The 72,089-nt window shown below is 44.4% G+C and overlaps 1 protein-coding gene across 5 annotated transcripts; it reads left to right on the top strand.

Annotated features, from left to right (window-relative positions):
* Positions 1-29,118: 29,118 nt before the first annotated feature.
* LRRC42 (leucine rich repeat containing 42) lies at positions 29,119-65,466 on the top strand. 5 transcript variants are annotated; one of them, XR_010983721.2, is made up of 11 exons: positions 29,123-29,412; positions 30,798-30,916; positions 33,835-34,086; positions 35,356-35,484; positions 35,590-35,708; positions 37,764-37,852; positions 44,268-44,375; positions 44,627-44,705; positions 50,903-51,153; positions 60,238-60,323; positions 65,401-65,466. XR_010983721.2 is itself a non-coding variant. In XM_068110721.2 (10 exons), exons 2-9 carry the CDS (start codon positions 30,834-30,836, stop codon positions 51,130-51,132), a joined length of 1,089 nt encoding a protein of 362 aa, XP_067966822.2. In that variant the 5' UTR covers positions 29,123-29,412; positions 30,798-30,833; the 3' UTR covers positions 51,133-51,153; positions 55,393-57,527. The 5 variants fall into 5 exon arrangements, 4 of the variants coding, with proteins under 4 accessions (XP_078627394.1, XP_067966809.2, XP_067966822.2 ...); XM_068110721.2 differs by lacking the exons at positions 60,238-60,323; positions 65,401-65,466 and adding an exon at positions 55,393-57,527; XM_078771268.1 differs by lacking the exons at positions 60,238-60,323; positions 65,401-65,466 and having other exon boundaries at positions 29,119-29,412; positions 30,798-30,898; positions 50,903-51,388.
* The last annotated feature ends 6,623 nt before the right edge of the window (positions 65,467-72,089 follow it).

Below are 72,089 nucleotides of genomic sequence, written 5' to 3'. Positions count from 1 at the left end.
TTTGGTCCTTTGGGTCTTTGGGTGTATTTAAGGGTATTTGGGGTATTTTGAGTCAGGGGTAATTTGGGTCTTTGGGGTCCACTGGGTCCTTAGAGTCTGTAAGGGTCATTGTGGTCTTTTGGATGTTTTGAATTGTTTGGGTCTGAGGGGTCATTAAGGGATCTTTAGAGTATTTCGGGGCTTCGGGGACTTTTTGATATTTGGGGTCTTTTGTGTCTTTGGGGGTCTTTTCGGTCTTCGGGGTTTTTTGGGTCTTCGGGTGTCTTTAAGGGTCTTTGGGATATTTTCGCTGTCTGGGGTCTTTTGAGTCTTTGGCGTTTTTTGGGTCTTCCGGTTTTTTAAAGGTATTTTGGGTCTTTGGTATATTTTGAGTCTTTGGGATATTTTGGGTCTTCGTGGTCTTTTGGGTTGTAGGGGTCTTTTTGGTCTTCTTGGTCCTTGAGGGTCTTTGGAATATTTTGAGTCTTTGAGGTTTTTAAGGGTATATTGGGTCTTCTGGGTCTTTTTAGTCTTTACAGTCTTTTGTGTGTTCTGGGTAGTTAAGGGTATTTGGGGTCTTTTGGGTATTTAAGGGACTTGGGGCCATTTCAGTCTTTTGGGTCTTCATGGTGTTTATGGGTCTTTGGGGAATCTTGGGTCTTCAGGGTGTTTTGGGTTTTTGTGGTCTTTTGGGTCTTTAAGTGTCTTCAGAGTATTTTGTGTATTTAAGCATATTCAGGGTCTTTGGGGGTATTTTGGGTGTTTGGGATCCACTGGGTCTTCAGGGTGTTTTCAGTATTTTGGGTCTTTGGGATCTTTTGGGTCTTGAAAGTCGTTGGGGGGTCTTCTGGGTCCTTAGGGTCTTTTGCATCCTCTGATTCATTTGGATCCTCCGGGTTGTTTGGGTTTTTTGGATCCTTGGGGTCTTTGGGGTCTTCAGGGTCTTTGGAGGTATTTAAGGGTATTGGGTCTTTTCAGTCTTTTGGGTCTTCACAGTGTTCATGGGTCTTCATGGTCTTTTGGGTTGTAGGGATCGTTTTGGTCTTCTGAGTCCTTTAGAACTTTTCGGTCTTCCGGGTCCTGAAGGATCTTTGGGATATTTTGGGTCTTCGGGGTCATGGGTCTTCATGGTCTTTGGGGTTGTAGGGATCGTTTTGGTCTTCTGAGTCCTTTAGAACTTTTCGGTGTTCTGGGTCTTTAAGGATTTTTGGGATATTTTGGGTCTTCGAGGTCTTTAAGGGTATTTTGGGTCTTCGGGGTCTTTTTAGTCTTCATGGTGTTTTGTGTCTTCTGTGTATTTAAGGGTATTTGGGGTATTCTGGGTCTTTAAGGGTCTTGGGCTCTTTTCCGTCTTTTGGGTCTTCAGGGTGTTTGTGGGTCTTTGGGGAATTTTGAGTCTTTGGAGTGTTTTGGGTTTTTGTGGTCTTTTCGGTCTTTAAGTGTCTTCAGTGTATTTTGGGTCTTCGGGGTATTTTGGGTGTTTGGGGTCCACTGGGTCTTCAGGGTGTTTTCAGTATTTTGGACTTTGGGATCTTTTGGGTCTTGAGAGTCATTGGAGGTCTTCAGGGTCCTTAGGGTCTTTTGCATCCTCTGAGTCGTTTGGATCCTTGGGGTTGTTTGGGTTTTTTGGATCCTTGGAGTCTTCTGGGTCCTTGGGGTCTTCATGGTCTTTTGGGTATTTTAGGGTCTTGGGGTATTTTCAGTCTTTTGGGTCTTTGGGGTGTTTATGGGTCTTCATGGTCTTTTGGGTTGTATGGGTCTTTTTGGTCTTCTGGGTCCTTTTCATATTTTCGGTCTTCTGGGTCCTTAAGAGTCTTTGGGATATTTTGGGTCTTTGGGCTATTTTTAGTCTTCATGGTATTTTGTGTCTTCTGGGTATTTAAAGGTATTTTGGGTCTTTTGGGTCTTTGGGGAATATTGGGTCTTCAGTGTGTTGTCTTTTTGGGTCTTCAGGGTATTTTGGGTGTTTGGGGTCCACTGGGTCTTCAGGGTGTTTTTGGTATTTTGGGTCTTTGGGATCTTTTGAGTCTTTTGGGTTTTTTGGATCCTTCGGGTCTTCTGGGTTCTTGGGGTCTTCAGGGTATTTTGGGTCATTAAGTGTCTTCAGGGTCTTTTGGGTATTCAGTGTTTTTTTGGGTCTTCTGGGTATGTTGGGTGTTTGGGATCCACTGGGTCTTCAGGGTGTTTTCAGTATTTTGGGTCTTTTGGGTCTTGAGGGTCGTTCGGGTCCTTCGGGTCTTTTGCATCCTCTGAGTCATTTCGATCCTCAGGGTTGTTTGGGTGTTTTGGATCCTTGGGGTCTTCTGGGTCCTTGGGGTCTTCAGGGTCTTTTGGGTATTTGAGGGTCTTGGGTCTTTTCAGTCTTTTGGGTCTTTGGGGTGTTTCTGGGTCTTTGGGGAAATTTGGGGTCTTCAGAGTGTTTTGGGTTTTTGTGGTATTTTGGGTCTTTAAGTGTCTTCAGGGTCTTTTGGGTCTTCAAGCATATTCAGGATCTTTTGGGTCTTCGGGATCTTTGAGGTCTTTTGGGTCTTTGGTGTATTTTGAGTCTTCGGGGTATTTTGGGTCTTCGTGGTCTTTTGGGTTGTAGGGGTCTTTTTGGTCTTCTGGGTCCTTAAGGGTCTTTGGAATATTTTGGGTCTTTGAGGTCTTTAAGGGTATTTTGGGTCTTCGGGGTCTTTTTAGTATTTATGGTCTTGTGGGTCTTCTGCGTATTTAAGGGATTTGGGGTCTTTTCAGTCATTTGGGTCTTCGGGGTGTTTCTGGGTCTTTGGGGAATTTTGAGTCTTCAGGGTGTTTTGGGTTTTTGTGGTCTTTGGGGTCTTTAAGTGTCTTTGGGGTCTTTTGCATCTTTAAGCGTATTCAGGGTATTTTTGGTCTTCGGTGCCTTTTGGATCTTTGGGATATTTTGGGTGTTTGGGGTCCATTGGGTCTTCAGGGTGTTTTCGGGATTTTTGGTCTTGGGGATCTTTTGGGTCTTGAGAGTCGTTGTGGTCTTCTGGGTCCTTAGGGTCTTTTGCATCCTCTGAGTCGTTTGGATTGTCGGGGTTGTTTGTGTTTTTTTGATGCTTGGGGACATTTGGGTCCTTGGGGTCTTCAGGGTGCTAGGGGTATTTTGGGTCCTTGTAGTCTTTTAGGTCTTTTATCCAGTGGACACACGGTGGTGTTCAAAGTTTGCCCATTAAAACCCCACTCAAATCCCTCCTAAAGCGCTACTCAAAGCCTTTAATACCTACCCTTATGAAGGGAGACAGACATCACAGAAACACACATTGTGTTTTATATGGTAGCTGAGCAAGGGCTGTGTTCCAACATCCACTGGCTAATCCATCGTCTGATGAAATGATTCGCTACTCTGCAAAGCAAGTCCTCAGTGCTTCCACAACGTCCAAGAGTGTATTTTCTTTGTTTGAAGACCTGACTCTTCAAATATTCCCGTAGAAAACAAGGAGAAAAGACATAAAATGTGATAGCCCCCGTCGTTTTAGTAATTTTGCTGTACCAAGTTAAAGGGCATCAGTCGGCCATCTTGGATCTGTTCTCGAAAATAAATTACGTGCATATGTAAGCCATCATTCATTATAATCTGTCTGCAAAGTTTGAACAACATTGGTCATTATTCTCTGAGATATGCCATGTCCGAGAAATGCTTGAAGACATGTTCAACATCGGTTTTTTTACAACTAAAATGGCTGCCAGTCGGCCATCTTTGATCGCATCGCGAAACAAAATGACGTGCATATGTATACCATCATGTATTGTCCTTGTGCCAAGCATGAACAAAATCGGTCCACACATCTCCGAGATATGGTTGCGGACGCAGGCATGGGTGGACGGACGAGATCCAATCCATGAGCCCCCATTTCGGACTAAGTCCAACCAGATCCAGACCAGAACCAAAATCGAATCTGCTTGTTCTTGTTGCCGAACAAAGTCATCCACTAAATTTTGTCATAATCCGTCCATAACTTTTTGAAATATCAATATATCATGCTCTACAATGTATAATTTTTAGCCACATCTCTCAATGGTGAAGAATCTCTTAGGAAATTGTCGTACGATCCAGATCCGGATCTTCACCAAAATTAATCAAGGCTTCCTTGTTACAAACCCAACCTATTTACGAAATCCGTCCACAACTTCTTTGAGATATGCTGTTCACAAACAGACAGACCGGGATGGAAACACAACATCGGTCTACCTTCGGTGGCGGAGGTAATGAACCGGTCTACTTGAATTATTGCGTACCTATATCAGTATATGGCTCGGCGCGTATTGCACCAATTATTGTAAGATTTATCTTGTTGTTCCCGGTGACTTTACTTAAGTATGGTACATAACAGTAAAAGGTTGTTGTGAAGCATGGTGTTATATAACATTGTCCAACTCTTTTGCTGTGTTGATGAATTTTTTTTTGTCTACAGAATCGAGGCTCGTGTAAGGGCTAACACATTGAACATGAAAACATGCACAGACACATAAAATATACAATTAAGGGAGCGGGAGACAAGAGGGGGGGGGGGGAGGGAAGCACACAAGCACAACAACAGTAGAGAACAGGATGTCGGTAGATCTGTGGAAGGGAGAGGGCTGGGGGAGGAGGGCAAGGTACACGGTATAAAGCAAATGAACACGACTAGGAATTTCAGGAAAGAAGTCGGGGATTGAAAGAGGTGGATCTGGGGTGAATTAACGGGGGTAGAAAAGATCAAGGTTTTGGATGGGGGAAGACAAGAGATGGTGGTGAACAACTGTTTTGTAGACCTTGTCCTTGAGGGATGAGAGGGATTGAAGAGAGTGAGGGAGTTTGTTCCAGAGGAAGGAGAAAAGAGGAATGAATGAAGGAGGAAAGGTGAGCAGAGAGTCTTGATTTTGGCAGTTTCACCAGAATAGGGTTGCTGGCAGATCATGTGCGTCCTGCAGGAATATTTGGGGGACAGAGCACAGACACAGCTGGGGGGAAAGGCCAGAGAGGAGTCGGTAGAGGACAGAAAGACCACCAACCTGCCTGCGGTAAGAGAGAGAAAGGCCCTCAGAATCAGCTTCATCGCAGGAGATTCCAATGATTCTGAAAGCTTTGGTTTCAACAGGGTGAAGCCGAGCTAGGTGTGAGGCAGAAGCACCGGACCAGAGGGGGGAACAGTATTGCATTGACCTGCGGATGAAAGCCTTGTATGCGGTGAGGAGCTCAGGTGTGCCAAGGAAGGACTTCGCACAACGGAGGATGCCCAGTCGGCGACTGGCTTTGGAGGCCAGCTTGGAAATATGGTTTTCCCAGGAAAGATCATGGCAGATAGTGAGGTCCAAAAGCTTGAGTGACAGAACTTCTTGGAGAGGATTGTTGAGAAAGTAGATGGGAGGGTTGTCCAGTCGATCTTTTCGGACAGACATCGTAAGAGTGTGAGATTTGTCAGGATTGAAAGACATGTTCCACTTGTTTGCCCAGTCTGTGATTTTGTCCAGGTCTGCAGAGAGTGAGGAGACTGCAAACTGCCGATCTGAGGGATGAGGAATGGAGCGGCAGAGAGTGGAGTCATCAGCAAAGAGATGGAGAGAATTTTCCAGAGAGTCGGAGAGATCATTGATGAAGACCAGAAAAAGCACAGGGCCCAGAACACTGCCTTGGGGAACTCCAGCCTGAACAGGAAGGGGAGATGAGAGAAATCCATTCAGGGCCACACGTTGACTACGACCAGAGAGGAAGTCGGCAAGCCATGCGTGGAGATTTTTATGGCTACTATGGGCGGAGAGTTTGGTGAGCAGGGAGGGGTTCCCTTTATCTGTCAAAAAATGAGTCGATCCGTTTTTCCACGAGATTGTGTTTATACACAACTAGGGCATGCCCGTACTATATATATATCTAAAATTATATCCCCCCCCCTCTATTTACATGAAATGGTTTGGTCCAAAGCGAACGGCTTGCGAGTACGGTGACAATCCCCCCCCTCTATTTACATGAAATGGTTTGGTCCAAAGCGAACGGCTTGCGAGTACGGTGACAATCCCCCCCCCCCCCCTCTATTTACATGAAATGGTTTGGTCCAAAGCGAACGGCTTGCGGAGTTTGGTAAAGAAATCGCCATAGCGTGCACAAACGCGCAGGAAAGCGAAAGAATCGCAAAGTAGTTTTAATTAGTTTTAAAACATAGTTTAACGGCAACATAGTTTGCCAACGTGAAATAAATGAATACGCTCTCAAATGTGCCGTCCGAGGCAGAGTCTGTTCGCCACGTTCGGCACACGTGATAGCTCGCTGCTCTCTGATTGGTTGAATCGTTTTTTGGACATAGCTCGGTAACTACTTCTCCGATTAATATGAAACCTTGAAAAGGCACATCCTCGGGTCCCCAGCAATATACCTGGCAAGTTTCAAGTATATCGGACCCGTGGTTGTCGAGAAACAGCGGTCACAGACATACAGAGATTACTGGAATTATAGATAGATGTGTGTATGGTGCTAACAAATATGTATAACCAATCTGGAAAGAAAATAATACTGTCATCATATGGTGGGTCACCGTGCACCAAGCATGACTAAAACTAACAGGAACATTGACAACGATTGATGATACCTCTAAGATGTCTTTTTTTTAAATGCATGGTCCAGGCTCATGGAAGGGTTAGGACACAGAACTGATCAGTACATCATAACAAGAGAAGAGCAGGAGAAAGGGGAAACGTCAATAGCAAGGTGGAGGGAGAAGGTAGACGGACAAGGAAGGGATGCAGGTGATGATCTATACAATACGAGGGATGTTTGTCTGTCTGTCTGCTTGTTTGTCGCCATATTTCTCAGAGATGGTCAAACGGATCTTTGTCAAACTTTCAGAGGTTCATCAGTGAGTGTCGCAGAGTGTTTTAGGCAAACAAATTTTTTTTTTGAAAGATTTCAAAAAAAAGGTGGATTATTTTAACCGTTCTAAGAGTCTAAGCTTTTGTAGCTATGTGACCACCTTTAGAGGCCATTTTTCCCCGCAGAGCAGGGGTTGTCCTATTTCGGGCACAGTAGTCCCCTTTTTGAAGCAATGTTTTATGGCCGGATGCCCTTCCTGCCGCCAACCATGTTAGTCGCCTTTTGCGACACACAGGGAATTACCAGTGAACTGGTACTCAATTTGCCGACTTCAGAAGGATGACAGGGTGAGTCAACCCCCCTGGTGTTAATTCAGCAATCGACCGGGATAGCGAACCAGGATCCTAGGATCCCAAGCCGGCACCCTAACCGCTGATTTCCGAAGAACACCATGCTAATGTAATTATGGCTATGTGAAATGAAATTGTAGCTATGTGAAATGTAATATTAAATGATCTTCGACCCCATATCTTATTCGGTGTAGGGGGGTGTTTTAGGCCCCCACAAAAATATAGAATTTTTTTTTTGATTTCTTCAAAATGGCAACATGATTAGAACATCACGGGCAATGGCGGGTACCCCTTATAGCTAAGATACATGAAGTGTGTGGAGGTAGGGGACATGGAGGGGAGGGGAAATGTGATAATATATCCATGGGGATAATAATATATTTTGCATATATAACTAGCCTCATAATGCATCTTCTACATATATCACATGTGGTAGAAAGATATTAAGTAGATATCAGTGTAGTTTTTGTGAATTACAAGGGACGTTCGTAGACAATGGACACGCACTGGTACAATGAATGCATATTGTTAATGGGACTTGAACTTGGGTTCTGAATTTATATTGATAATTGTATGTATCTATAGTGCCTTTTGCCTATGGATACAAGACACTGTGAGAATGAGAGACAGACAGTCAGTCGGAAATTGCGGAAGGGGACCAAAAACAGTTACACGGAAGGGTATATTCATGTCTTCAGGTACTCTTTAAAAGATTCAACCATCATTATATTTCTCATTGAAATTGGGAGTTTGTTCCAAAGCTTTGAGGCAATTGATTGAAAGGATCTATAGCTCACCTTTTGCTGGATTTATGTACAACAAGGGAAGGATCTGCTGTAGAATGGAGTAAGATGTCTCTGCTGTGTAAAACATGATACGTTTGTATGTTGGAAGAGAAGATGACAAGGTCTTGAATGTTTGAATAATTATTCTACATTATGTTCTCTCTACAATTGGGAGCCAGTATAATTGGCCGAACATGGGAGTTACGTGGGACCATTTAGGTTTCTGAAAGATCAGGAAGCGCACTTGTGCTGCACTTTCTGTAATCGTTACAAATTCTGTTTAGTGATTCCACCAACTAAGGAAGTACCGTAATCCAGCCTGGAGAGCATGGGACACAAACCACATCATGATACGTATCACTATTCATATACTTCTTGATGTGAATTAGGTTATATATCTGCCAATTTTGGCATTCAATTTTGGATCAATTTTGGATCTTGTATACAAAATTAAGAGAGCAATTAGATTAATGAATAGGATTATAAATAATTAAATTGACATAGTGGGAAAATTACATGCCTAGATCAGGAATCGAACCCGAATCGAACCCGAATCGAACCCGAATCGAACCCGATTCCTGGTCTAGGCATGTAATTTTCCCACATATGTCAATTTAATTATTTATTTATAATCCTCTTCCTTTTATAATCCTTTTAATCCTTTTAATAATCCTTTTATATATAATAAATCCTTTTAATCCTTTTAATCCTATAATCCTTTTATAATCCTTTATAATCCTCTATCCTATTTATAATCCTTTAATTTATTATTTATAATCCTCTTCATTATAATCTAATTGCTTCACTACACCCCTATTGGTGTTTATAATGGAGGACATGGATCTGTCTCCCAATTGGAGGAAGACCCTCTCGTGTTCAGGCCGTTGGTGCTCCTATGGTTGGCAGCAAGTGCCCCAGAAGCATTGACGGAAAGAGAGTGGCAATCATATGTGTGGGAAAATTGCATGCTCAGTCAGGGTCGCCCAGATGGCTCAGATGGCAGAGCACTGGTACGGTTTTCTAGAGGACCTGGGTTCGATTCCTGGTCTGGGCGCGTAATTTTCCCACATTTATAAATGTAATTAAGAGAGCAACACAACTGCGTGACCTGATCAGACATCCCCATGTCATAATCCGACATCAGTCCTAAATTTTGGATAGTAGGGGAATTAATTATTCTTCTCCAACGATCTCCAATTCTGTAACGTAAGTCTGGAATGAATTTGTAACGATCTACAATTCTGCAATTCCTCTCCTTGTGATTGGAATCACCTGACTGTCGAAGCCCCATGTCATAATCCGACATCACTCCTAAATTTTGGAGAGTAGGGGAGAGAGGGATCACCTGATAAAGCCCCATGTCATAATCTGACATCACTCATACATTTTGGAGAGTCGAGGAAAGAGGGACCACCTGACAATCAAAGCTCCATGTCATAATCCGAAATCACTCCTAAATTTTGGAGAGTCGAGGAAAGAGGGACCACCTGACAATCAAAGCTCCATGTCATAATCCCAAATCACTCCTAAATTTTGGATAGAATGGGAGAGAGGGATCACCTGACAATCAAAGCTCCATGTCATAATCCCAAATCACTCCTAAATTTTGGAGAGTCGAGGAAAGAGGGACCACCTGACAATCAAAGCTCCATGTCATAATCCCAAATCACTCCTAAATTTTGGATAGAATGGGAGAGAGGGATCACCTGACAATCAAAGCTCCATGTCATAATCCCAAATCACTCCTAAATTTTGGAGAGTCGAGGAAAGAGGGACCACCTGACAATCAAAGCTCCATGTCATAATCCCAAATCACTCCTAAATTTTGGATAGAATGGGAGAGAGGGATCACCTGACAATCAAAGCTCCATGTCATAATCCCAAATCACTCCTAAATTTTGGATAGAATGGGAGAGAGGGATCACCTGACAATCAAAGCTCCATGTCATAATCAGACATCACTCCTAAATTTTTGAGAGTCGAGGAAAGAGGGACCACCTGACAATCAAAGCTCCATGTCATAATCCGAAATCACTCCTAAATTTTGGAGAGTCGAGGAAAGAGGGACCACCTGACAATCAAAGCTCCATGTCATAATCCCAAATCACTCCTAAATTTTGGATAGAATGGGAGAGAGGGATCACCTGACAATCAAAGCTCCATGTCATAATCCCAAATCACTCCTAAATTTTGGAGAGTCGAGGAAAGAGGGACCACCTGACAATCAAGGCTCCATGTCATAATCCCAAATCACTCCTAAATTTTGGATAGAATGGGAGAGAGGGATCACCTGACAATCAAAGCTCCATGTCATAATCCCAAATCACTCCTAAATTTTGGAGAGTAGGGGAAAGAGGGAACACCTGACAATTAAAGCTCCATGTCATAATCCCAAATCACTCCTAAATTTTGGAGAGTCGAGGAAAGAGGGACCACCTGACAATCAAAGCTCCATGTCATAATCCCAAATAACTCCTAAATTTTGGATAGAATGGGAGAGAGGGATCACCTGACAATCAAAGCTCCATGTCATAATCCCAAATCACTCCTAAATTTTGGAGAGTCGAGGAAAGAGGGACCACCTGACAATCAAAGCTCCATGTCATAATCCCAAATCACTCCTAAATTTTGGATAGAATGGGAGAGAGGGATCACCTGACAATCAAAGCTCCATGTCATAATCCCAAATCACTCCTAAATTTTGGAGAGTCGAGGAAAGAGGGACCACCTGACAATCAAAGCTCCATGTCATAATCCCAAATCACTCCTAAATTTTGGATAGAATGGGAGAGAGGGATCACCTGACAATCAAAGCTCCATGTCATAATCCCAAATCACTCCTAAATTTTGGATAGAATGGGAGAGAGGGATCACCTGACAATCAAAGCTCCATGTCATAATCCCAAATCACTCCTAAATTTTGGATAGAATGGGAGAGAGGGATCACCTGACAATCAAAGCTCCATGTCATAATCCCAAATCACTCCTAAATTTTGGAGAGTAGGGGAAAGAGGGAACACCTGACAATCAAAGCTCCATGTCATAATCCCAAATCACTCCTAAATTTTGGATAGAATGGGAGAGAGGGATCACCTGACAATCAAAGCTCCATGTCATAATCCCAAATCACTCCTAAATTTTGGAGAGTCGAGGAAAGAGGGACAACCTGACAATCAAAGCTCCATGTCATAATCCCAAATCACTCCTAAATTTTGGATAGAATGGGAGAGAGGGATCACCTGACCATCGAAGCTGAAAGCGTGATTACAAAGCTGTTTCTAGTGGTTTGGTGAAGAAGCTATAAATAAGTCGGTTTTACTAGAATTCAGTTTCAACCTACTACATATCAGCCATGATTGAATGTCATCGAAGAGTTTAATAGATACAGACGTGAGCACAGGCAGCTGCACGCACCAGGTGTGGCTGGGTCAAACCTTGCATTTACCTGAATATCATCCGCATATATTTGATAGTCGATGGAATGTCTGGTGATTTGCCCAATACCACAAATGTATGTGAACAGTTGTCGGCTAATAACAGACCCTTGAGGTACACCACATTTTAGATGTTGGTCATTCGAGAAAGAATTAGCAATGTGGACCCAGCTAGAGCATCAGTAGTAACATTGTCTGTTGATTACGTATCAATGGCACAAAATAAATCATTCTGTACTGAAACTAGGCCCATCTCAATCCTATGTGCTCCTCAATATGCGGACTGGCGAGGATCAAGGAGGTCAATTTGAATGACAAAATCAGTCAGATACCTGTTCTGATGCAGCCTCTTCGATTAGTTTTCCTAAAAATGGCAAATTTGAGACAGGCCAAAGTTGCTTAATTCTTTCTTGTCCAAACAAAAGCTTCTTCAAAACTGGAGCGTTGACAGAGGATCTCAAGAGTTCCAGGAAAAACACGACTGGACAAAGGCAAATTTAAAATTTGTGACGGTACAGGAAGCACAAGAGGGAGATGTCTCTTAACGAGCCAAGTTGGCATTCGGTCAGAAACACAGGCCTTTGATTGGCGTTTCCTAATTATGTTCCTCAAATCGACCTCATTTACCGAAACAAAGTGAGTGGAACTCCATTCATTGTATGAAGAAAATCCACTAGAACAGGAACTTAAACTCAACTTGATTGGGTGACTGGAATACTATCCACTTATCAGAGCAGCATCAGATTAGGAGCAGACTTATTTCATTTCAGATGGGAACACTAACCCTAACAACCCAATTATACTATCATCCTCGGCTTTTAAGGTACAAGGCCGCAATCTAAACTGTCATGGGACATGCCTTCCCTCTGCGTTGTTGCTATCCCATCTTGCCCCCTCTGTGGCAGTGGACTCTAACGCTCTCCATGTCATTGGCATCTCCCAACTGGAGGATGAGTTGCAGGGTGTGCTTCTTGCTTCCCATTGTTCTTGCACCCTTTTTGAGCAGTTCAATTTTAGTCTTCCTCCTGCCAATCTCTCACCTCTCTGCCCAAACGCTACTACATCGGCCACAAAATGCATTCTACCTGGAATCCTTCCATTGTTACTTCCCTAAGTCAAAAGGAAACACTCATCCGCATCACCGATCCTCTTTTTCTAACATACATTGAACCATCTTCCTAAGTTTGTTTTGATGCGCTCTTCCCTTCAGGATTTCAAGTCTGTGGTCGACATTTTGTAGTCACTCCCATTTCTACCTCTAAGATTAAATACCTTTTGAGACACTGTTCCCATGATTCACATGCAATTCCTCTCCTTGTGATGCGTTGCATATGTATGCTCAAGACCTACTGTTTTCCCTTCTCCACATTTTACATCTGTTCATCTTGCGTATACGTGATCCTCCGATATAGGTGAACAATAAAATTGAGATCTGATGGTGTAAACTGGCATATGCATACTAAACAGAATGTGCAACTATATTTTTTGCTGTTTCTTGTGTTACGTGGTCCCCTCGGTGAATACCTGGTCTCGGTGACCCCCGGACCGTGAGAGGAACTTCGCCAGAAAGCTGTATTAAATATGCGCTTTCGCCACGCAATCCATATGAATTTCACCCCAGGAGACAACTGACGTTCAAGGATATATTTCAATGGGAATGACCATACAATTGCAATGACACAACCACGGAGATTTTCCCCGAGCAATCAACCATATACAACCATCAACAATTCCCAATTCACAAGCACTTTCCTATGAGTAAGATGGCCATCTTATATACGTGTGTCCCGGTGAGTACTCACGACACCCTTTTGGTCTCGGTCCCGCACAATGTCTCTGGGCCCCTCCTGACCAAGATGATGGTCGCCGTCACCGCACTCGGGCGGTAGAACGAACCCCGGGTGGACGTGTTTCCACCGGGCAGGTATCGTACCAGGCACCGTGGCTGCAGCCCCTCGTGGCCACGCGAGGCGGATACGGTAAAGCAAGCCAAACCCCACGCCGCTTGCAAGGCGGGTTAGGCCCCAACGTGCGACCCGCACGCGTCTGTTTGGACGGTGCCGCGAACGAGGCCAGGCGCGGGGTCGATGCACGGCCCCACGTCAACTTGCCGTCTCCACCGGGCAGGTACAAGTCCCGGTAATTCCTCTCGCCAGACAGGCTTCGGATCGGAACGCCGCTTTTCCACGCAGCGCAAGGTCGATCCCACCTTTTTGTCGGAGCGGGGCGAGGAAGAATAATACTCGTCCTTTTTTCCTCGTGTCTTTTCCTCTTCTGTTTCCGGTCACTTCCGTTTCCGGCCACTCCCTCAGAAGGGCTCCTGACCCTCCAACCACAACAACTACACAACAACTTAATATACTACACACGGATAAGCAAAGACCTGAATGGTAATTCACATACATTCACATAAATATGTAACACTCCCCCCCTTCAAGAAAGAAAGTTTGAACCCAGCGAAAACTTTCTTTGCTGGCCAATTTGGAGAAACAAACCAGATCACTCAACCCCCCCCACATTATCCGTTCCCCCCGGGCACAATTATCACTTAAAAATAAAGCAACCAAAATTTCACCACAACCCCTCCAGATTACTCCCTCTGGACTAAGTACCAACAACGACATTGTCCCTGCCAAATCAAACTCCATCTCATGACCCTCTGACTTTGACCGTCAGTTTCTTGGGAATGAAGGTTAAGGGGTTGATCAAAGATCCAAAGTTAAGCAACTCGATAGCACTTTTTCCGGGAGGCCAAGCCGAGTATTCACTACATGGATGCCTTTAGGAACGCGGAGTTCACGGTTAGTCCGTGCAGGAAAGTTCTCTACATGGGCGCCTTGAGGAACGTGGAGTTCACGGTTAGTCCGTGCATGAAAGTTCACTACATGGACGCCTTTAGGAACGGCGTTCACGGTTAATTCGTGTAGGAATCTTGGCTCGGCGGCTCCGCCGCCTTCAGTGCTTCAACTTCTCAGAACTTCCCTAATAATTAGGGTGGGACCACTGGTCCCTGTAGTCCCATGAATAGCGGTCTCCTTCTCGGCCACTACCAAAACTACCGCCCAGTTGTCCTCTCCTGTAGACCTCTCGACGCCTACGAAATGCCTTCCCTACTGTTATGGTCCGACCCTCCAAATCCTTGCCATTCCAATTCTTCTCTGCCTCTCTGGCGTCTTTTGTGCTGGCAAACGTGACAAAGCCGAACCCTCTTGACTGTTGCGTTTCCCAGTCTCTTACCAACCGCACTTCCACCAGCGGTCCATATCTGTTGAAGACAGAGGTCAGAACTTCTTCCTCTGTTTTGAAGTTCAGTCCCCCTACAAATAACTTGGCACTTTGGTCGCCATCCCGAGCTGGTGTGATGTTATTTTCCCTGCTGGGCTCTTTACCAACCCTCAGGTTACCATAAACTTGACCCCCGGCCAAATCATTCCCGATAACCACAGATACACCCTCTACAGGAAGCGTGGCTTGTAAACCGACGGTGACCGGTCCTGACACCAAATCGGACTCCAACTGGATGACCTGAAGGGGAGCACTAACACCGCCCCCGATCCCCTGTAAACGCACACTATCCCCCGTTGCCGTCTCCTCGGACCATGGCAAAATGCCTTCAAGCATTAAAGATTGATGGGCCCCTGTGTCCCTCAATATCCTAACCGGTCTCCGGTTAGTCGAGGCTCCATCCAGTGACACAAACCCCTCTGAAATAAATGGTTGGTAACCCTTTTGATGGCGATTTCTTACGCTAGCCATCGCATTCGGAGTTGTAATAGTCGGACTCCGCTCTGGGTTGTCCCTTTTCATGAGGTAACAACTGGACATCAAGTGTCCAGGTTTCTTGCAAAACGCGCAAGTAGGCCCGGAGGAAAAACTCGGGGTCTGCCTCGGGCCCCCCGAGCTATAAGTTTGTCTTGGGCCCGCATCCCTCTGATTTCGAACCGGTGGGGTATCATAGTTGTCCCCATAATCATCTCGAGGCCGCCGCCATGTATGGTCGTTCTCCGCACCTGCTGTTCCCCACCTCCCCTGCGGAGATCTAGGCGAGGAGTTAGGTTCGTGGACCCCTATTCGGTGGGTTAAGGCATAATCATCTGCCATGGTGGCTGCTTCCCACAACTTCGGTACTTTCTTTTCCTGCAGGTACACTTTGATGTCCTCGTGGACACACTGCTGGAATTCCTCCACCAGGATCAAGTCCCGCAATGTTTCGAAGTCTTTCCCGACTCCTTTTGACTCACACCACCGATCAAACATGTTTTCTTTCACTCTGGCAAACTCCACATGGGTCTCACTCTCCCTCTTCCTGGCATTCCTGAATTTTTGCCTGTAAGCTTCCGGAACCAACTCATAGGCTTTGAGGATGTGCTTCTTCAGTACCTCATAATCTGCACATTGGTCCATTGGTAGCGCCGAATAAATTTCCTGAGCTTTCCCCACCAGCACACTTTGCACGAGTATGGTCCATGCCTCCTCCGGCCAGTTTAATTGTCGAGCCACTTTCTCAAAGTGTGGAAAAAATTTCGCGACTTCTTTTTCACTGAACGGTGGAACCAGCCTCACATGTCTGCCCACATCCCAGGTTTTCTGGTTAGGTGTCGACCCCGTCAGCAAGGGTGGTGCCTCTCCCCGTTCTCTCATTAACTCCAGCTCCTTGAATTTGATTTCTTGCTGAAGCTCCATGTCACGTTCCTTTAATTCCCTTTCCGCTTTTCTCTCCTCTGCTTCGAGGTCCCTTGCAGCTCTCCTTTCCTCTGCTTGTTCCTTTTCTCTTCTTTCCTGGAGTTCTCTTTCCACTCTCCTTTCCTCGGTTCTTTCTTGTGCTGTTTTCTCTTCCAACCTTTCCTGGAGTTCTCGTTCCACTCTCCTTTCCTCTGCTTTTTTGTCTTCTAACCTTTCCTGGAGTTCTCGTTCCACTCTCCTTTCCTCTGCTTGTTTCTCTTCTCTCCTCGCTTCTGCTTTCCTTTCTTCTTCTTTTAACCTTTCCTGGAGTTCTCGCTCCACTCTCCTTTCCTCCGCTTGTTTCTCTTCCCTCCTCTCTTCTGCTTTCCTTTCTTCTTCTGCTCTTTCCTTTTCTGCTTTCCTTTCTTCTTCTGCTCTTTCCTTTTCTGCTTTCCTTTCTTCTTCTTTAATCCGTTCCTGGCTCCGTAATTGCAACTCCAGTTTCCGGAGCTCAACGTCTTCTGGTTCTTCGGGTAGCCACTCCCAGGCTAACTCGTCCCATGTTCCTAATCCCACCATAGATTGTATCACCGTGGCCTGCAACTCTGCCTTCCTCAAATTAGTTCGGACCTCCAAGTTAAAATGTTTGGCCAATTTCAAGAGGTCCGACTTTAGCAACGCTCGGAACTGTGCCTCACTCGGGGTTACCCCAAAGTTCTGTGCCACAAACGCCATGGTGCCTATCGTTAACACCTGTTAACCTTCACCCAAGACTTTACCCCAATTTCTCAAAAAAAAATTACCAATTAATAATTAATTAATAATTTTTAATTAATAAAAAATTATTATTTTATTATTTTATACAATTTTAAATCCCGGACGTAGACCCAATTGCGAAACCGCAAATCGTAATTTGGACGAGCCCCCAATTCTGTTACGTGGTCCCCTCGGTGAATACCTGGTCTCGGTGACCCCCGGACCGTGAGAGGAACTTCGCCAGAAAGCTGTATTAAATATGCGCTTTCGCCACGCAATCCATATGAATTTCACCCCAGGAGACAACTGACGTTCAAGGATATATTTCAATGGGAATGACCATACAATTGCAATGACACAACCACGGAGATTTTCCCCGAGCAATCAACCATATACAACCATCAACAATTCCCAATTCACAAGCACTTTCCTATGAGTAAGATGGCCATCTTATATACGTGTGTCCCGGTGAGTACTCACGACACCCTTTTGGTCTCGGTCCCGCACAATGTCTCTGGGACCCTCCTGACCAAGATGATGGTCGCCGTCACCGCACTCGGGCGGTAGAACGAACCCCGGGTGGACGTGTTTCCACCGGGCAGGTATCGTACCAGGCACCGTGGCTGCAGCCCCTCGTGGCCACGCGAGGCGGATACGGTAAAGCAAGCCAAACCCCACGCCGCTTGCAAGGCGGGTTAGGCCCTAACGTGCGACCCGCACGCGTCTGTTTGGACGGTGCCGCGAACGAGGCCAGGCGCGGGGTCGATGCACGGCCCCACGTCAACTTGCCGTCTCCACCGGGCAGGTACAAGTCCCGGTAATTCCTCTCGCCAGACAGGCTTCGGATCGGAACGCCGCTTTTCCACGCAGCGCAAGGTCGATCCCACCTTTTTGTCGGAGCGGGGCGAGGAAGAATAATACTCGTCCTTTTTTCCTCGTGTCTTTTCCTCTTCCGTTTCCGGTCACTTCCGTTTCCGGCCACTCCCTCAGAAGGGCTCCTGACCCTCCAACCACAACAACTACACAACAACTTAATATACTACACACGGATAAGCAAAGACCTGAATGGTAATTCACATACATTCACATAAATATGTAACACTTGCAATACCAATGCATGCATGTTACACCAGACTGAGCAAATTAAAATTCTGGTCTTTATGGAACACTTTTCGTTGAAGTTGCCTTAGAAATGTATATATATACCTTCAGTACCAAAGAGCAGTCTGCACACCCTGCTCCTCAAACTAGACACTGATTGGTCGAGCCACGGAACAGTCAGACAGGCCAATCAGTATCTAACTGGACAACACCGTATGAACTAGAAGGGCACTCGGTAGAGCACGTACCTCCGCCAGGCTGAACAGTTTGTTATGTATCCCACTTATAGGCCAGATCTGGATTCGGACCTGAACCAAAATCTAACCGGCTTGTTCTTGTCAACTAACCAACTCATCCACCAAGTTTAGTCATAGGTCATCCATAACTTTTTGAAATATCATGTTATATATCGCTTTTTGCCCGATCCCTTAATGGTGAAGAATCACTTTAAAAATAAATAATTCTCGTATCCGAATCCATATTCAGATCTTCACCAAAATTGAATCGATTCGTCCTTGTCTCACACCCAATCGATCCACCAAGTTTCGTCCAAATCCTTCAATATCTTTTTCAAATATTCTGCTATGTATCGTTTTTGGCCCTATCTCCCAATGGGGAAGATTCACTTAAAAATTCCACTAGCCGGATCCGAATCTGGATCTTCACCAAAATCCAAGAATTTCGTTTTTGTCACATACACTACCTCTCTGCCAAATTACGTCTGCATCCGTCTTCAACCTTTTGAGATATCTTGTTCACAGACAGACAGACAAACAAGAAGACGTCATGCAGAGCACGATACTTGCAAAATACGCTCCCCCCCCCCCCCCCCAAGAAAAAAAAAATTCCATTGATACAGCAAATTGTCCATTTCATCAAGATTAAAATTGACAATCTTGATCAAAGCTCAGGTCAATAGGAAGAAAAGTGACGATTTTTCAGATGAAAAATGATGATTTTGGAAGGTTGACCTTGGGTTGACCTTTGACCTTTTGGCCTCAAAAATAGTTGGTTTCCCTATTTAGTGACTCAATGTGCAAATGCTGTTCAATTTTCAAGTCAATCGGATGAAAATTGTGGATTTTTGAAATTTGGCCTATGTTGACCTTTTTGCCTATGGTGACCTCAAAAATACTTGGTGGTTGAATTCAGTAACCAGATATGCAAGTCCTCTTCAAATTTCAAGTCAATTAGATGAAAATTTAGGATTTTAGAAATGTGGCCTATGTTGACCTTTTGGCCTATGTTGACCTCAAATATACTTGGTGGTTGAATTCAGTGACCAGATATGCAAGTCCTCCTCAAATTTCAAGTCAATTGGATGAAAATTGAGGATTTTAGAAATTTGACCTTTTTGACCTTTTGTCCTATGTTGACCTTTTGGCCTATGTTGACCTCAAAGATACTTGGTGGTTGAATTTATTGACCAATTGTGCAAGTTCTCTTCAAATTTCAAGTCAATCGGATGAAAAGTGAGGATTTTAGAAATTTGGCCTATGTTGACCTTTTGGCCTATGTTGACCTCAAAAATACTTGGTGGTTAATTTCAGTGACCAGACATGCAAGTCCTCTTCAAATTTCAAGTCAATCGGATGAAAATTGAGGATTTTAGAAATTTGGCCTATGTTGACCTTTTGGCCTAAGTTTACCTTTTGGCCTATGTTGACCTCAAGAATACTTGGTGGTTGAATTCAGTGACCAGATATGCAAGTCGTCTTCAAATTTCAAGTCAATTGGATGAAAATTGAGGATTTTAGAAATTTGGCCTATGTTGACCATTTGACCTATGTTGACATCAAAAATAGTTGGTGGTTGAATCCAGTGACCAGATATGCAAGTCCTCTTCAAATTTCAAGTCAATCGGATGAAAAGTGAGGATTTTAGAAATTTGGCCTATGTTGACCTTTTGCCCTATGTTGACCTCAAAAATACTTGGTGGTTAATTTCATTGACCAGATATGCAAGTCCTCTTCTAATTTCAAGTCAATCGGATGAAAATTGAGGATTTTAGAAATTTGGCCTATGTTGACCTTTTGGCCTATGTTTACCTTTTGGCCTATGTTGACCTCAAGAATACTTTGTGGTTGAATTCAGTGACCAGATATGCAAGTCGTCTTCAAATTTCAAGTCAATTGGATGACAATTGAGGATTTTAGAAATTTGGCCTATGTTGACCATTTGACCTATGTTGACATCAAAAATAGTTGGTGGTTGAATCCAGTGACCAGATATGCAAGTCCTCTTCAAATTTCAAGTCAATTGGATGAAAATTGAGGATTTTAGAAATTTGGCCTATGTTGACCTTTTGGCCGATGTTGCCCTCAAAAATACTTGGTGGTTGAATGCAGTGACCAGATATGCAAGTCCGCTTCAAATTTCAAGTCAATCGGATGAAAATTGAGGATTTTAGAAATTTAGCAAAGTTGGTGACCTTTGGCCTATGTTGACCTTTTGACCTATTGAACCCAAAAATAATAGGCTTCTTGCTTTTGATCAACTCTACCATTTGGTGAAGTTTCGTGTAGATCGGTTGAAATTTGTGACCTGTAGGCTGGTGACAAACAGACAAACAGACAGACAGACAGAGAAACAGACAAACAGACAGAACCACAAACACAACCGACCAGTATACTGTATTTGAAAAATCTTCGATTTTGCAAGTAATAAACAGAGTGAAAACATCATCTCCATCCACCTTTGGTGGCGGAGGGAATAATAGGATCATGTTTGAAAGTGCACTGAGAATAGGGGGTACAGAGGCATTAATGAGCACACATTGGAAGTCATTTAACAATCAGAATGATTAATGCGGTTTGTGGGATTCAAAGTCAAGTTGCCCTCCTCAAAAATAGAGGCCGCACCGAAAAAAAGAGTCTGTTTGAAATAATTATCCAATCTGTTCAACTTTAAAATTGAGTTCCGAAGACATCATTAGATCCAGTTGGTAGCAACATGAAGAAGGACAGGGTTGGTGAACAAAAAAAGAGAAGAAAGAAAATAAAAAAAACACCCCAAGTTGTATCGGTCGGGATATTCACCAGGCTTACAAGTTGTAAGGTAAATACATTCCACAGAAACTTTCACAATGCTTGAAAACAAGATCAAGAATCCCGAGCAGAAAAGTGAACCTGACCTGTGAGAATTCCGCAGCGAGGCCATTGAATAACAGTGCGACTTCAGAGGCAGGTTTTGCCATCAATGTTTTATGGATTTGTGTGTTAGCAACTTAGCTCTCATACGAGGCTAGACTAAAAAAAATGAAAATAATAATCAAACGTTTATCATGAACAAACATTCTTGGCCGAACGCCATGGCCGGTGGCTAACAGGAGCAACAGGCTCACCTTTTCTCATTTCCTCCTGCACCCTCTGGCGAATTGCATGAAGTACCTACAGGTTGTGCTTCGGCGATGCTCGTCTCAGAGAGGATGTTCCATCAGGTGGGAATTCTGCAAGCAAGGAGAATGAAGGAATTCAACCGCGGAACCACGAATTCGTTTCACATCAAGATGGAAAACAAGAATCTTGCAATGTGAAGCATGAGTGTAAGACTGTAAGTCCTCATCCAGGACACAGCCCCCCAACAGCACCTTAAATACCTGTAGATTTAACATCTAAATAAAATAACGTGATGTATGTAGGTAACAGTGAGGGCAATCGGGTAACATCCTCGGAACACTTTTAATTAAAGAACCCCTTTAGTCTTTCAAGCAATAACTTAAACAACTGCAGAATGAGCAAATTTATTCTTGAATCACAGAATATGATGCTCTAAGGCTCTAAGGTTTATTCCGTGTTGTTCATAAATAAAGCAGCTCTTAACACACGGACCAATTAATATTGAAAATGAAAATGCTATTTAATTAACACCTAGTCATAAATTGTCCTTTGTTACAGAAGTGCAAATTGTGTGCATATATTACTAAAGCAGCTTTCTTCATGGTTGTTCATTTGTCGCCCTTGGTTTTACCTTGTGACCTGAATTCAATAGTTGTGCATGCGCATCAGGTGACGAGATGCAGGTAAATGGGTGATCTGGCACCAGTTTGCTCTAGGTGTGTTATCTCCGCCGCCGAAGGTGCATGGGGGAATAATTGTTTTCACTACTGTCTGTCTGTCTGTCTGTAAACATGATATTGCAGCGGTTACCGCTGGGTATACACAATCGCCTTGCACCTGCCGAGGACGCGGCCAGGGAGCGATCACCAGGCCGGGCTCGTCCAGGCCGCCCCGACAGGCCCAGACGCGCCTCTCCCGGGCATGCCCGGACTCGCCTTTCCAGGGCTTGCCCGAGCCGCCCGGGCACGCCCGGTCTCGTCTTTCCAGGGCTCGCCCAGGACGCCCGGGCATGCCCGCACTCGCCTTTCCAGGGCTCGCCCAGGACGCCCGGGCACGTCCAGACTCGCCTTTCCAGGGCTCGCCCAGGACACCCGGGCATGCCCAGTCGCGCCTTTCCAGGGCTCGCCCAGGACGCCCGGGCACGCCCAGCCTCGCCTTTCCAGGACTCGCCAAGGACGCCCGGGCATGTCCAGACTCGCCTTTCCAGGGCTCGCCCAGGACGCCCGGGCACGTCCAGACTCGCCTTTCCAGGACTCGCCCAGGACACCCGGGCACGTCCAGACTCGCCTTTCCAGGGCTCACCCAGGACGCCCGGGCACGTCCAGAATCGCCTTTCCAGGGCTCGCCCAGGAAGCCCGGGCACGTCCAGACTCGCCTTTCCAGGACTCGCCCAGGACGCCCGGGCACGTCCAGACTAGCCTTTCCAGGGCTCGCCCAGGACGCCCGGGCACGTCCAGACTCGCCTTTCCAGGACTCGCCCAGGCACGTCCAGACTCGCCTTTCCAGGACTCGCCCAGGACGCCCGGGCACGTCCAGACTCGCCTTTCCAGGGCTCGCCCAGGACGCCCGGGCACGTCCAGACTCGCCTTTCCAGGGCTCGCCCAGGACGCCCGGGCATGCCCAGTCGCGCCTTTCCAGGGCTCGCCCAGGACGCCTGGGCACGCCCAGCCTCGCCTTTCCAGGACTCGCCCAGGACACCCGGGCATGTCCAGACTCGCCTTTCCAGGGCTCGCCCAGGACGCCCGGGCACGTCCAGACTCGCCTTTCCAGGGCTCGCCCAGGACGCCCGGGCATGCCCAGTCACGCCTTTCCAGGGCTCGCCCAGGACGCCCGGGCACGCCCAGCCTCGCCTTTCCACGACTCGCCCAGGACACCCGGGCATGTCCAGACTCGCCTTTCCAGGGCTCGCCCAGGACGCCCGGGCACGTCCAGACTCGCCCAGGACGCCCGGGCACGTCCAGACTCGCCTTTCCAGGACTCGCCCAGGACACCCGGGCACGTCCAGACTCGCCTTTCCAGGGCTCGCCCAGGACGCCCAGGCATGTGCAGACTCGCCTTTCCAGGGCTCGCCCAGGACGCCCGGGCACGCCCGGTCTCGCCTTTCCCGGGCAAACGCTCCGGCATGATGTGTATATATTGTAACGGATTTGAGAAGTGTAACGAATTTGAGAAGTGTAACAATTTTGAGAAAGTGTAACGAATGTGAAAAGTATGGTTTTGTTGTGTGTAACACCCTCGTAATGTAAAGAAATGTCGAAGCTCGTCCTCTTAGTTAATTCCATAAACCTACACACAGGACACGATATATCCTTTTAAATAGTTAGTCCCTTATTCTCTGTAGGCTAAGGATGTGTTTCCCACTAGTTTGACTCTTCATTGCACCGAATTAAATAAGAGTAGGCCCTCCGACGCCCCATGGCAGCTTCCAAGTGCCAGGTTTGCCACTTTGCTGCAATTGGCTCTTTAGGCACTTTGCTGCATTTTCATCTGCCGTCCACTTTGCTGCATTTGCCTCCATTACGCACGAGGTAACGCCGAAGAAGAAAGGCGGGTCTCCACCTCGTCATAGAGGGGAGGAGTAAGTCGGCCCCGCTCATCCAACCCAGAACGAGGGGTTTGGCTTGAGAGGGCGGAGAGAGAACGCTTGGGGGAGGTTCGCAAAGGGTGAAGGGCGGGGCCTATATAACCCGCCGCGGGACGCTCCCCAAGGAGATGAGCTTTTACAGGAGATGAGTCCAGGAGATGGGTCCAGGAGATACGCTGGAGACGAGCAGGTGTGACCGAGCCGCCGTGAGACGTGCCGCGCTGCAGGAAAAGCAGACCGGGGCAACGCAAGGAGCGCACGAGGCAGCAGTACGGAGAAAGGAACTTCGCCCGCGCAGTTTGGGACCAAAGCTCGGCTTCTTGACGGCGGTGCCTTCTGGCCCGACCGTGCCCAGTACCCGCTGAACCTTCCTTGCCTCTAAAAGCCACCCATCTCCAAGCCATTCCTTCCTGCCTGCATTTCCCCGTGTAAGTGTGATCGTCCGTCTGTCTTTAACGTTGTCCTGGGGTTTATTAATTAAGCTTGTATAGGTAAGCTAATGATTTCACTGTGTGTCTGCTCCTTCCACTTTCTGTTTATAACCAACTGCTCTCTTTGCCTTGGCTTGTGAAAATAATTAATAAATCCTGTTATTCCTCCGTACTTCTTCTTCTTCTTCATTCTCGTTCGGTCGCTTTAGAGGTTTCCAAATTGAATATCTGTGGCGCGATTTCGGCCAACGTCCAGGAATCGGGTTAGTCGGGGTAACTGTTCGGCCGCGGTGCCTCCGCTCGGCAAACAACATCCTTATCCGCGAACCGTAACAATATATTGCTGCCCGATAAACAGGCTTGACAGAGTGTGCCGGGTTCTGTACGAATAAACATGCTTTGAACTCAACCAAATGGCCTCGTTCTCTCGCCGTCCACGACTCCTAAACTGGTGACCCCGACGTGATTTGAACACGCAACCTGGTGACCTCGACGCCGACGACACCTAAACTGGTGACCTTGTCTACCCCCGAACGGATTCGGGGGCTGCAAACGAACACGGCGGTTTCGATCACGCTGCCGGAGTTTTGACACGGACGAGCGGCCATGTGGTTCGCGCACCGTGCTCGGCTCCTCCTCTACGACCGGAGGGACGAGCCCGCTCCAGGACCCTCTGAAGGAACGCAGTTACGCGATGTGGGTGGCACTGCTGCTCATCTCTTGCGCGCGCTCTGACATTCGCGGCGCGGCTGCTTCGTTACCTTCGCGTGCACTGCTGTTCGTCACCTTCGCAGGACTTCACTCTACAACTACAGCCGCAACTACTTCTCCGACCCTGCATCCTCGGGAGGCCCGCGAGGAACCTCGGCAGCCTCCCCCGAGGACTTGACCAGCCCCTCGGTCGGCTGAACCCCGGTCCTACGTCCCCACAGCGCTTCGCACAGCGGAGTACGTCGTGGCGAGGCTGCCCCCCGTCCACGGTTCCCCCCGCTCGACCACCCACCACCACACCAGACCCCCCCCCCCCCACGACCCTCCAGGGGTCGCTTCGGCCGGGTCATCAGGACCCCCCTTAAATTGACCCTGCCGGTGCCAGTCGATTCTGGAGGGGCATGTGTAGCGGTTACCGCTGGGTATACACAATCGCCTTGCACCTGCCGAGGATGCGGCCAGGGAGCGATCACCATGCCGGGCTCGCCCAGGCCGCCCGGACAGGCCCAGACGCGCCTCTCCCGGGCATGCCCAGACTCGCCTTTCCAGGGCTCGCCCGAGCCGCCCGGACAGGCCCAGACGCGCCTCTCCCGGGCATGCCCAGTCTCGCCTTTCCAGGGCTCGCCCAGGACGCCCGGGCATGCCCGCTCTCACCTTTCCAGGGCTCGCCCAGGACACCCGGGCACGTCCAGACTCGCCTTTCCAGGGCTCGCCCAGGACGCCCGGGCATGCCCGCTCTCGCCTTTCCAGGGCTCGCTCAGGACGCCCGGGCACGTCCAGACTCGGCTTTCCAGGGATCGCCCAGGACGCCCAGGCATGCCCGCTCTCGCATTTCCAGGGCTCGCCCAGGATGCCCGGGCACGTCCAGACTCGCCTTTCCAGGGCTCGCCCAGGACGCCCGGGCACGCCCACTCTTGCCTTTCCAGGGCTCGCCCAGGACGCCCGGGCACGTCCAGACTCGCCTTTCCAGGGCTCGCCCAGGACGCCCGGGCATGCTCGCTCTCGCCTTTCCAGGGCTCGCCCAGGACGCCCGGGCACGTCCAGACTTGCCTTTCCAGGGCTCGCCCAGGACGCCCGGGCACGTCCAGACTCGCCTTTCCAGGGCTCGCCCAGGACGCCCGGGCACGCCAGGTCTCGCCTTTCCCGGGCAAACACTCCGGCATGACATGTTTGGGTGTATATATATTGCTGCCCGATAAACGGGCTTTACAGAGTGTGCCGGGTTCTGTACGAATAAACATGCTTTGAACTCAACCAAATGGCCTCGTTCTCTCGCCGTCCACGACTCCTAAAATATCTCAAAACATTATGGACGATGCACACCAAACTTGGTGGACAAGTGAGGGGTGTGTGACAGTGAGGGGTAATTCATTCGATTTTGGTGAAGATCCGGATCAGAGATGTTCAATAATATTCTAAGTGCTTCTTTATTGAGTGATGGGGCCAAAAAAAATAAAAAATAATATTTATATATATATATATCTATATTATAATAGCCGTAGATGATTCTGTCTGTCTGTCTATCTGTTGGGTGTCTGTCCGGGGTGTGGCTGACTCGGTTTGCAGAGTAGCTCCACCCATAGCTCCACCCATTCTGGGAGAGGCTTCATATAATTATAAACAAATATCCACCATTTTATTAACTCGCATAGCTTTGAGGCCTGTTTTGTAGGCCCGTGGTGTCTTGCTCTCTCTCCCAGTTTTATTTCAAATCAAATTCGATATATCATTTCATTTTTCACAGTCGCTAACATAGTTTTAGACTCGGTTGAAAACAAACGGGAAGAAAATCCGATGAAAGTTGCCCTTTATAGAACGAAATGAATTCTCAAACGCCTGTAACTTCAAGGCCATTGAGTCTCTCTCACGCCTTTATCTCCAATCTAACTCACCATATGATTTCATTTTTATCGATGGTTTTAGACTCTGTGTCAGCAATAATTGAGACCATTCCACACACGCGGGAAAATGCATTGATATATTTTTAAAAATCGCGTCATGGTGTATCATACACCGCCCAACATGACACCGACGGCAACGTGTCGATATATATTAAAAATTCGCTTTTGATTTTCCGTTATGATATGTTACTTTTTCGTTTGCTGACAATAGTCACAAAAACGTCAACAATGATGCCGACATATATTTCTTCGTTTTTATTTCATTCAACATTATTATCCGGAAGTAAAATATGTTTCAGGAAATTACCGAGAGATATTTCTTCGTTTTTTTAAATTAGTTATGTGCGCATACACTTTAAATAGGTTTATTTGAAATCTTTAATTTTCCACAATATAATTTACTTGCCATTTATCATTTGATGATTACGAGACACTTCCTCTTGAGGATCGCGACAATTCATGCGCTGCGTGGAAACTTCTATTTCCAAAATGAATGAGACGATCGATGAAGAACGCAGACTTGAACAGGATGCAGCAAGAAAGCGAATGAGACAGGCGAACGAGTCCATCGACGAACGTGAATGCAAACTTGCGGGGTCACCCGTGGGAATCCCACGGGCATGGATGTGTGTGACATTTCGACATATTGAGTTAGATGCTGCACATTCATTTTTACAAAATGGTTACTGGCAAGTCATCAGATCCAGAAATGGTGTAATGAACACAATTTATTTACGCGCAAGCACGAAAGCAAGACGGGCCGATTTCCGATTCCGACGGGCCGACGGGCGAGACGGGCCGATTTGGAGCAAGAAAAAGAACGAGACGGGGAAAGCCGATTGGAGAGGCAAGTGAGGAGCGATTGGCGATGCGAGTGAGGGGCGATTGGAGAGGTGAGTGAGGAGCGATTGGAGAGGCGAGTGAGGAGCGATTGGAGAGGTGAGTGAGGAGCGATTGGAGAGGCGAGTGAGGAGCGATTGGAGAGGCGAGTGAGGAGCGATTGGACAGGCGAGTGAGGAGCGATTGGAGATATATATATATCTCACCTGAAAAACATCGCCCGTCTCCGTCCATCCCTCTCCTCCGTGGCTGCAGAAACCCTCATCCACGCCTTCATCACTTCCCCTCTGGACTACTGCAATAGCCTCCTTTATGGTTCACCCTCAACAATCACCAATAAACTCCAATACATTCAGAACTCCGCTGCCCGTCTACTCACCCATTCCCGGACCCGTGACCACATCAACCCCGTCCTTTACAAGCTTCACTGGCTCCCCATCTCCCAGAGAATCCAGTACAAAATCCTCCTCTTGACCTACAAAGCCCTCCATAACCTGGCCCCATCCTACCTGGCTGACCTCCTCTCCAGACACACTCCCACCCGCAACCTCCGCTCTGCTGGTACCAACCTCCTGACCCCCCCCCCCCCCCCATCCGGACCAAATTTAGATCCTGGGGGGACAGGGCCTTCTCCATCGCTGCTCCCACCCTCTGGAACTCGCTACCTCACACCATCAGAGACTCCTCCTCACTCACCACATTCAAAACATCACTCAAGACCCACCTGTTCAACACTGCATTCAACATTTAACCCACAGCATGTAACCCCTGACTATCTCCTCTCCTTCTCCCTCCTTTGTGCTTTGAATATTTCCCTATTGATTCTTCTTTTTTTGCAATTGTTTTTATGTTTTGCTATGCATTATGTTTTGCACTCTGTCAAAGCGTCTTTGGGCTTCCTGAAAAGCGCTATATAAAATAAATGCATTATTATATATATATATATATATATATATATATATATATATATATATATATATATATATATATATATATATATATATATATATATATCGCTAGCTGAGGTACAGGAGGGGTGGGGGGAGAAAGGTGAGGGGTGTTGAGGAGGTGTATGAGAAGCGGAGCGCAAAAAAATTAAAATAATAATAATAAAATAAATAAATATATGTATAATTTACGAGTAAAACAAAATAATTCGTAAAACAAATCTCTTCTGGCTGTTTTGTAAATTATTGTGTTCAGTCAGCATTTGTTGAGACTGTTATTACTCAGGGTGCATGTTAATATTAATGTCTAGCATAGATGGTCCTTTCCATTTTTTTTAAATGTAGGTTTAATCAAGTATTGTAGCATATAATTATCAAGCGTAAATTAGAGTTTAAATATTTTTTTAACATCACACTAAATTAGGACCTGATAAAACGATATTCAATTGAAGAAGGCCGAACCTTTATTATTATAATTATTTTAAACCAATCACCACGTCTCTTCGGTTACACGTGACGCGGAAGTCCAACGCGGCGAGCGTTTAAAGTGTTTTGTTCGCGCCCTTCCCCTTGGCCCTTTGCGATCATTCAATGTCTAACATTTCACAGTGATTTTTTTTCGTTTTCAACTATCTTATCTATTAAAGGTATCTTCGGTGAATATGATTATTATTCACATGTCGTATGTGGCACTTCGCAATTCCCATGCGAATGAATATATATTAACTTTAGTTTAGTAGTCGGTTAAAACTTATATACTGTATCTCTGAATCCCGATAAACACAACAAGAATCCCACTCCAGGTTAGTAAATATTCATTACACTTTGTCTGTTCGTCTCGTTCTTAACCGCAATTCGTTTACTCGCACTTGTTTTCCCACCTTACTAAGTCCTTACCTTGGTTACCAAAAACGATATTCTGCAGTGGTCACGTGTATTTGCGTAAAGTTTCCATCAACACCAGACTGGTTTATTTCATGATAAGGCCCGAGGTGTGTGTGTGTGTGTGTGTGTGTGTGTGTGTGTGTGTGTGTGTGTGTGTGTGTGTGTGTGTGTGTGTGTGTGTGTGTGTGTGTGTGTGTGTGTGTGTCAGTGTGTGTGTGTCAGTGTGTGTGTGTCAGTGTGTGTGTGTCAGTGTGTGTGTGTCAGTGTGTGTCAGTCAGTGAGTGTCAGTCAGTGAGTGTCAGTCAGTGAGTGTCATGCCATTACGAGTTGTGCAAGTAACCAGTTTGGTTTGGAGTACAGGAATTTTGTCACTTTCATAACTTATTGGTTTTCAAAACATTTTGTAGTTTGGGAGTTGTTTTAGTGTTGATCAGCATGCTCTGTCGTGCCATCACATGTAGATCAGACCAGGCAGGGTAGGCACATTGATTACCTGATCTCGACAACAACAACATGCATTTTAAGGCCATTTTCCCTGCTAGAGCGGGGGTTAGCCTTGCGGTCCCCATGACAATCTTCTCCATCTTGCCCTATTTTCTGCATCTCTCCTTGTTAACCCCCTTGCCCGCATTTCTTCTTCCACCATCTTTAGCCAAGTCTTTCTCGGTCTTCCCCGTCCTCTACTTCCTTCCACATTCATTTCCATCACTCTTCTCAACCAGACACTTTCATCCTTCCTCAACACATGACCAAACCATCTCAACCTGTTCCTCTTCACAGCATCCATCACAGGCTCTATTCCCATCATCTTTCGCAATTCATCATTTGTCTTCCTCTCTCTCAACGATACTCCGCACATCCACCGAACCATTCGCATTTCCACCCTTTCCAGCCTTCGTTGCTGATCTATGTTCATTGCCCATGTCTCGCTCCCATAAATCATTACCTGATCTCTGAAGGTTATAAATTGTGAGCTCGGAGAGGTTTTCCTGAGAATCTTGCAGCATAATGTTATTTGCCGGGGATGGGCACGGTGTCCCAAATCTTAAATTCGAAACCAAATCCTTAACCCTGCTGCCTTCAGATATGATAGCTCTCTTTGTCACCACCACCACCACTACCTTTCCTGAAGCAATTGCAATGTTGGCATTTGCTATGAAAATCTGTACACAATTTTGTGCACTTCCTATGTTTTACTGCACAGTTGTTACTGGTAATAAAATCATGGCTGTTATCATTTCCCCCGCTCTAGTAGGGAAAATGGCCTTTAAAATGCATGTTGTGTTTGTTGTATCATTTCCAGGTGTTTAACAGCAGCAGTGTTTGTTCAGCTGGAGAAATGGAGAAGCAAGAAACCAAAGGAGTAGCAGGACAACTGCAAGATTGGTGTGAACAAAATGAAAGGCCAGCTAAACGACCCCGGTTGTTCCTCGCTTCTATCCATTCATATCAGCATTCTTATAAGTGCTTTGGCTCACCATATATTAACGGTCTCTCTTCCCTGGTGTTGGGCTAGCGGCTAGGGTGCCGGCTTAGGATCCAAGGATCCTGGGTTCGAATCCCGGTCGATCGCTGAATTAACGCCAGGGGGATTGACTCAGCCTGTCATCCTTCCGAGGTCGGCTAATTGAGTACCAGTTCACTGGTAATTCCCTGTTTGTCGTTAAAGGCGGCAAAAAGGGTTGGCGTCAGGAAGGGCATCCGGCCGTAAAACATTGCTTCAAATAGGGGACCGAAAAACAACAACAACCACGGTTCCCGAAAAAGGCCAACCCCCGCTTTGCGGGGAAAAATGGCCTCTAAAGGTGGTTATTTTTATCTCTTCCCATCGCTCCTGCATCACCTCCTTTTCCCACTACTTATGATTGTAGCGGCATCATCTTGCCTTTGGTTTTACTAGGGCATGCCCGTACTATATATACTAGGGCATTGCCCGTACTATATCTATATCTAAAATTATATCCCCCCCCTCTATTTACATGAAATGGTTTGGTCCAAAGCGAACGGCTTGCGAGTACGGTGACAATCCCCCCCCTCTATTTACATGCAATGGTTTGGTCCAAAGCGAACGGCTTGCGAGTACGGTGACAATCCCCCCCCTCTATTTACATGAAATGGTTTGGTCCAAAGCGAACGGCTTCCGGAGTTTGGTAAAGAAATCGCCATCGCGTGCACAAACGCGCAGGAAAGCGAATGAATCGCAAATTCGTTTTTATTAGTTTTAAAACATAGTTTAACGCCAACATAGTTTGCAAACGTGAAATAAATGAATACGCTCTCAAATGTGCCATCCGAGGCAGAGTGTGTCCGCCACGTTCGGCACACGCGATAGTTCGCTGCTCTCTGATTGGTTGAATCGTTTTTTGGACATAGCTCGGTAAGTAATTGTCCGATTAATATGAAACCTTGAAAAGGCACATCCTCGGGTCCCCAGCAATATACCTGGCAAGTTAAAAGTATATCGGACCCGTGGTTGTCGAGAAACAGCGGTCACAGACAAACGTACAAACGTACAGAGATTACTGGAATTATAGATAGATATCTAAAATTATATCCCCCCCCTCTATTTACATGAAATGGTTTGGTCCAAAGCGAACGGCTTGCGAGTGGTGACAATCCCCCCCCTCTATTTACATGAAATGGTTTGGTCCAAAGCGAACGGCTTCCGGAGTTTGGTAAAGAAATCGCCATCGCGTGCACAAACGCGCAGGAAAGCGAATGAATCGCAAATTCGTTTTTATTAGTTTTAAAACATAGTTTAACGCCAACATAGTTTGCAAACGTGAAATAAATGAATACGCTCTCAAATGTGCCATCCGAGGCAGAGTGTGTCCGCCACGTTCGGCACACGCGATAGTTCGCTGCTCTCTGATTGGTTGAATCGTTTTTTGGACATAGCTCGGTAAGTAATTGTCCGATTAATATGAAACCTTGAAAAGGCACATCCTCGGGTCCCCAGCAATATACCTGGCAAGTTAAAAGTATATCGGACCCGTGGTTGTCGAGAAACAGCGGTCACAGACAAACGTACAAACAGAGATTACTGGAATTATAGATAGATAATATGTTAATATGCTTTAGCTTTGGTTTATTGGAGAATTTCCGGTACGGGGTTTTAGGAGGTTGTAGTAAAATAATCTCTCATCTCCGTCGCATACTCATGTGACAAGGAGCCAACAGTGAATGTGAACCACGTCAACTCGTTAGTAATGTTTGGGTGTGTCGAGATATATATGTATATATTTGTACACACAGTCGAGGCTCGTGGAAGGCGGGGGGTGGTGGGGGCGTTTGGGGGGGGGGGTGGTGGAGGGGTGGTGTCAATGAGGGTAAAAAAGATCATGGTTTTGGATTGCGAATGATCTGAGATGGTGGTGAACAGCTTGGCTTCAACTTCAACAAAGTGGGTCTTTAAGCCAGAATGGCGGTAGTTTTATCAAAACCACCACCACGATGAAGCTGGTTGAACATCCGGGAAGGAGGTTCAACCAGCTTCAGGACGTGCCCTTCCCGGATGTTCAACCTGCTTCATCGTGGTGGTGGTTTTGATAAAACTACCGCCATTCTGGCTTAAAGACCCACATACCGAAGTTGAAGCCAAGCTGCTCACCACCATCTCAGATCATCCGCAATCCACAATTAGTTCCTGGCAACTGGTTACGCGCTTACAAGTCCTTGTCCGTCTATTTGGATCACGTTTGGGTCACTAATTTATCATGTAAGAAAAGACATCCGAGACATTCAGATTCCGAGTCCAGTCTTTATTAAAACGCAACCTTCAAAAACCACTGGGAACCCCCTGCCGGAAAATACCATACAGGAAGTCTTCCTAAAATTGAAGCTAAAGCATATTCAGATATTATAAAACCAAAGGAAAATGTTGCTGTACACCAACCATCGTCTTCCTTGTTTTGTTGCCTACATAATTTGTAAATCAAGCAAATGACTTGTTGTCCAGTCACCATGGTGTGTGGAGCATTCACCAGGCTTTTTTTCACAACAAATGTCAAATCAAACAATTTCTTGAATCTCCTAATAATAGTTTGTTAATGACCGGACAATAAATGAGGTTTTATAAGGACGGGAATCGGTCTGCGATGGCGGAAAAACAATACATCACGTTTTCTCAACCCAATATTGACAGAGGTATCCCAAGAGGGGTTAGCCCTTGCTTTGAAGTAGGGCTCACACCAGAAGTTGCCTCGCCTTTCTTCTCTTGGCGGTTAACATACCTGTGAACATTTGGTTGAGAAAATTCCTGTGCATATTAAGTGACTGATAAATAAACTGTCATGGCATTTTGAGTGACTGCCTGACCACAACGTAATGCAACTCCACAGATTCTCTACTCCCCTCTCCAATCAACGTAGTCCGTCCTCTCTGCTGGACTTGACTGTCGGCTTTGTGGCTTCACACTTGCAACTGCTGGACTCTCTACGTGGCTTCCCGGAGCAATTGGGAAGACGTATATTTTCTACGGCCGTGTCGGGTGGCTTTCTGGATCCACGAGACCCAGTGTCAATTTGTGCAGTGCGAGTATTTGGAGAGGCCTACGGAGATGTTGTGTTTTCAGCTGCTTGCTTCCGGAACAGGTAAAGACTTGATTTGTTGAAGAGGTTTTTTTTACGACGGAAGCGCTATTGTGCCTCTTGTTGAATATGCATGTGAGTGAATTTTTTCCCATGTGAGAACTCCCCTAAATGCTCAGCCATTTTATAATGATGAACATTATGAGCATAAAGGGAACTTCAGTCTTTATTTAATAATTTTGTGCATAAGACATGAAAAACATCAAAAGTTGATGGCATGTAAAAACATTTAGCCTTTATTTGTGTTTTTCATAATGAAAGCGAGCATTGGCAATAACTGCTCACCTCCACTCATTCGTTCCTCTTTTTCCCCACCTGTGGAATCAACTTCCACATCCTCTTCAATCTCATTCTTCCCTCCAGATATTCAAGGCAGCCGTTCAACACCATCTCAGATCACCCCCAATCCAAAAACATGATCTTTTCTACCCTCGTTAACTCCCACCCCAATCCCTCCTCCTTCCAAATTTACAATTTTCCCTCATGAGAATTCCCTTCTGTCTTCATCTTGTACACCCCATGCATCCTCTCCTTCCCCCATTCCTCCCCACACCTATACACCTATTGTTTTTCCAAGTCTCCCTCTATCTTGGCCTTCAACTCTGCTGTTGGTGTTTCCCCCTCTCTCTATACCGCTCCTTTTGTCCTGTTCCATGAGCCTCGACTACGTGTACAAAAACAATTATATAAATGTGGGTGCAGTGTATTATTTCTTGGTGTGTATAGCAGTCATGGCTTGCAGCAGAAAGGTGCTAACTTGGATTGTTTAGAGGCCCTGGCAGGTATTGCCTTGGCCCTAGAAGAGGTATGCGCACACACCTCTGAGATGTCTAGCCTCGGTTTGAATCTTGAGCCAGCTATAAACTGCCAGCCTGGTATTTTGGAGGCAGGGTGATACATCATTGTGTGTGCTATCCCTAGAATTGACGATAAACTGAGTGTCCTGTCTGCTCGCATTACTTGGACGTTGAACATTTTTTGTTTCCAGAAGAGTTGGGGAGCCATCCCTGGCACCCTGAACAAATTCCATATTATTGCATCCTCAGTCGATTATCCTGCATCAGAGTAGCGACCTGTCCAGGATTGTAATGTTTGCCAAAAATCTGCCTTGGCAGAACCGACGCTCTGTTAAGAAGAGGTTATTTCTTCTTTGAGTTTTTGTTTGTGTAGAAGGGATTGAGTTTAATTTCTTGAAGTGATGGTTTCCAGTATAATGAACGTTTGCTTTTGATTTTGTTTGGATCCTTATCTTGCATGCTTGTGTGCCCTAAGGCCTGCATTTCTTCGTTGCGCCCTTCCTCTAATATCTGAGTTTGAGTGGCTCTGCAAACTGGACGTGTCTCATTGCCGGCTGTCTGACAGACATCCCGCTCTACCTCACATTGGACAGCGCCTTTTCAGGTTTGGTTTTTAAAGTTTCTTTATGTTATGTAGGCTTGTGGGTGCATAAGTGCCAATATTACAGCACAGGTGTATTGTGTTTTACTTAAACTGTTATTGTTGCAGATTGCAGGTGTTGTCGTTGGCCAGTAACGAGCTATCTGATGCTGGAATGCGGATGCTGACTGGGGCAAGAAGAGTTGGATTGAGGGGTTTAGCTTTACTCCATACACTTAACCTTGCTGGTATGTATTACATTTCCATTTCAAAACCCTATTTAACCTGACATTTTGTCATTATTACCTCCACCACCAAAGGTGGGTGGAGGTTATGCTTTCACCCCTGTCTGTCTGTCTGTCTGTCTGTCTGTCTGTCTGTCTGTTTGTTTGTCTGTCTATTTGTGAAGAGGATATCTCAAAAAGATGTAGACGGATTCGGTCGGAAATTGGCATAGAGGTAGTGGCTGTGACAAGGACGAAATGGTTAGATTTTGGTGAAGATCTGATTCGGATCCGGCCAGTATAATTTTTTAAGTGATTCTTCAACATTGGAAGATAAGCCTGGATTTGGCTTAGCGGTTAAGGTGCCGGCTTGCGGGCTTGGGATCCTCGGATCCTGGGTTCTAATCCCGGTCGATCGCTGAATTAACGCCAGGGAGGTTGGCTCAGCCTGTCATCCTTCCGAGGTCGGCAAATTGAGTACCAGTTCACTGGTAATTCCCTGTGTGTCGCAAGAGGTGACTAACAGGGTTGGCGGCAGGAAGGGCATCCGGCCATAAAACATTGCCTCAAAAAAAAGGGGACTTAATACGGTGCCCCTTAAAAGGCCAACCCCCGGCCAGTATAATTTTTTATTATACTATATTGTAATTTGTATTATATTATATTATAAATATTCCCCTCTGTGGGGAAAAATGGCCTCCAAAGGTGGTTATTTTATTTTTTATCTTCAACATTGGAAGATAGGGCCAAAACAATATATAGCAGGATATCTCAAAAAGTTATAGACGGATTTGGACGAAACTTGGTGGACCAGTTGTGTGTGTGACAAGGACGAATCGATTCGATTTTGGTGAAGATCTGATTATGAATTCGGATACGAAAATTATTTAATTTTTAAGTGATTCTTCACCATTGAGAGATCGGGTGAAAAGCGATATATAATATGGTGTTTAATAAAGTTTTGGACGAGTTATGACTAAACTTGGTGAACGAGTTGGTTAGGTGACAAGAACAAGCCGATTAGATTTTGGTTCAGGTCCGAATCCAGATCCGGCCCATAAGTGGGATATAAACCATAAACTGTTCAGCCTGGTGGAGGTATGTGCTCTACCGGGTGCCCTTCTTAGTTAGGCAGCTTAGCAATTTTTGGGGGAACGACTTTACAAAAGTACCATTTTTATTTTAGTGGTTCATTGGACCATATGCAATAGAATTAGGACCGGAGGCAAGACATATACAGTGTTTGACTTTTGCGCAAATATGACTCGCACAGCATAATATCGAGCAATACATTTATGCAAATAAATCATCAGCTATTGGAGTTAGACTAAAATCGTAAATACATAAATTGCTGGACAAATTATCTTGAACAACATGTTGTCTGTTCTAAAGCTATATTGTCATTACATCCTTGTAGTTGTGTACATGTTAGATATATGAGAGGTGCGCGAGTCACAAGTATAACACATTTGTATAAACACTCGGTATTATATCACTAATTATTATTACATGGAAGCGTAAGAATTATTATGCAGGCATGCATAAGTTTTACAAATAACACTGCATGTAATGAAATAAAAGTTAGCCTCCTTGTTGAAAATATATACATAATTGGTTTTTGTCCTTGGTTTTTGTCCAATAAAAAGGTGAAGAACACCGTATATTTCTTGCCTCCGGTCCTAAATCTATTGTATATGGTCTAATGGACCACCAAAATAAAAATGGCGCTTTTGTCAAGCCGTTCCCCATTTTCGATAAATATGCTGCTAAGCTGCCTGACTATCTAGTTTTCTCTCTAACTCCTCGTCAGCACCCCGCTTTGTCCCCCTGGCAGTTTGATTGCAACGGGAAGAACATCGACCCGTTTGGTAGTTTATTGCATCGGTCTTGTGTAGTTCATGTGGTGTAAATGCTCGGGAAATATTAACTCTGTTTGTTCTCTTTGTTATGTAACATGCTTTATAACAGTACATGTATTCCTTTTTATGTCAGCTTTGAATTGATTTTGGCCTTGTGCTTTGTGTGGTATTCAAAAGCCAATGTCGCATAACTTTTTCATATAACCTTTCTATTTCTCAGGAAATGCAGGCATTTCCAGTAAAGGCGTTGCTCTCTTGGCCTGTTTCCAGCACCTTAAAGCTCTGGATTTGAGTGGTACCGCAGCAGGAGTAAGTTGTCGTCATGCCTTCATTGCTTGAAGTAATTTTACAGTGTCACCAGCGTGCTGCTGTGTTGTGCGGTGATGCTATCGTAACTCTTTACCCAATGCATGTGCGAAGCGAAAAGCAGGTTTTAAACAATTGGTTTACTTTGTCTGTTTGTCTGTGTACAGACATCGGTCAATGATCGAGGAACAACTTAATTGCAATTGAATGTTGTATCTTGAACATAAATCGGAACATAAATCGGAAAACTTACCTGCAGTTTATCAGTACTTTGCCTCTGAATTCGGTAAATTGTACGGAATCTCGTCCCAATCGCGCAAGCGCAGAGAGGAGTAGGGTAATTGTTTTACTCTGTCTGCCAGTCCCGCAGTCAAACAGAATTGAACAGTAAACTTAACTGTTTTTAGGGACGCCATAAGGGACACAAACAACAGGCACAAATAACGAATGTAAAGTGTAAAAGATGGTGCATCAACAGCGGTAAACTTCCTTCAAAAATTTTTTCTACAACCTTTGAAATCTTTGTTTTATTTCGATTGAATTATATACCGTACTTGAACACTGTAGAACCCAAATCACCATTTTTACACTTTCAAATAAAGGATTAGCAATACTTGGACAAAATATTTAATCATTTTATACCATCTTGGCCAATCAAATTCGATCAAAGCTCACGTTCAATCAAAGCTCAGCGTTGGGGCATAAAAGATTCAGACAAAATCGAGTCTCCTAGGAAATATAGATCGTGCTCGGAAATGCAAATCAATTGTTTAATAGACCCTTCCCATGTCCTTTTTCTCAAGACTGTGTGGGGTACGCTGTCCTATGAACTCTCTCGTCTTCTAGTCTTTTCTGCGATGAATGAAAAGTTTTATTCCTTCACTTGGTCGAGCCACCATTTTTGACATGAAGGGCTTTTGGCCTGTTTTAAATGGAATTGACGTGATTCACATCACTGTGGTCCTGCTTCCCTCGTATGCACATGGGAAGTTCCTTTAGTTCCATCACGCTCGCAAGATGTTGACAGGTTGCTATCAGTAGTGGCTTCACGTGACCCGGCGTACGCTTTATCAGATTAATATCTGGGCTTTGCGGAACTTGGGGAAGAAACTTAATGCTTTGTTTCCCCTTCCATTCTGTGGCCTTGCCAGCGGTAGGTAGTATCGTTACCGTCTTCCTCAACAATACAAGTATGAAATTTTGGGTGGTGCAAAGTTCAGACAGGTATGAGAGGTGTCTTTAGGATGCAAGTGCACCTGGTGGAATTTCCGCGATCGTGTTACTTTTCCATGTAAATTGCTCAATACCAGATATCGTTCACAGACCAAACCTGTCGAAGCATTTTCCTACTTGCTAAAGCAGCTTTTCACCTGCTACATGTTGTTATCAAAGCCAGTGGAGAAGATGTCGGACTATATTTTTTGGCCTTCTCTGTTACTTGGGCAGTGTCAACAAGAGGGCCATGACTGTGAGTGCTGATGTGGCAAATAAGGATGTACCAGGAAGTCACAGTTGAAGACCTTTCACCTCCAGGCCGCTTTTCGGCATCAGTGACCCCTCAATAATATTGGTTTGGGATCTACGAGAAATGCCGAAATACCTACCAACACATCTTTGGCTGGCCACATTCTGAACGGCCTATAAACACATCCTTTGGTAAATTTATGACAAATAGCGGCATCTGAGTAAACTTGGTGTGCTGAAAGTACAAACTGATTATAGACACATGGCAACGTCATATTTGTACATAATATGGCCATGAAATATGATGATTCTGGTCAGATGCATTCATTTATGGCGGTTACTAAAATATCAAGACAGGACTCTGTAATGAAATGGCATTCGAAGGGCCGTTATTGATGATTCTGCAGCGAAAATGTCATTTGCGTTGTACCGCAATATCCCCAAGAGCGCAAATAAAAGAGACTACCGGCACTTGTTTATTCATGAACTCCATTGCTTTGCCTTTCCGTGGTGTTGTTAAAATTCCTATTTGTGCGAGATACTGAATATTCATATTGCAAACACATTTAGGTTTAACAAGTGTATTGTGATACGATATTCTTGGAATTGCATTTGCTCATTGAGCTTCGTTTCTTGGCCACCCGATGCCTCTCACTCTAACGCCATTATTCTCATCTCCCACAAGCTGCTGTTTGAGCTCTCACATGAGCGTCGACATCTATGGCACTCGTAGTAGTGATCGTGGAAGTGAAAATGCAAAAAGCAGGCAGGATCTGAAATTGGTAGAGTAAGAAATTGACTTAGTATGTTTTCAGATTCTCAGTTTGTTTTCAGCTTCTTCACATGTGCGTGTATATCGATGAATGCTGGGTAAACAGAGAAGGACTTTTATCTGATCCTCGGACAAGCTTTCTAAGGATTCAAAACTTTGGCCTTTTATTAGTCTCCTACCAGGAGGGGACTATAGGTTTGCTCTCCATCTGTCTGTCCGTCCATCGCACCTGTGGTTTTCTGCACGTTTTCCATACGTTTTAACATATTCAACTGAAACTTGGTACATGGCTTTATTATAATAAGTTACAGAACAAGTTTGAGTTTTGGGCGTTTAACCAATTTTTCACGGAGTTATGCTCGTTTTGAACTTAGAAAGTATCACATATTATAAGTGGGTCAGTTTTCCAGACTTTTCCCCCCTACCTTTAACATATTGAACTGAAATTTGGAAGGGACATGTATTGTAAAGCAATTCCCCCTCTTGTTTAATGTGCGATTTCACATTATTGTGGCATATACAAGTCAGAGTTGATGGTGCTGGCTTCCCGTCTGAAGCAATTGTTACGGATCCCGGATTTAGGTGAATTACTATTCATGTCATTGCTTATTAATGTTTATTCTATTAAAGGTTGTTGTGGTTAAATGGTTAAAGACGCTCCGGATAACAGGAGACCGGAAACGGGATAGTAAACCGGAAGAAGAAAAACAAGACACGAGGTCCTGGAGAAGCGGCGATCTTCTTCTTCCTCGCCCAGCTCCGACGCGAGCGGTGTCGATATTGAGCAGCGTGGGGAACGCTGCGTTTGAAAGCCCGTCTGGCGAGAGGAGTTACCTGCGCGGGGTAATTACCGGTTACGCGTCGAGTTGCCGTGGGTTCGTGCACGGAACCAAGCGTCCGGCACCGTTCGCCTCAACGTCTACAAGGACGTGTACGGGTCGCACCTTGGGCCTCGCGCGCTTTGCGAGCCGCGCTTGGCTTTGCCCGCTTTGCTTTGCAAGGAGGTGTGCGCTGGAGCAGCTGTTCCCGGTACGCGACGTGCACGTTTGGAGCACGTCAGCCAGGGGTTCGTTCAACCGCCCGTGTGCGGAGAAGTCGACCTTCACCTTGGTCTGGAGGGGCCCAGAGACATTGTGAGGGACAGTGACCATTGAGGGTTCGTGAGTGGGGAAAGGGGGGACATATATGAGATGGCCATCTTCGTAAGATTGTTGATGGATTGTTGATTGCTGATAATGGATGGAGAATATATTATTACTTAATCCGGATCCTTGGTGTGGGGTTGCTTATTGACCAGAATTGTTGGTGTCTTTCATATTGATTGCATTACGAAAGCGTATAAATCATATATCTTTCTGGCGGGGTCCTCCCACGGTCCGGCGGTCACCAAGACCAGGTAGTTACCGGGAGGACCACGTAACAGAATCCCTGGAAGTCCATCTGAGTTTTCCCTTTTTTTTTTTTTTGTATGCAAGATCGAGGCTCGTGTAAGAGCTAACATTAATCACAAATAAAAAAACCGACACACAAAACATACAATAAAGGGAGCAGGAGACAAGATGGGGAGAGAGAGGGAAGCACACAAGTACAACAGCAGAGAACAGGGACATCGGGAGATCTGTGGGAGGGTGAGGGCTTGGGGGGAGGAGGCATGGGAAGGGGGGGGGGGGGGGGGAGGTATAAAACGCATGGGTCGGTATTTGTTGAATTAACGTGGGTAGAAAAGATCAAGGTATTGGTATTGGGGAAGATAAGAGATGGTGGTGTGTTTTAAAGACCTGGAGGGAGGAGTGGGATTGAAGAGAGTGAGGGCTGTTGTTCCAGAGGCGGGAGAAAAGAGGAATGAAAGAGTGAAGGTGAGCAGAGCGTCTTGATTTTGGCAATTTCACCAGAAGAGGGTTGCTGGCAGATCTTGTGCGACCTGTAGGAATATTTGGGGGACAGAGCACAGATAGAGCTGGAGGAGCTAGGCCGGATAGGAGTTGGTAGAAGACAGAAAGACCATCCACCTGCCTGCAGTGAGTGAGTGAAAGGCCCTCACAATTGGCTTCATCGCGGGAGATTCCAATGATTCTGAATGCATTGGTTTCAATAGCGTGAAGCCGAGCTAGGTGTGAGGCAGGAGCACCAGCCCAGAGGGGAGAACAGTATTCCATAGAGTTGCGGATGAAAGCCTTGAATGTGGTGAGGAGCTCAGGTGTGCCACGGAAGGACTTCACACGAACGGAGGATGCCCAGTCGGCGACTGGCTTTGGGGGCCAGCTTGGAAATGTGGTTTTCCCAGGAAAGATCATGGCAGATGGTGAGACCCAAAAGCTTGAGTGACAGAACTTCTTGGAGAGGATTGTTGAGAAAGTAGATGGGAGGGTTGTCTAGTCGGTCTTTTCGGAGAGACATAGTAAGAGTGTGAGATTTGTCAGGATTGAAAGACATGTTCCACTTGTTTGACCAGTCTGTGATTTTGTCCAGGTCTGCAGAGAGTGAGGAGGCTGCAGACTGCCGATCTGAGGGATGAGGAATGGAGCGGCAAAGAGTGGAGTCATCAGCAAAGAGATAGAGAGGATTTTCCAGAGAGTTGTAGAGATCAATGATGAAGACCAGAAAAAGCACAGGGCCCAGAACACTGCCTTGGGGAACTCCAGCCTGAACAGGAAGGGGAGATGAGAGAAATCAATTCAGTGCCACACGTTGACTATGACCAGAGACGAAGTCCGCAAGCCATGCGTAGAGATTTCCATGGATACCATAGGAGGAGAGTTTGGTGAGCAGAGCTGGGTGCCAGACCGTATCGAAGGCACGTGATATGGAGACAGCTCTGATTTCCTGTTTGGCATTGAGGACCTCCATGCATTGTTGAGACAGCAGAAGCAGCATGTCCAGAGTAGAATGACCTGGTCGGAATCCAAATTGATGATCAGAGATCAAGCCATTGGAGAAGCGGAACGATTTGATATCCGAAGCAATGATGGATTCAATGACTTTGCTGATAATTGGGAGCAGGCTGATTGGTCTGTAGTTGCAAGGATCTGTTTTTGCACCCTTTTTGTGTGAAGCGGTAATGTTTGCTGATTTGTTATTCGGTTCCTGCTTCACGAGTGCAAGATTTGAATAGTGCTTTGCAATCGGCACTTTGTGTCGGTGACACACACATGTGTCGGTGACCACAAAGTTTATCTTTTTCTTGAAACCAGTCTCGGTGTTATTGTGGTTCGAGCATCCGCCCTGAGTCTGGGACGTCAGCGGTTCAACCCCCGGCTGAGTCGTACCATAGACTTTCAAAATGGAACGTGCTGCTTCCTTGCCTGAGGCTCAGCATTTAGAGGAAGGTCTAACATGGAGAAACAATATTAAAGGGGAGTTGAGAAATGCTTTGTGTTTGAGGGGTGAGAGTTGGGGTAGTTTCTCCTCAATTAGCCCAATGATTATGGCAGGGAAAGTGACTGTCGCAATACGATGTTTCTGGCACCCAGAGTGTACAAGGAAGTTGCATCACTGTCCGCAAGGTCACCTACCTAGTTTGTCTGATGTTTAAAGCCGAGTCCAGAGTTGTCTAATGTCTCTGTCTGCACATGTCTGTTTTATTTGTATGACGACTCAACCAAAAGCCTCTTTTGTCTTTACAGGAGTGAGGGTCATGGAAGCATTAAGGGAACTAGAATGACATTCGGTATAGCGCATACCTCTGCCAGTTTACCTTTTGTATCCCACTGATAGGCCGGATCTCCATCCAGACCTTAACCAAAATCCAATTGGCTTGTTCTTGTCACTTACCCAACTCACCCACCAAGTTTCATCCGAATCCGTCCACAACATTTTGAGATATGCTGCTCACAAGCAGACGGGCAGACAAACAGGGGTGAAAACATAACCTCCATCCACCTTCAGTGGCAGAGGTAATGAACGATCATGATTTGGTGGTGCACTGCTTGCTTGAAGTCCTCGAGGGAAGAGTGAGACAGACCAGTCTCTGGAAGGACTGAGAGTCAGAGGACTGAGAGTGCAGAGGGAGAAGAGTGGTCTTAGACCAAGTAAGAAGAAATAGAAATGCAAAAAAGAAGAAGTAATTTATGTGAATTTTATGTTGTGCAAAATGTATATTTAATTGTATATTGTGCTGCAAACTGAGTGCCAATTTTCTGGTTTAATTATTTTTCAATCCAAGATTTGATGTGTCGTGTGCAGAATGAAAATCCACAGAGTGTTTGCTCCAAGTTATCGTTGACTCCGGCTCAGAAAGCCCTCCCTTGTTTTTCCCACCAGTACTGCCGGTCCGTCGGCTGGGCCGCCTCTGTGAGTAGCAGATTAGCAGGCTTGGCTGAACTTGCGGCAAAGTAGAGAAGGGAGGAAGGAAGGAAGAGAGAAAAGGGAAAGGGGAATGAGGGGCATTGGGGAACAAAATTGAGAGAGAGCCGTATTTAAAGGGATGCCTGGAGTGTCTCATTGCCGGCGTGTTCGACGGAATTGCAAAATCGAACAAGAAGTTACAATATTCATACTCCACGTACTCATTTTGATTTTACCCTTTGTTGTGCGATCTGCAGTTGCTGGATAACTGGACCACTGTGGAAGAGGCAGAGAGGCATAAACCCAAACTCGCAAGCACATGTGCTGCACGTTTCTGTGAGTCTTCGGACAGCCCGTATCTAGATTTGTGGAACTTTGGACTTGTGGTAACATATTCCCATAATATTTTTTTTATATAATGGGGAGACCATGTACTTACATTTGAACTAGCACATAACCCACAGGGTAATTGCATCACACTCCCCCTCCATCCCCCGACAGTCAAAACACACACACACACACACACACACACACACACACACACACAGACACACACACACACACACACACACACACACACGTTTGCACTGTGAGTAAACTTACACATGTAATGAGGACAACTCAACAAAACCTCCGCTTCCCTCTCCCAGCTCTGTCCCATCTTTGCTCCGCTCCCCCAGATCCTCACCCCTCCCCTCCAAACCCTAAAGCATCAATCCACTCCTCACACTCGAGCCTTTAAAAAAAACCCCAACCTCCCCTCCCCCCCCCCCCCCCTTTCCAAAGTTGTCCCATCTTTACCTTCACCCTCCTCCCGCTCATAAAAGCAAACGGGCATTCCCACGTCGAAACAGCATAATATGAAATGCGTTCTGCCTCCGTCATGCTTTCACCGACTTCATAGAAACCCTCCACAATTTTAAGAGAAAATAGTCGCAAATAATAGCAAACCTGCCTAACCTCCACAGTGAAGTCGCTACTTAAGAGAAAGGCTTCTAAAGGGTAATTCTTATGGGTCCTAAAGGGTAATTTAGAGGGTTGTAAAAGGGCTTAAAGGGGTAAGTCTAAAGGGTAATTCTGATGGGTCCTGAAGGGTAATTCTAGAGGGTTATATAATGGTTCTAAAGGGATAATTCTAGAGGGTTATACAAGGGTTATAAAGGGGTAATTCTAGAGGGTTATAGAAGGGTTCTAAAGGGATCATTCCAAAGGGTAATTCTAGAGGGTTATACAAGGGTTATAAAGGGGTAATTCTAGAGGGTTATAGAAGGGTTCTAAAGGGATAATTCTAAAGGGTAATTCTAGAGGGTTATACAAGGGTCATAAAGGGGTAATTCTAGAGGGTTATAGAAGGGTTCTAAAGGGATAATTCGAGAGGGTTGTAGAAGGGCTCTAAAGGGATAATTCTAGAGGGTTATAGAAGGGCTCTAAAGGAATCATTCTAAATAGTAATTCAAGAGGATTATAAAGGGGTTATGAAGGGGGTAATTCTAGAGGGTTATAGAAGGGCTCTAAAGGGATAATTCGAGAGAGTTATAGAAGGGCTCTAAAGGGATAATTCTAGAGGGTTATATAAGGGTTATAAAGGAATCATTCTAAATGGTAATTCAAGAGGATTATATAGGGATTATGAAAGGGTAATTCTAGAGGGTTATAGAAGGGTTATAAAGGGGTAATTCTAGAGGGTTATAGAAGGGCTCTAAAGGGATCATTCTAAATGGTGATTGTCCCCCGTCGCATCGCGATGTCCGTGCGTGTGTGCGGGCGTGCATAAGCGAAGGACCGACTTCTAATTTGGTGTGTGGGTGCAACCCACGTCAAAATCCAAGATGGCCACCACCATGTATGTCTGACGCCATGTATGTCTGAACTTTGTGAGCGGAATATCTTGAAAAATAAGCGAAGTACCAACTTCTAATCTGGTGTGTGGGTGTATCTAGGCATAAGGGAGAATGCTATTGAAAATTGGGTCGCCACGTCAAAATCCAAGATGGCCACCACCACATATATGTCTGAACCTTGTGAGCGAAATATCTTGAAAAATAAGCGAAGTACCAACTTCTAATCTGGTGTGTGGGTGTATCTAGGCATAAGGGAGAACGCTATTGAAAATTGGGTCGCCACGTCAAAATCCAAGATGGCCGCCTTGCGTCTTCCACTTTGTCAACTCACATCACTTCACCGACGGGGGACTTAGGCGTAACGCTTGTTCTAGAGGATTATAAAGGGGTTATGAAGGGGTAATTCTAGAGGGTTATAAAAGGGTTCTAAAGGGTGATTCTAAATGGTAATTCTAGAGGGTTATAAAACGATTCCAAAGCGTAATTCTAAATGGTAATTATATAGGGTTATATGAGGGTTCTAAAGGATCATTGTAAATGGTAATTCTAGAGGGTTATATAATGGTTCTAAAGGGGTAGTTCCAGAGAGTTATAAAAAGGTTATAAAGGGTAATTCTAGAGGGTTATAAAAGGGTTCTAAAGGGTAATTCTAAATGGTAATTCTAGAGGGTTATAAAACGATTCCAAAGCGTAATTCTAAATGGTAATTATATAGGGTTATATGAGGGTTCTAAAGGATCATTGTAAATGGTAATTCTAGAGGGTTATATAAGGGTTCTAAAGGGTAATTCTAAAGGGTAATTCTAGAGGGTTATAAAACGATTCCAAAGCGTAATTCTAAATGGTAATTATATAGGGTTATATGAGGGTTCTAAAGGATCATTGTAAATGGTAATTCTAGAGGGTTATATAAGGGTTCGAAAGGGGGTAGTTCCAGAGGGTTATAAAAAGGTTATAAAGGGTAATTCTAGAGGGTTATAAAAGGATTCCAAAGGGTAATTCAAGAGGGTTATAGAAAGGTTCAAACGGGCGATTCTAAAGGGTAATTCTCACCGGTAATTCTAATGGGTTATTTTAATGGGTTCTAAAGGTTAATTCTATAGTGTAATTCTAGATTGTTCCAAAGGGCCAGTCGTAGTATAGAAATTGTGGGTGGAGTCAGATGAACTGTCCAACCAATGGGTGGATCTTGCATGCACAGACCACTGATCTCTACACTAACTGGAATGGAGGCTCAACGCTGAAATGCGTATCTATTTTGACACCACCAGAAGGGTACTGGCAGCCATATTGGTTCCCCCAAAACACGCACTGAACATGTGAATACAAGTGGAAAGCTGTCGCTGATCTTCTGTATGATTTCATTGGTTTTACAATATTCGGATTTAATAATGATTGGATTGCTAAGAATACTGTACTTTAAAGCAAAATGCCGTCGTGTGCCGCCTATGGGTGTATAAATCGAGATGAACACGGACAAAGAGAGAGAGAGAGAGGAGTGACTTTCCATCAGCATGGCTGCTGTGTGTGTGTGTGTAATGTTCACAAATGTAGGCGTACCGACTGAATATTCCTTCTTTTTATTACCTCAAGGCAGCAGTGTGCGTGCCATCCCTCGGATGGATGTTAAACTAGGCGTCCCGCCTTACAGCATTAGTTGGTGGACGTTAAATATCCCATGAGCCCTTCACGAAGAGTAGGTGAGCTATCGCCAGCACCCTGAACAAATTACAAATTCCTGCTTTAACCTACAATGGGCCTAGTATCAGCGGCAGAGCCGCACCCTCAGCAAATGATCCTACCAGCAACCATGTACCTGTGTTAATTAAAGTGCCAAATACTCGCTTCAGAATTAGTCCCTTGCTTTGGACCTCCGGTTGGCATGCCAACGTATCAGCTCCTGATAGCAAACACAAACGGCCCTTTTTAGGGCCACATGGCACCAAGAGAGCTACATCCCCGTCGTGGTGTTGGTATTACAACACATTAAGAATTAACATTTTTTTAAAGGCCAGTATGATACCGCAAGTTGTTTTAATGCAATGCACAACGTATTGTATCTGAATCTCACAACACAATCAATATACCTGTCACTTCAATAAAATAAATTTATGATAAACAAAATATTGCTTCATGTCCTGACCGACTTAGACTTTTCCCATGGGTGGTTTGACCATTTCAAAACTGCTGGATATTTTGTTACTGTAAGTGCAGTATTTTCAGAGTTTGTAATATTGATTTTTGTTTCATGTAGTAATTTTGTTTCGGCATGGGCAAACGATTAATAATATTTCATTTTCGAGAGAAAACATTGGTGTGTGTGCTTGTTTTATATATGTTGGGCTCAGATCATTCTGGAACAGTCACAAACAGGCTTTGCGTGTGCGGCAGGGCTCAGATCATTCTGGTACAGTCACAAACAGGCTTTGCATGTGTGGCAGGGCTCAGATCATTCTGGAACAGTCACAAACAAGCTTTGCGTGTGCGGCAGGGCTCAGATCATTCTGGAACAGTCACAAACAAGCTTTGCGTGTGCGGCAGGGCTCAGATCATTCTGGAACAGTCACAAACAGGCTTTGCGTGTGCGGCAGGGCTCAGATCATTCTGGAACAGTCACAAACAGGCTTTGCGTGTGCGGCAGGGCTCAGATCATTCTGGAACAGTCACAAACAGGCTTTGCGTGTGCGGCAGGGCTCAGATCATTCTGGAACAGTCACAAACAGGCTTTGCGCGTGCGGCCGGGCTCAGATCATTCTGGAACAGTCACAAACAGGCTTTGCATGTGCGGCAGGGCTCAGATCATTCTGGAACAGTCACAAACAGGCTTTGCAGGGCTCAGATCATTCTGGAACAGTCACAAACAGGCTTTGCAGGGCTCAGATCATTCTGGAACAGTCACAAACAGGCTTTGCGTGTGCGGCAGGGCTCAGATCATTCTGGAACAGTCACAAACAGGCTTTGCGTGTGCGGCAGGGCTCAGATCATTCTGGAACAGTCACAAACAGGCTTTGCGTGTGCGGCAGGCATTAAATTCAGTGTTGGAGAGAGCTTGTATGATTCCTTTTTGGGTGAACAAAGATGGAGGACGGTGGCGTCAACGGTCAGCGTTAAACCTCTGATCCAGTTCGTATAGAGATCGGTGGCATGGACACACGCATGGCTCCTTTTATAGCATAGATGAGGAGGGCATGAGTATATCTGAATGGAATTTCAACCTCGGGCCTCCAGCTTCATGGGCGTTGTGTTAAGAAAGAAATGCGAAACCTGGCCAACCCCTTTAATGCAGCGGGAGCAAACCCGAACAGCCTTGCAGGGAAGTGAGATTCCTTGTGGGCGAATGTTGGTGATGGATTCACATCTTTAGCTCGATCCGATGAATTGAACCAAGCATCGAATGCTATTCCTGATTTATTTATTTTTGTACAACTTTGTGCAGTGGTAGAGATTATTTTTGCATCCTGGAATCGGTTTTTTTTCATTCCCATTTATTTTGTCCCTACTCATTTACTTTTGTCTATTACACCTACCTTTTATAATATGTCTGCTTTTGATTTAGTTCCTTGATTTCGTACTTGTATTTCTGTTTCTCTAGTTGTATTTGTCCATTTATCTGTGTACTCAATTGTGCGCATATGCACTGCATGGATGGCGTCAAGGTACGCGCACTTACCTCTAAGCGGTCTACCCTGGGTTTGAATCCCGACCCAACTTGGTGGTTCATCAATGTCTCTCCGATGAACGTTACACTGGCTTTTTGCATACAGACGGGGTTAGACGTTTTTGCACATAAAAGTTAGATAGGTCAAGTTGTTTAGATTGTATATGTACTTCTGTACTCTTTGATAATGTAACAAAATAATCGTGGACAACTTTTACTTGGACAGCTTTTCTGATTGTCCTCTTACATGGAAAGCATTTGGTATCAATGGCTTCATTGACGATATGTAGTTGCATTATCCCAAAATATAAACAGCAGGTTTCTTCCAAATTGTTATTTCGTCATGTTGTCCTTGACTTCTTCTTCTTCTTCGTTTGTATGCAGCACAAGGCTGCTGGGTAGCGTAATTGACTGAGGGCACGGCTGTACCGCTGATGTTATGCCCTCTGTAGGTGAATGCAGGAATTTGTAATTTGTGCCAGGACACCTTGGGATCTTTAATGTCCACCAACTAATGTCGGCAGACAGGCAGCCCAGTTTAACGTCCATTATAGGGACTAGGGATGGCACACACATTGATGAATCACCTGCGAAACACTTGGATGACGGTTTATAACCTTGGTCGGGATTCAAACCCAAGTTAGATAGCTTAGAGGTGAGTACCTCTAGGCCGTCCTGTCAGTCATATCCTTGACTAAACTTGTGTTGAATTGTCAATGCACATCATTAATGGAATTGGGAATTGAAAATACGGGGTGCTTTAAAAAAAATGTTAACACTCCTGAGATATATAGTCCCATATAAATGTTAACATTTTTTTGAAGCGCCCTGCACATAAAGGTGAGCACACATCACTTTTGCCATTATCTTGAGGACTTTTGAACATGGTGCCAAGTTGTTACTGCCTCGCACAATATTTTCAACACATATCCAAATGCATGATGCTGTCATATTGTGGAAAATATCTTAACTTACGGCGCTCAACACGAGGTCATGTCATGCTTCTCTCCCTTTGACCTTTCCTTCCTTTGCAGACGGAATGAAGCCTTCGAGAAGAGAGGAACCTCCTGAAGCCGCAATCTTTCCTTGTGCGCACTACCACCGTACGGACGATTTGTGCTCTTTGGTGGACAATTGTGCCAAAGAGTTGCCTGGAAGTGAAGATTCTCTGAATCGAGGGACTTCCTCTGGAAAAGGAACCAAATTGTCAACTTTCACTTCTGTGGATGAAGCGTTGTTGGAACAGTATTCTGAAGATTGTTAGTCATTAGCAGCGATTTCACAGGTATTCCACCTAGAGGTTTGTGCTTCCTTCATGTGGTCGAGTACTGTTCCAATGTCTGTATCTGACCACAAGGTGTCAGACGAGTTTACTTTTCTTTTTCTATCCAGTTCTTTTAACCTATATGGTCTTTTTTACGTCGTATTATTGTAGCCCCTGCAACCAAACATGCTTTGTGTAACATTATTTATTTTTAAAGGTGATTTATGTACAAAAGTTAATAAACCAGTGAAATTGATGAATGGTGCTCGAAGTCGATAGTCCTTTTCCTTGGGTTCGCGGTCAGTAGAAAAAAAAAAATGAAGTGGAAAAAAGGAAGCAGCACTGATCATGGACGATCTTGAACTCCGGTTTTTGGGTTAATGCGGTTTCTGCGGTGGTTTGCATGTTTTTGCAATATCCAACAATTCAGTTTCACAAATATTTTGTAAAACAAGGAAAAAGTTTATTTTATTTTTTTTTACAGCGAGTGGCTTTGTCAAATATTTGTGATCAGCTGTCATTTTTTGATGGGGAAGGTAATGTTTAATAATTAAGTTAACATTTTTATACTATCATACTGTTAAATATTAAAATTTGGTTACTTGGGACTTTGGTAAGGCGGCTAATAAAACTACACACGTTCCTTTGCATGGAAAGTGTGTCAAGAAAGAGGGTCGGTCGATCGTCAGAGCTTTTGGTGTAATGCTTGTTACTAAGTGACGGTAAAACCATGGCAGATAATAGTTACCCCACGTGCGCAAAGTGAAAAGCGGGGATAAGCATTTGCCTCACTCCGTCTGTCTGTCCAGAAATGTCAGTTTATGATTGAGGAATACTAGATTTATTTATTTTTTTTCTATACAAGATCGAGGCTCGCCGAAAGAGCTAACATTAATCACACAAAAAGTCAAACCGACACATAAAACACAAAATAAGGGGAGTGGTAGACAATATGGGGAGAGAGGGGGAAGGACACAAACACAACATTTGAGAGCAGGGACATCGAGAGAACTGTGGGAGGGAGAGGGCTTGTGGAGAGGTGGGAGAGGTATAAAACATATGGACACTGCAAGGACTTCCAGGAAAGAAGTTGGAATTTCAAAAAGGTGGATCTGGGGTGAATTAGCGGGGGTAGAAAAGGTCAAGGTTTTGGATGGGGTAAGATAAGAGATGGTGGTGAACAGCAGTTTTAAAGACCTGGAGGGGGGATTGGGATTGAAGGGAGTGGGGGAGTTTGTTCCTGAGGCAGGAGAAAATGGGAATGAAAGAGTGAAGGTGAGCAGAGAACCTAGATTTTGGCAGTTTAACCATAAGAGGGTTGCTGGCAGATCATGTGTGTCCTGCAGGAATATTTGGGGGGACAGAGCACAGACAGAGCTGGGGGGGCAAGGCCGGAGAGGAGTCGGTAGAAGACAGAAAGACACCAACTTGCCTGCGATGAGCGAGTGGAAGGCCCTCGGGGTTAGGTTCATCGCAGGAGATTCCAATGATTCTGAAAGCCCTGGCTTCAACAGCGTGAAGCCGAGTCAAGCGTGAGAAAGGAGCACCAGCCTAGAGTCCCTGTATATAGAGAGTTGTGTCAACTCAAATTTGGACGCCATTTTGTGTCTAAGTGTGTCGGATTAGATATACATGTACATTCGCGATATGGGGTGATATATTCTAAACCTGCTAAAAAAAAATTTACTACACATATTTAGTCTTATTATTACATACAGGTGATATTTGTTTTGTCAAAAACTCAGCTATTGCTGTGAAAAAGAGCTGTGTGGTGATATTAAAAGTGGTATGGCAATGCATATTACAAGCCAACACTGCATATAAGAGCTAACATTATAAGTAAGACAAACCAATGCTGTCGTTCTCTGAATTTTAATAACTTTTAGAAAGGAGTGTGGGCATATCCAATATTTTTTAAAGGGTGCCGAGAGCAATTCCGGTGTAGGACTTCCGTCTTCCAGCCGACATATAGTCTAACACACTTAAAACAAATTCTGTACGTGGTATTGCCATATTTCTATAGTGTACAACTTTAGTTTTATCGACATTTATATTCAATTTCCATTGTAATGATTTAACAAGCTGCAAGTCAGCTTCTGTCTCTGACATAAGGAAAACGTCATCGGCATCTAGTAAGATTGAAACGTTCATTTATTACTACACCCTTGCCCAGAACTCTGATGGATATTGCCTGATCGATTAATATGTTTCATAGCTGGCGACTTAATTAACACGTAATTTTCGACTGCGCCAAGCCGTAATTAAACAGAGAAAAAACTTTTAAAAATACCTGCAGTGTGCACGGTTCGTCTAGTCGAACAGATATGGAAAAGCACAGATAAGACGTCGTATTCACCATAACTTGTTTAATTTCACCAGGAACACGATGAGGCCAACACAGTAAACATTCAGCACAAAACTTGGTTCATACATTCAGTACAGAACATGATTCATACATTCAGACCGTAAGAAAACTCTGCCCGTAATACAACACTCTGACCAGACCAACACTTCATCCCACTACGTTCACTCCTCACAAGTGAAACTCATCACCACTCCGTTCACTCCTCACAAGTGAGACTCATCACTACTCTGTTCACTCCTCACAAGTGAGACACCATCACTACTCCGTTCACTCCTCACAAGTGACTCATCACTGCTCCGTTCATTCCTCACAAGTGAGACTCATCACTACTCCGTTCACTCCTCACAAGTGAAACTCATCACTACTCCGTTCACTCCTCACAAGTGAGACTCATCACTACTCCGTTCTGACTTTATCACTTGGAAATCTATACATCTTGTATTTCCCAGATTGGTTTGAACAACCAAAAGCAGAACAACCAGTCATTTTGTTTGGCAATAAACAACATTCCCGTACCAAGCTGACGTTCACGCACTGTGAAGTTAGACACAAAATGGCGCCACGAAATCACGTGACCAGAAATCTCGGGTCAGCGCATGGCGCAACTCTCTTTATACAGGGACTCTACACCAGCCCAGAGGAGGGAACAGTATTCCATTGAGCTGCGGATGAAAACCCCACATGTGGTGAGGCGCTCAGGTGTGCCAAGGAAGGACTTCGCACGACAGAGGATGCCCAGTCGGCGACTGGCTTTGGAGGCCTGCTTGGAAATGTGGTTTTGCCAAGAAAGATCATGGCAGATAGATTTCAATTTAATGTTATATTTTGAACACATATCGGAACATGAATCAGAAAATGAACCTGTAGTTTTGCAGTACTTTGCTTCTGAATTCGTCCCGATCGCACATATGCAGAGGAGTGAGATAATAGTCACAGTCTGTCTACTTGTCTGGCAGTCAAACAAAATTGAAAATCATCCGAAGCAGGAAACTTACTGTTTTAAGGATGTCATAAAGGACACAAACAACATGCACAAATAATTAATTAATGTAATGTGATAATAAGGTGATGTAAGAGACACTGCATCAACGGCTGTTAAATTCTGGAATTTATTTTTCTACAAACTTTAAATCTTTATTTAATTTAAATTGAATTATATACTTCAATCCTGTAGAACACAAATAGCCTTTTTGGGACTTTCTAAATCTTTCCATTCAGCTGTACTTGGACAAGATATTATGGCATTTTACATCATCTCGACCAATCAAATTTGCTGCTCGCAGACCCCGTCAATGTCCTTTTTCTCAAGACTGTGTGGGATAATGTGTCATATGAACTTTAAAAAAAGTGAATAACTGGGTAAATATCAAAAGCATCCTGTTGGTTCACGAGTTATCAAACAGAGTGACGACTATATTCGTCATGGGTGTGTGTCTGTCTCTGTGTGTGTCTGTCTGTCTGTCTGTCTGTCAGCAGCATAACTACCCGATGATATCATCCGATCTTGATGAAACTTGGGTGGGAGGTTGATATCATGATGTAGTTGTGTCCTGCCTAGAGTGGGCGTATAGTAAGGGAAACATATGAAAATCTGTTAACTAAATTGTTACCAAAAAATTTCTTCACCAATATGTTTGTAAAGGTGTGTAATAACATGTGTTAAAATGTTGAAGGTCAACTCCCGTGGGAAACCCAGAAAAAAAGCTGTTGAATTCGGGTACCGAAAAATTATTTTCGAGAATTTTTATTTTTTTTAATCGGCCCTTAAGTAACTTATGAGGGGTCAAATAAGGGTTTTTCATGATTCTGAGTTGATTGTTGACATTTATATTTCACCAAAGACACTCCTTTGTGGAAAAATAATTTCTAAATATATCTCATTTTCTACTTTGCAGGACATGGAGTCTAGCAATATGGATGAAGACGTTACTCCACCTGTGCTCAATTGCTTCATCTGTGCACGCTCGGATACACCAGCTGAAAGGCTCATACAGGCAACTCCAAAGGGATACTCAACTTTATTGAAACAAGCAGAAACTGTCGAAAATGTTACTGTTGTGGAACGTATGAAGGAGGCTCAAAAGGAAGGAAAACTGAGGTACCACCAGAAGTGTAAAAATGATCTGTACAACAACTTTGTTGCAACCACCAAGAAGTCAGCTCAAGCATCAAAGGCAGAGAAAGAGTCATCAAAGTTGAAGAGAAGACGCACTACTTGTGAGTTCAGTTCATCAACTGGCTGCAGTTCTAGAAGATCACAGTCAGTTGACCTCCTGTATAAGGATGTATGCATTCTTTGCAACCAACCAGCCCAGCTCTACAAAAATAATCCAGCACAAGCTAGAAAGAAATACAGAGTGCCAGATAATTTGACTGCAGATACACTGAAGGCAAGCTTGCTGAAGACAGCACGGAGTCGCGGGGATGACTGGGGCACTGAAGTCACTGGACGCCTGGAAGGGATCAACGACTTGGTAGCAGAAGAAACACTGTACCATTTGCGATGCAAACTTATGTTTGCGAGAGGTGACAGTTTGTCCAAGACTGATGAGGAAGGAAAAAGGAAGAGAGGACAGAGGAGTATTGATGAGGAGCGAGAGGCAGTTTTTATTGAATTCTGCGAATGGTTAGACTCAGAATTAGAGCATGGGGTAATGAACATGGACCAAGTCCATGAAAAGCTGCAGGAGTTTGATCAGTCACCAGAGAAGAGCCTTTCTTATTCAAAGCATTGGCTAAAGATAAAACTTCTAGAGAAATACGAAGACACCTTGTATTTCACAACACAGGAAAGAAGGGCAGATGTACTCTGTCTCAAAGATGGCACCGACAATATTCTGCGAGAGCATCATGCTAATCTTGACCATGGAGATGAGAAGACTCAGATCATAAAGACGGCACTCAAGTTCATATCCAATGATATTGCCTTGATTGATTTAGGTCCAAAGTCATACCCCACCACACACAGTATGACTGACATCGATAGTCAGCTGACACTTGTACCTGCAAGCCTTCAGATGTTCTTGAGACCGATTGTCAAGACAGACGAAAGAGTTGCCGTTTGGGGGCAGAGTTTTATTAAGGCCTGTCGACCTCGGTCTGGAGTATTGCCACACCAAATGGGGCTTGCCATACAACTTGATCATAGATTTGGGTCAAAATGGATGCTCAACAAGTTCCACCGGCTGGGATACACTGAGTCTTACACGGAGACACAAAACTACAAATACTGCTTCCTTAATAGTCGGAGTGGAGATGATGTTCCAGATACTTCTGGCACTCTTGACACCATTGTGGAGGAAACCGATGAACAGATCAATGATGAGGTTGCGGTTGATGCTGCGCTTGAGGATAAATCAGTGATGACAGCCAAAGTGCCAGCCAGTGAAAGTGAATTGTCAAGTAATGATCAGGTGGTCTTTATGGAGGTTGGGGAAACAAACAATGCAGTCACTCAGTTTGTTGGAGACAATATAGATTTAAACATTGTCTCTATTCACGGAAACACTCCCTTTCACTCAATGGGTTGGATCGAAGTCACCTCTCCGGCACCACCTTTGCCAGATCCACAGACAACAGCAGCTTTCCCCCGGGTAAAGTTGAAGGCACTCGACAAAGCTAAGATCCTGAGAGGAACTGAAGTAAAGATTATTCCATTTACGAACAGGAACAGGGGACTATGGATGGACAATAGGTGTGCATGGGTATGAGCCAGTTCCAACACTGGACCCCACGGCTCCTGAGGAGCTATTGCAGTTCACGAGCTGTAATTGTCATGGAGATTGCAGCAACCGGCGATGCAGCTGCAAGAAGAATGGGGTCACGTGCATCTTGGCCTGTGGAGTCTGTAATGGCATTACATGCAGAAACTGCAGTCATGATGTTGTTGAGTCTGAAGAAGACATAGACAATGACTGTTGAAACTTCTGACATTGTGAATGAGAAATAACTCTTGAGTATTATATATGTATGTGAAATAAAAGCTACTTTGTGTGTAAATGTAAAAGTGAAAATATAAATGTTAACAATCAACTCAGAATCATGAAAAACCCTTATTTGACCCCTCATAAGTTACTTAAGGGCTGATTAAAAAAGAAAAGAATTCTCGAAAATAATTTTTCGGTACCCGAATTCAACAGCTTTTTTTCTGGGTTTCCCACGAGAGTTGAACTTCAACATTTTAACACATGTTATTACACACCTTTACAAACATATTGGTGAAGAATTTTTTTGGTAACAATTTAGTTAACAGATTTGTGAAATATCTCATAAAATGCCCTTACTAGTATTGCCCATTGTGGGTGGAGCGACACCCGAAAAAGATGTCTTTTTAGGGGGTAATCGAGTTCAAGCTACATCTTCTCCGAGGGAATTGGTGGAATCTGACAGGGGTTTCGGTATTTGGTTAGGCCAGTGTCATGTGTCTAGCCCCACGGAGCTCGATTTTTCATTTTCGCCCCAAGGTCAAGGTCACAAGGCCAGAAAATTTAGAAAAGTCGATTTTTGATGGTTTTATTACATTGTTCGCTTCTTGATAGGGTGAAATGTCGTACATGATCTTATATTATCACATACATCATGAAATACAAGGTTTCCAACAAATTTCAGAATCTTCGACCTTTGACCGTTGAAGGTCACAAAGGTCAAATTTTCAAAGTTGTTGGAATCGAACCAAATTTTAGGTATTGTGTAGCTAACTAACCTCAACTGATTATACATTTTTTTATATCTCATTTCAAGGTCAGTAACCTTCGTTTTGACATTTCCAGGCCAGCACCACACACAATTATGTACAGCTGGCTCTTAAATGCCTGTGCACGTAGTGCATTGGGGCCCTTTGTAAATAGGTATGTACACCGCATTTCGGGGGCCGACACCTGCCACGTGGGCCCCCGACCCCCCAGTCCGGGCCTGTTTCGGTTATAGTCCGTCCTTTGTCATTGAATACCGCTCGCTCGTGAATCATCGTCGTCTAACTTGTATGGTATTTTTCTTGTTCCCATCAAGTAGCTGTTGGAAACTACCATCATTTACTAATTTTTCATGGGTTTTTAATGTTATTGCAATTTCCATGTGCACTGGCAGGATAGCCTGGATGTATGTACACTCGCCCCTGATAGGGTGAGGGTCTCGCCAGGAATTGCCAAGGCCTCGGAGATCCGGCCAGCGTTGCTCGCAAAACGAGCGCGTTGGTGGGAACTAGGCCTAGTTGCACCGGTTCGCGCTGCAGCGCTCATAGTTGGCCTCGTCACGCTGTAGCGGCAAGCTGCACGTTGTTTCCGCCTGCAAAATTCTGCACATCTCCCGGTGGCGTCTCTGAACATGGCCGGTCCAAGCACAAACGCGTGAAGGAGAAAAACAAGGGAACCAGGGGAGGGCAAGAACAGGGCAAGATCAGAGGGTCAGAGAGGGTAAGAAAGCAAGAGGACCAGAGCAGAAGGCAAGAGCGAAAATGCCCATCCTTGAGTTATTTTAACGTCGGGTCTTGACGTCATCAGCGCCTCTCCACCAATCAACGTGCCGCTTCTTGCTCGCCTCTGACGTCATCAGTGGTCCTTGCCAATCGGCGCTCTGCATCCTCCTCGGCCCTCCTTCCACCAATCAGCGGGTAGCTTCTTGCTCCGCCCTGGCCAATCACGAGTCCCTTCTTACCCCGGCGTTCCCATTGGTCAACTCCCGCCCAATAGCGAGTTGCTTCTTGCTCCGCCCTGGCCAATCACAGCTCCTCGGGGCGTCTTCGGCCTGCCTATCTTCCGTGGCGATGTAGCTTTTGCGTCCAAATATCCGTGCTCAGAACTGGCTTCCGGTTGGTTTATGGTTATTATTTAGTGCAATTAATGGGCATGTCCTCATTAGTGTCTATGGTGCAGTGCCAAAAAGGACAAAGGATAAATCACATAGGGTAAGACATAGAAGGGATAATTTATCCTTATCCCCTAAGTTAGTTAACATGCCCCGGCCCCCTTGTGACGGTGAGGAAGATACACCTTACACCAACATTCAGCTAAACAGAACTTATTACATGGTGATGGTTCTTACCCGGCATCCGGAGCATGATATCTACACAAATATACCTGACTCTACTTATCACTACCCCACAAACATAACAATATTCCACCATTCCTCCTTCAGAACAAGGTGAAGCTCTGTTGCCTCTTACCCTCAGATATCTTACCACGATGTTCCCTTTGGTTCAATTAGGTGTAAAAATGTGTCTCTGCGCTGGCTACTCGAACATTTTCAATGTTGTCCTCAAGCACTTTCGAACAAACACAGCAGTATGGCATAGTGTGGTATCATGCCGGTAAACAGTAGTATTGCATCAAAAAAAATCAATAGACATTATAATAATGCTCTCTGCTTGTCGCTAAGCTGTCTAGCCTGGGATGGAATCCTGACTAAGCTATAAACTGGCATCCTGGTATTTTACGATTACAAATTACAAATTCCTGCCATGACTGATTGGATGGAAGGCAATTTTTGCACAATGTACATATTATTTGCACAATGAAAAGCAGCAAGTGCTTTATGAGGGAAGATGTATTGTTTGCATATTGGAGGCTTCTTTTCAAATTTGGGTTTGGTGTTCCAGATGTTTTGTTATGAGGGTGTTCAGAAAGTTTCTTGCATAACAAAAAACATAATTTGCTTTTAATTATTTATTTTTCAATATCGTGCCCTAATGTAATTAATGCCTTTGGTCCACTGCTGCTGCAATTTGTCTATCCCCATCCTATCAGCTTCCTTATCCTTCTTCCCACCAAGCCCTTCCTTCAACTTGGGGAAGAAGACTGAGTGAGCCAAAGCTGCTGAACAGGCTGGATAGGTAAGCAGTTCAAAGCCCTAATTAGTTGCTGTGGTCACTACACCTTGGGCTCTGTAGAGTTATACCTTTTTTTTTTAGAGAAGCAGTGCAGTACTTCTTGGCTCAACTCTGCATGGGACATGGTACTTCTTGCAACTGCCAATATCAGTATTCTACTACCTAATGATGGTATCGCCTTTTAGGAGGTGAAATAAATGAATTATTATTATTATTATTATTATAAGTCATGACTATCATCCCTTCTCTGTCCCAGAAAACCGGTAAGGATCTTTCCAGCTCATGCCTTCTGAACCCTTTAGGAAGTGGTGAACCAATGACTCATCCTGAGTCAAAGTGTTGCTCATAAAATTCGGTTTTCTTGAAACTGCTTCAGAACTTCTCTGGAAATGCCATCAAGCTCTTCTGATCAGTAGAATTTGTACTCTCAATCAGGAATGATCCGATTGTTTCAGCTAGGTGCCTGATGATGGCCTTCAATATATTTTGGACTGCATCAACTATTCCTTAGGGGATATTAACATTTGTTCATCCTCAGTGTTGGTTATTGTTTTTACAGTGGGATATGAAGGGACCGGCGGTAGCACTGTCTGACACCGCATTCCAATGTACACTTTTTAGCCACCTTTGGTGGCTACCACACGTGAAGGCCAACATATGGTAGCTTAAAACCTTGTCCAGATTCTGCGGTACTTCCACCCAAAATTTGGGTCTCTAGATGCAAAGGTTTAGCTGTGAAAGAATGACGTACAACACACAATCATTTTTTGTGAAAACATTTTGCTACCTAGGAGACATGCTGAATGGAGAAGGTGGATTAGACTCGACAACGGTTGCTGGAGTGAGATGTGCATGGAAGAAGTTTCGGGAACTGTGTGGCGTGCTGACGAGGAGGGGAGTGTCGTTGAAGCTGAAGGGAAAGGTGTATGCTGCATGTGTGAGAAGTGTTATGATTTATGGTAGCGAGACATGGGTAATGAACGTAGAGCAGCAACGAAGGCTGGAAAGGGTGGAAATGCGAATGGTTCGATGGATGTGCGGAGTATCGTTGAGAGAGAGGAAGACAAATGATGAATTGCGAAAGATGATGGGAATAGAGCCTGTGATTGATGCTGTGAAGAGAAACAGGTTGAGATGGTTTGGTCATGTGTTGAGGAAGGTTGAAAGTGACTTGTTGAGAAGAGTGATGGAAATGAATGTAGAAGGAAGTAGAGGACGGGGAAGAATGAGAAAGACTTGGCTAAAGATGATGGAAGAAGAAATGCGGGCAAGGGGGTTAACAAGGGGAGATGCAGAAGATTGTCATGGGGACCGCAAGGCTAACCCCCGCTCCAGCAGGGAAAATGGCCTTAAAATGCATGTTGTTGTTTTGTACACAATCACTCGAAAACATGTATATAGAGAATTCGCTTTAGTCACGTAAATGTACTTATGAAAATGTGTTTGTAAATTTAAATGAGTTGAAGGAAAATGTTTACATCCCTTTGAATATTTTGCTTTTCCAGCTCGTATGAGCTTCCAAACACGGAATCCATTCACGGTGCATTCGTGTGCAGGTTCTAATTATTGATAACAAGATGAAATTTAAACAAAATTTATTGATAATGGTGCAATTACTGGCCAAAATACTCTGGAAATACAATTGCACTAACATCGTTTGCTTTTACCTGTGCATGTGAAACTAGATGTCTTTGACCATAAAGTGATCGCCAAGGCTAGGCCCTCCCCCCCAACCACTCCCCCCCCCCCCCCCGCCCCTCCTCTCCCCCGGCACCCACAATCCAATGATGGTCATGTTTTTTATTCGGACCACCATATTGGCCTTGGCCATCAACATTTATGGATGGAGTATAAATTAAGAAAATGTTTCCCCATCTACAATCTATCCATAACACTCAACACCGACGAAAATCAGAGGAAAATTATTCAAATTATGGTTAAAAAGGTGTTTTTTTGGTAATTAGGTCACAATCCAAAAATGTAGGTCAACGACATGAATCAAATATCAGGTGCACAACTTCAATGCAGGTACACTATTATGATGCAAGAACATCTTGGAAGGCCAAGCAGCATTTGAGATTCCGCTTTGGAAAAATTGAGCGATGACAAAAAAAAGTGTTAATTTTTTAGACCGCCATTTGACCTTCACCTTTAACCTGGAGGAGTATGATGTAAAGTAAGCGTAAATGTGGTTTGATCTGGGCTATGTAGAGAGGGCAATTTCGGTCTGACCAGACGAGCCTTATTTGAATTTTGGTGAAGAATGTTAAAATTTCTATAACTAGGGCATTGCCCGTACTATATCTATATCTAAAATTATATCCCCCCCCCTCTATTTACATGAAATGGTTTGGTCCAAAGCGAACGGCTTGCGAGTACAGTGACAATCCCCCCCCTCTATTTACATGAAATGGTTTGGTCCAAAGCGAACGGCTTCCGGAGTTTGGTAAAGAAATCGCCATCGCGTGCATAAACGCGCAGGAAAGCGAATGAATCGCAAATTCGTTTTTATTAGTTTTAAAACATAGTTTAACGCCAACATAGTTTGCAAACGTGAAATAAATGAATACGCTCTCAAATGTGCCATCCGAGGCAGAGTGTGTCCGCCACGTTCGGCACACGCGATAGTTCGCTGCTCTCTGATTGGTTGAATCGTTTTTTGGACATAGCTCGGTAAGTAATTGTCCGATTAATATGAAACCTTGAAAAGGCACATCCTCGGGTCCCCAGCAATATACCTGGCAAGTTAAAAGTATATCGGACCCGTGGTTGTCGAGAAACAGCGGTCACAGACAAACGTACAAACGTACAGAGATTACTGGAATTATAGATAGATTATGTCAAGAACTGAAAAATTAGGTCCATGTCAAAAACCATGTCAACCCCACATACTTACTACCGCCACCACCAAAGGTGGATGGAGGTTATGTTTTCACCCCTGTCTGTCTGTCTGTTTGTTTGTCCGTTTGTTTGTGAACAAGATATCTCAGAAAGTTGTGGACGGATTCGGATGAAATTTGTCAGAGATGTAGCGTATGTGACAAGGACGAAATGATTAGATTTTGGTGAAGATCCGGGTTCGGATCCGGCTACTAGAATTTTTTAAGTGATGCTTCACCATTGGGAGATCGGGTCAAAAACGATACATAGCAGGATAATTCAAAAAGTTGGTGACGGATTTGGACGAAACTTATTGGACCGGTTGGGTGTCTGACAAGGACGAATAGATTCGATTTTGGTGGAGATCTGAATATGGATTCGGATATGAGAATTATTTAAGTTTTTTAAGTGATTCTTCACCATTGGGAGATAGGGCCAAAAACGATACATATCAGAATATCTCAAAAAGTTGTGGATGTATTTGGACAAAACTTGGTGGACAGGTTGTGTGTGTGACAAGAAAGAATCATTAGATTTTGGTGAAGATCTGAATATGGATTCGGATATGAGAATTATTTAATTTTTTTAAAGTGATTCTTCACCATTGCATTGGGAGATAGGGCCAAAAACGATACATATCAGAATATCTCAAAAAGTTATGGATGTATTTGGACGAAACCTGTTGGACAGGTTGTGTGTGACGAGGAAGAATCGATTCAATTTTGGTGAAGATCCGCATCTGGATCCAGCTAATATAATTTTAAAGTGATTCTTCACAATTGAGTGATATGGCCGAAAGTGATACTTCTTGTGATACCAGGCGGTGATACCAGGCAGAGGTATGCTCTCTACTGAGTGCCGTTCTAAGTCCCACCCGGCTGCAAGATACAGCTCGCACATTTGCAGAAAAAAAGGAAGAAAAAAAAAGAGAAAGAAACCTAGATGGTGGTTTAGGGGTTGAAGAAAATGTGGGGTACCACATTGGGGCACTAATTGTAAAAACAAACTCTACAGCAGGTATAAGCCTACCCCTAACCTATGCGGGGAAGGCTTAATTATTCCTAGCTGTTACACGAGCCTTGACCTTGCAAACAAAATGAATTATAATGGGGATTGCTTCAACACAATCTCTGCGATGCAAGATTCGTGAATTGACCACTCCTATCAACACATCCTCAATCCTAATATGTGTTGTTTCAGCAGATTAGCCTCACTAATACAGCTGAATTGCAGACCACAGGTACCGCTCATGGATACACAGTGGAAAAAAAATAAAATAATCATATGAACGATGAAGGCGAAATGTCAAAAGTTAGTCAATATTCCTGTAAAACAGAAAAGAAAACAACAACGGCCTTGTCGGGAGCTGCCCTGGATGTTGAGGAACATCGCCGGATGTTCTCGTTGGTACATCCCTCAGCTGTTCCATACATTCTGTAACATTGCACGACCACATCATCTGTGGTGACGCTCTGCTTTGTTGTTGTGTTAAGACTGTAGTCGATGTTGCAAAATGCTTCGTCAACTTGTCGTTTGGAGAAGTTGCCAATCTTGTGGAATAATAGGAAGTAAATGATAGTTAAGAAAATTAATTAATAGTGCATGAAGGAAATGCATAGTTCATGTTCTGGCTTTGAGTGATCTGTAGAGAGTGTTTTTGGCAATGCTGAGATGCAAGTTGGAGCAATTCGTGTATATTGTGTCACTATGGAAGCCGGTGTGTGGATATTCTCTGAAAAGTAATGTGACTAAAAGCTTCAGCACGTAGTTTGGACCTATCTGTTTATTACAGACGCAGATATGGTGGAAAATTTGCCTTTTTTTCCTCCCTCCTCTTCCCCCAATTTCCATGCTCTGTACATTCCCATTCCCATTATCCAACTCCTCACAAAGTTCTCTCCCTTCTTTCTCCACTCCACACTTCTTGCCTCATTTCTCTCTCTTATCATGGTTCCTTTTTCTCAATTTACCCACCTCCTTCTTTTTGTGTATCTAATAAATAGACAGCCTTTTACTTTGCAAAGATAACTAATACCGTATTTGCATCTTGGAAAAGAAATTTGAAAAAGCTGTAAAAACTAGATACGAGTGACTAATGTGAGGGTGAATAATATTAGGATGACTAATATGAGAGTGAGACTACTCAGGTATTTACCTACCTATTCAAAACCCCTCCTCCCCCTCTCTCACCTCTTCACAGGTATGATATATTTGTACTGCACAGGTGAGCACAAGGTCCATGAAACACCTGCACAGTGTGGCCTGGGTAAGCACAGTTTCAATTCACTAATACACTCATCTTCTCCAATAACTAATCGTGGCTGTAGTTTGTATTTTGAACTGTAAACTCAGGGCTTTTATCAACAATGAGAGGTCAGGGAGTTGAATACTTATGTAAATTAGATATTTCTCTATTTCATTCTTAATGAATCTGTAAGAATTTATATAAACAACAAGACCAAAAGTAGCCGGGCTTGTAAAATATTATAAACCACAAACACATATGATTAGCTTTTTAAACAGTCGCTAATGCTGTTTATAACATTAAACAAAGAAATTTTGAGGAATCTCGACATCCATGAGGTAAGTTTTACTTACAGAACTGAGTGAAGATCTCCTTTAATCTATGTACCCCACGAGGGTTGGGGGTGTGCTCATTTACCAATCAGCTAGCTAGCGCTTGCCAAGCCAGCCGTTCCTTAAGAGTTTTGAATGGAGTGCTTGCTCGAATGCTTAAACCACTTGGCGATCTCTCCACAATAAACTTGGTAAATGAACACACACCCAATGTTCTTGAGACCCGACCATAGATCGACTGCAATCTATATACCCCAAAGAGGAATGACCCTTCCTGCCACTCCCATAGTGAGCGGGTGTAGGCCTACTTGTAAATTAAAATGTTGGTCAGTGGACTCAGCCGTCGTAATGACGTAACGGATGAAAAACTGATATATTTTAACTTCCAGTACATTTGCAGTCACTACGAAGGGATTAGTGTTACGATTAGATTTACTATAATATTAACGTTATGTTATCATTATTTCGAAAATGATATTATTATAAAAAAACTGAGGCTAATTCCCCACTTCCTCGGTTATTAATATTAGTGCCAAACAACTCGCTTATCATTGATCATGAACCATACACCGCTTCAATCCATTAACTTTCCATTCACGACATTGGGATTAAAGTGTTATGGTTATATTTACTATATTATTATTATTATCATTATGAAAACGATACTACTGAAACGATACACTACTGTATTAAGAAACCTGGGCTTAATTTGTCCAAAGCGGTCCCAAGATGAGTCATAACCCCTAAGGCCTATACGCACCGTATTGTTTGAAGAGCCGTAATGCCAATGCTTTCGATATTTCATTATCATTTTAACAATCGGTTTGTTTGTGTTTCACACTGAATGAAAAACGTCAAGGTAGAGCATGGCGATTGTGATTTTATGACAGGTTCGCAATATGTTCGGCATGAACGGCATATAAATCAAAATGGCGGTGTGTGGAGAGTCAGCCGCATACGCCGTAATAACATCAGACGTAATCACATCACCCTGTCATGTGACCATATCCTCAGCTCTGATTGGTATACGTTTGAGGTGACATACATTCATACATACATACATACATGCATACGGACGGACAAACACTGTTCTAGACGGCTTTGCCCGATGGGCTACGCCGTAAAAATTCCACTCTGACATTATGGGGTATTATTTGTGGTTGAGTGACAAGAAATCTCAATTTAATCAATTTTAAAGTCAGGCTGTAACAACAAAATGTGAAAAAGTCAAGGGGCGTGAATACTTTCTTTGAAAAAGGCAAGACCCTGTATACTAGGTATTTTCACCCATCGCTTTGCTGACAGATTTAATCAAAATACAACATGGTGTACAGTACTTCACCAACATTCTGCTCTATTCACTATAATTTGCCCAATTTCATCTTCCATCCGCTTTGAAGTCAGCTAACACCATCTTCATCAACCATCTATGCTGCTTATATATGGTGTTAGCAAAAATCATTTCCGCTTCGCTGTGAAGTTGTGTTGGATGCTTTGTTTGTATCTCGGTTTAAATGAGTGAAACTAAACGTTTTGAAAACTTCAAAATATTCTCACTCAGATTTCCACATCACCACAGTGCGTGTTTTCAAGTTGTTTAAGAAGATAGTTTGCAATACCAGCTACCACCGGGTTGCACTATATGATTTACAGAGGGAGAATTGGGGCCTTCCGGTCCCCCACATCTTAAACCTCCTCCCCCTGATATGGTACCCAGACAGAAACCGATATATAGGATTTGGTTCAGTAGTATTTTTAGTTTTTGAAGCATATATAAAATTTCCAAATTCACTTTCATAGTATAGATATACTGTATACATGAAATAAAACGTACATTTGAATTACTCGTATACCCACTCCCCACAGAAGCAGCACGAAGGGTCATGTTATTAACCTCTGTGGAGTATAGAGATTACAGTAGATCTACGCTCAGGTCCGTTCATCAACGCGATAAACATGCATTGACTCATCGATGTTGGGATTCCTCTAAATTTCTTTCAGTTTAGTGTTAAATAGCGGTAGCGACTGTTTAAAAAGGTAATCATACATGTTTGTGGTTATAATGTTTTAAAGCAGTGAAGCCACTTCAATATTTGGCAGTCCTTCCATCCGTCCATCTGTCGTTCAAAAATGAAGAAGAAGAACCTTTCGAATCCACTGTTTAATTCAAAAGGGCTCCAAAAGGTAATTCTAATGAGTTTCGTTTGTTCCCTGGCTTTGCCTATTTCATATTAAAAATGCCAAACTAAACCGCTTCCTTCGGACACGGTTGCGATTTTTACCTCCGCCACCAAAGTTGGATGGAGGTTATGTTTTCACCCCTGTCTGTCTGTCTGTCTGTCTGTCTGTTTGTTTGTCTGTTTGTTTGTCCGTTTGTGAACAAAATAACTCAAAAAGTTGTTAACGGATTTGGATGAAATTTGGCAGAGATGTAGTGTATGTGACAAGGACGAAATGATTAGATTTTGGTAAAGATCCGTATTCGCATCCGGCTACTATAATGTTTTAAGTGATTCCTCACATTGGGAGATTGGGCCAAAAGCGATACATAGCAGAACATCTCAAAATGGTGTGGACAGATTTGGACAAAATTTGGTGGAGAGGTTAGGTGTGTAACAAGGACGAATCGATTCGATTTTGGTGAAGATCTGAATATGGATTCGGATACGAGAATCATTTAGTTTTTACGTGTTCCTTCCTTCCACCAAGTCCTTCCACTCAGTTCCTTCCACCAAGCTCGGAACAAGTGTGTGCCTACCCTCAGGAGTGCCAGGAAGCACTATCTCTCCACACTCAAGATTGAACTCTCAAACCTGTCTCCTTCCTCCAAATCAGGGTGGCATCTGGTCAAATCCGTTTCTGGTGTTTGTTCCCCCTCCAGCCCCTCCCTTACCTCAAATGGCGACACAGTTGACACCGCACGTGACAAAGCCGAATGCCTCAACTCTGTGTTTGCCTCAAAATCTTGTGTCCCAAACCCATCTCTCTCTGTTCCCACCTTTCCCAGTCGAACCCAACTGCTCCTGGACACTGTGTCCTTCTCTCCTGACAAGGTGGAGAAGTTTTTGTCAAACCTCGACTCTGATTCTGCAACTGGACCAGACGGCATCAGCCCACGGGTCCTAAAATCCTGCTCTGCCGCTCTATCTCACCCTCTCTCTGTTCTTTTCAAACTCTCTTTTGCTCAGGGTCATCTGCCAGCATCTTGTAAATCAGCAAACATTACCGCTTTACACAAAAAGGTGCTAAAACAGATCCTTGCAACTACAGACCAATCAGCCTGCTCCCATTTATCAGCAAAGTCATGGAATCCATCATTGCTTCGGATATCAGATCCTTCCTCTTCTCCAATGGCTTGATCTCTGATCATCAATTTGGATTCAGACCAGGCCATTCTACTCTGGACATGCTGCTTCTGCTGTCTCAACAATGGATGGAGGTCCTCAATGCCAAACAGGAAATCAGAGCTGTCTCCCTTGACATGCAACGTGCCTTCGATACGGTTTGGCACCCAGCTCTGCTCACCAAACTCTCCTCCTATGCTATCCATGGAAATCTCCACTCATGGCTTGCGGACTTCCTCTCTGGTCGTAGTCAATGTGTGGCCCTGAATGGACTTCTCTCATCTCCCCTCCTGTTCTGGCTGGAGTTCCCCCAAGGTAGTGTTCTGGGCCCTGTGCTATTTCTGGTCTTCATCAATGATCTCTCCGACTCTCTGGAAAATCCTCTCTATCTCTTTGCTGATGACTCCACTCTCGACCGCTCCATTCCGCATCCCTCAGATCGGCAGTCTGCAGCCTCGTCACTCTCTGCAGACCTGGACAAAATCACAGACTGGTCAAACAAGTGGAACATGTCTTTCAATCCTGACAAATCCCACACTCTTACTATGTCTCTCCGAAAAGACCGACTGGAAAACCCTCCCATCTACTTTCTCAACAATCCTCTCCAAGAAGTTCTCTCGTTCAAGCTTTTGGGTCTCACTATCTGCCATGATCTTTCTTGGGATAACCACATTTCCAAGCTGGCCTCCAAAGCCAGTTGCCGACTGGGCATCGTCCGTCGTGCGACGTCCTTCCTTGGCACACCTGAGCTCCTCACCACATACAAGGCTTTCATCCGCAGCTCAATGGAATACTGTTACCCCCTCTGGGCCGGTGCTCCTGCCTCACACCTAGCTCGCCTTCACGCTGTTGAAACCAAAGCTTTCAGAATCATTGGACTCTCCTGCAATGAAGCTAACTCCGAGGGCCTTGATCTGCCAGCAACCCTCTTATGGCTCTCTGCTCACCTTCACTCTTTCATTCCTCCTTTCTCCCACCTCTGGAACAAACTCCCTCTCTCTTCAATCCCACTTATCCATCCAGGTCTTTAAAACAGCTGTTCACCACCATCTCTTATCTTTCCCCATCCAAAACGTTGATCTTTTCTACCCCCGCTAATTCACCCCAGATACACTTTTTTCAAAATTACAACTTCTTTCCTGGAAGTCCTTGCAGTGTCCATATGTTTTATACCTTTCCCACCTCCCCCCAAGCCCTCCCCCTCCCACATTTCTCTCGATGTCCTTGCTCTCAAATGTTGTGTTTGTGTCCTTCCCCCTTTTTCCCCATCTTGTGTTCTGCTCCCCTTATTTTGTGTTTTATGTGTCAGTTGTCTTTTTGTGTGATTAATGTTAGCTCTTTCACAAGCCTCGATCTTGTATACCAAAAAAAAAAAAAAAAGGGATTCTTCACCATTGAGAGGTCGGGCGAAAAGCGATATATAACATGATATTTACAAAGTTATGGATGAGTTATGACTAAACTTGGTGGACGAGTTGATTAGGTGACAAGAACAAGCCGATTAGATTTTGATTCAGGTCCTAATCCAGATCCGGCCTATCATTTGGATAAAAAACAAACTGTTCAGCCTGGCGGAGGTATGCTCTCTAACGAGTGCCATTCTCGGAGGATTTTTTAAGTGATTCTTCACCATTGAGTGATATGGCCAACCAGGTGGAGGTTTGCTCTCTACTGAGTGCCGTTCTAGTGCATTTCTGGTGAGCTGCCCCCACAAAATGCCACAATAAGCTGTTTATTAGACCCCTACCGGTGTACACCGGAGGGGACTATAGGTTTGCACGCCGTCCCTCAGTCCGTCAGTCCGTCAGTCCGTCACGCAAAGAACAGTTTTCCGGACTTTTTTTCTAAACGCTCAATGCTAATGATTTCAATCTTGGCACATCGTTTCCTCATGATAAGTTACAGATCAAGTTCGAACTTCATGACGTTTCGATCATTCTTGACAAAGTTATGGCACTTTGAACTTTGGGAATTCTGATAATTCTGATGATCCTTAACTCAGTGCCATTTTAAGTTTTAATTTCCTTTAAAAAAGATTTTCTCTGCAACAATAGGACCGTTTGAGATCAAATTTTCACCATAGGGGGGACTCGGTCTGTAGAATATTTTAATGGTAATTATGACGTCACAGGTCACGTGGTTCGGCCGCCATATTGTTTTTCGTGAAAACACGAAAACCCCTTTTTCTCTGCAACGGCTGAACAGATCGAGGCCAAACTTTGCAGGCAGAATCGCATACCCATTGCGAACAAAAAACTCAGCGAGCATGACGTCATGCGTCACATGGTTTCAGAGTTATGACGTTTTTAAGCATGAACCTTTAAAACCGAGCCGCTCCCTCATTTTTGATCCAATCGAGGGGAAACTTCACAGATCTGTTCAGCACGTTAATCTACTAAAATATCCTTTTGGAAATTGCGATAGGTCACGTGGTTTGGCAGATATCGTTAATTAAACGAAAATATTTTTAAAATGGATATCTTGTTTATTCTAGAGTTCTCCTCAAGCCGCACCGCGCGCCCTCAGCCTCGTCTCGCGAACGTCAAAAGCGCGACACAGCCCGCGCTTTCCGGAGGGGTGGAGCCAAGCCGAGCAACATATAATATATATATATATCATTGATCGTGAACCGGAAAATATAATAAATTACTGATATTTAGCGACTCGAAAGGTTCTTTATCAACAACTTATTTTCTCATGTTTCTGCTGACCTGTCTGCAAGGTGTATAAATCGAAGTCCCGAGTGCGAATCACAGGTGAGCCCGTCCTGAGGTAATTAGCGATTGGGAACGATTCAGAACCTGTGGGTAAATAACCCTTGGTAATTTCCCCAACAGTTTTCCGGACGACAGACTGCCGGTAGGGGACATGTATTGCAGCGCAATACTCAGAATGCTTGTTAGTATTAATATGTTTTGTAATAGCATTACGCTGATAATAATAATAATATTATTATTTTTAATAATAT

The sequence above is a fragment of the Myxine glutinosa genome, chromosome 1, assembly GCF_964187855.1.
Source record: "Myxine glutinosa chromosome 1, kmMyxGlut1.1, whole genome shotgun sequence".
In the NCBI taxonomy this organism is placed as follows: domain Eukaryota; kingdom Metazoa; phylum Chordata; class Myxini; order Myxiniformes; family Myxinidae; genus Myxine; species Myxine glutinosa.
This window is presented reverse-complemented; position numbering and strand designations above follow the sequence as displayed.

Excerpts from the sequence above, each read along its gene's own strand:
- LRRC42 (XM_078771251.1), top strand. The coding sequence starts at position 55,396 with ATGGAGTCTAGCAATATGGATGAAGACGTTACTCCACCTGTGCTCAAT.